The sequence below is a fragment of the Hordeum vulgare genome, chromosome 1H, assembly GCF_904849725.1.
Source record: "Hordeum vulgare subsp. vulgare chromosome 1H, MorexV3_pseudomolecules_assembly, whole genome shotgun sequence".
Classification (NCBI taxonomy): Eukaryota; Viridiplantae; Streptophyta; class Magnoliopsida; order Poales; family Poaceae; genus Hordeum; species Hordeum vulgare.
The window spans coordinates 268,137,173-268,209,261 of NC_058518.1; the positions used below are offsets into that span (position 1 = coordinate 268,137,173).

A 72,089-nucleotide genomic window follows, 5' to 3' on the forward strand; every position below is an offset into this window, starting at 1 on the left:
CTTTGCCACCCCTTCAGATGTGGGTGGTGAAGAAATCGAACTAATCACTTCTGCAGGTCAGGTCTCCAGATGAAAATCATCATTTGAAGAATTTGCTCGAGACCTGAGGAAATGCTTGATAGGACGCAAGCTAATGATTGATGAAATAGAAATATTTCACACGTCCTTATATTTCTGTTATGATGAAATTCTGATATGATGAAATTAATATCATATTCTTCACATCTGAAGCATATGAGATGGTAAGTTGTACTAATTCATCTGCGGGATGACAAACCCAAGAATACTGGGTGGGTTCTTGATAGTGGCTGCACACATCACATGACTGGTGATAAAAACTTACTGATGAATATGCCACTAACTCCATCACCTCTGAAGCAAATCACATATGCTGACAAAGGTAAAAGCAAGGTATTGGGACTTGGCAAAGTGGATATTTCCAAGGATAGGCATATGTACAAAGTGATGCTTGTTGAATCCCTTGGTTTTAACCTCATGTCAGTCTCGATGCTTTGTGATATTGATATGATTGTTATCTTTGGTAGATATAGATGTGTAGTCATCATGGAATCTGACAGATCCAAAGTCTTCGAAGGTGTAAGAAGAGGGGATTTGTACATTGTTGATTTCTCTACAGGTCCTCAACCAGCCACTTGCTTACTAGCAAAAACCTCAGAAGGATGGTTGTGGCACCGAAGACTAGGTCATGCAGGCATGAGGAATTTGCACATGCTCCCGAAGAAGAAGCATGTCATCGGCATCGAATCAGTCAAATTCCTCAAGAATCATCTCTGCGGTGCTTGTGAATCTGGGAAAATGACCAGATCCAAGCATCCCTCGAAAACTATCATGACCACTACACGTCCATTCGAATTGCTTCATATGGATTTATTTGGACCTACTCACTATGCCACACTAACCAATGCAGCATCTTTATATGGCTTCGTCATAGTTGATGATTATTCCAGATATACTTGGGTGCATATCATAGTGTATAAAACTGAAGTGAGGAAATCTTCAAACGATTTTCTTCAAGGGCCTCGACGAACTTTGGCATCAAGATCAAACATATCACGAGTGATAATGGAACCGAGTTCAAAAACACTGGTCTTGATGATTATCTTGATGAACTTGGTATTACTCATGAATTATCTGCTCCTTATACTCCTCAGCAGAATGGTGTTGTCGAAAGGAAGAACAAGACTCTCGTTGAAATGGCAAGAACTATGCTTGAAGAATATCAGACTCCTCGTCACTTTTGGCCTGAAGCAATCAACACTACATGCCATATCATCAACAGGGTATATCTTCACAAATTCCTCAAGAAAACCTCATATGAACTCCTCACTGACAAGAAACCCAATGTAAGTTATTTCAAAGTCTTCGATGCAAAATGCTGGATTAGAGATCCTCACCATAGCTCAAAATTTGCACCTAAGGCACATGAAGGTTTTATGCTCGGTCATGGAAAGGACTCGCACACTTACAGAGTCTTCAACAACTATCACAACAAAGTTGTTGAGACTGTAGATGTGCGGTTCGATGAAACTAATGGCTCAGAAAGAGAGCAATTGCCTTGTGATCCAGATAAATTGTCTCCTGAGGAAGCAATAAATCTCAAACCTACTGAAGACATTGTCCCCACTAAGGAAATTGGTGAAGAAATGATCCCCATCACTGATGAAAATCAAGAAGATGCTCCTGAGGAAATTGCACCAGAACCACCTCCTCAGCCTAGACGAAATCCTCAACCAGCTCATCCAAGGATTGCAAACGAAGTAGAACTTGACAAAATCCTCAACGACATCAACGCGCCAGGTCCTCTCACTCGCTCAAAAGCTTCACACTTAGTTAACTTTTGTGGGCATTTTTCCTTTGTATCCATCACAGAACCCTCAAAAGTTGTCGAGGCTTTTCTCGAACCGGAGTGGATCCAAGCTATGCAAGACGAACTTCTTCAATTCAAGCTGAATGACGTATGGGAGCTCGTCAAACGACCAGATCCTCGCAAGCACAACATCATCGGCACCAAGTGGATTTTCCGAAACAAGCAAGATGAGGACGGTCAAGTGGTGAGGAACAAGGCACGACTTGTAGCCCAAGGCTACACCCAGGTTGAAGGAATAGATTTCGATGAAACTTTTGCACCTGTTGCTAGACTTGAAGCTATTCGAATACTACTTGCTTATGCTAATCATCATAACATCATCTTATATCAAATGGATGTGAAAAGTGCATTCCTCAATGGTAAGCTCGAGGAAGAAGTATATGTTGCTCAGCCCCCAGGTTTTGAGGATCCAAAGAATCTAGACAAAGTCTTCAGACTCAAAAAGGCTCTTTATGGTCTCAAGCAAGCCCCTCGGGCATGGTATGATACATTGAAGGAATTCCTCATGAAGAAAGGCTTCAAACCTGGTTCACTCGATCCAACTCTTTTCACTAAATCCTATGATAATGAGGTATTTGTGTGTCAAATATATGTCGATGATATCATATTTGGCTGTACTGACAAACGATACAGTGATGAATTTGCCTACATGATGAGTGAAGAATATCATATGTCCATGATGGGGGAGCTGAAATTCTTCTTAGGTCTTCAAATTCGTCAACAAAGCAATGGAATCTTCATATCACAGGAGAAATACCTCAAGGATGTTCTGAGGAAATTCGACATGCATGAATGCAAAGGTGCCAAGACTCCAATGCCTACCAATGGCCACCTCGGCACTGATGAAAATGGTAAAGATTTTGATCAGCAGGTATATCGTTCTATGATTGGTTCTTTATTGTATCTATGTGCATCTAGGCCAGATATAATGCTTAGTGTTTGCATGTGTGCACGTTTTCAAGCAAAACCGAAGGAATCACACCATAAGGCTGTGAAGCATATTCTTCGATACTTAGCTCACACACCAACACTAGGATTATGGTATCCCAAGGGCTCAAATCTTCATCTGGTAGGGTATTCTGATTCTGACTATGCTGGTGACCGTGTGGATCGCAAGTCAACTTCTGGCACATGCCATTTCCTCGGAAGATCACTAGTTTGTTGGTCCTCAAAGAAGCAGAACTGCGTATCACTCTCCACTGCCGAAGCTGAGTACATTGCTGCCAGTTCATGCTGTACTCAATTACTATGGATGAAGCAAACCCTCAAGGACTACGGCATCAACATGAAGAATGTGCCTCTCTACTTTGACAATGAGAGTGCTATCAAGATTGCATACAACCCAGTACAGCACTCGAAGACCAAGCACATCCAGATTCGTCATCATTTTCTTCAGGACCATGTCCTCAAGGGCAATATCCTCATCGACCATGTGAAGACTGATGATCAACTGGCAGATATCTTCACTAAGCCCTTGGATGAGAAAAGGTTTTGCAAGTTGCGGTGTGAGCTAAATATCTTAGAATCTTCAAATGTTTTGTAAAAACATGCACACATCCTAACACTTATGCAAAATTGATGACTTAGATGTGCAACACATGATGAATCGATTTTCTTCAATTGATGAAGAATGTCACTCTGAATGTGAAGAAATCAACGAAGAAATTGATTCTCAGGGCCCTACGACAATTGTACGCGGCGTGTGTAATCAACATTCTTATATGGTGGGTCACGCCACCGCCCAATGTGAAATTCCTCAAGTTGATTTTCTTCAAATGTTCCATTTCCTCAAATTGTGTTTTTCTTCAAAACAGTTGTTCTTCATTGTGACGATTCATCACAAAATCTTCAAACACACTTGATGACTTTCATTTGACTAGATAGACTGTGATTTCAAGTCCTCAACAACATTCACTTATAGCTATTTCTTCAAGTTGATATTTCTGCTAAGTGAATGTGATCGGACCCTACTTTCCCTCTATGCCATACTCATCCAGTCTATTCAATTCTTCATATGCGTTCTACTTGAAACTTTGTTCAAAATCCTCACTCCGTCCTTGTCAGCTGATGATTTTGTAACGAAAATCCTCAAATCTTCAAAAATTGTTTCTTTAATGCATAGTTACTGAACCCCACTTCCCACGATCGGATAACCACGATCTCCACTATCTCCACCGCCTTGTTCGGGAACTACACGTGTCCTACGGAGACGTAGAGGCAGGGGTTGTTTGGTCCGAAATCTTCGCGCCAACAATAACTGTCTGGCTATAAATATGTCCTTATCCCCCTCGGCAAACTCTTCTGCTACAGCAAACACCACCGAACCCTAGCGCCATCGCTCGTAGTCTCGTCACCGGTGACGAAGAGTTTCACTGCCTCGACTTCCCCATCGCCCGAACCACGCCGGAGTCGGACCATCTTTGTCCGCCGCCACTGTAGACGTCCTCTGTCGCCGGGTTAGGGTGCATTGGACACGCGACCGAAGAGCCTCTCTATACAACTTCTCTGTGTTCTTCGTGTGCTCCTTCAAGGGTAAATAAAATCCCATTTTTACCGCAAGTTAGATCTAAATTTTTTACATCTTCTATGTGAAATCTGTTTTTCCTCAAGAATCAATAAGCACTTGATTCCTCAAACAATGCCTATCACCACATCATTGATGAACTATACTAAGCATCTAAGATTTCCACGAGATTCCTCAATTGTGCGAATTTTTGGATCTGTACAACTCTGGAACCCAAGAATAGTATGCTTAGGCAAATTCCTCAACCACTGGTTATATTCCTCAACTGTCAAACTTTTTCATTTTCTTCAAATGTGAGAACGCATATGACCTCTCCAAATTCCTCGCAACTATACTCTGTTCACAGGTACACACATGTCAACTGATGAATCTCTCGGTTCTCATCACATTAACTCATTTGCAGCGTTTCTGGAAGAAAATCTTCAAGTCTCATCAGAATCCTCAAGAGTTCAATCTCATCAGCAAAATACTCAGCTGAAGAAAATGGAGGATGACAGAAAACAGAAGGGAGGAAAGAAACTAGAGCAAAACACAGCTGTGGATATCCCTGAGGATATTTATTTGGACTATTGCACACCTGATGAAAATGAGACAATGGCCAAGAGAAAGATACGGCTGCAGAAGATAGAACGCCGATGGGCGAAGGAATGGAAGGAATACAGGTTTGTGACTGCCAAGTATGCGAAGAAATACGCTCTGAAGCCCCCTGGCAGACGGGCCACACTTGAGGATCATCAAGTAGCACATCCCTCAAACCTCAAGACCATTGATGACTATCCAGATGAAAAGGAAAAGCATCTGGATAAGCTCAAGAAGTAGGCAGAAGCTGCAGTGAGGAAATTCAATGAATCCTTAGTTGCTGCCTCAGCTGTTGCCACTTCCTCTGCCGTCGAGACCTCTGGTTCAGAAATTCCTCAAATGCAGTCTGTGCCGTCAAAGCCAAGGGCTCCAAAGCCTCAAGAGAAGTCTGCTCAGTCATCAGTTACAAAACCCTTAGCACCAAAACCATCAGCGCCAAAACCCTCAGTGTCAATCTCCTCAGCTCCAAAATCCTCAGCACCACCACCAAAGCCTCAAGAGAAACCAGTACAGAAGCAAGTCATGAAGCCTATGACCGCTAGCTCCAACTCCTCACTCCCAGCTGCAACCAGCTCGAAGACAAAGTCTTCACCACCTCCTGTGAAGACTCAGGTGTCTGCTGAACGTGCAACTCTGCCAAGCCCCAGCAAAATCATCACCATCCCGTCTGCATCAGAGGGCAGTGATGAATATGATGATCAAACCCTGCAAGCCATCATCAGAAACAAGCAGGAAAGAGTAGCTCAAGCATCAAGCAGTGCCATTCCTCTGGCCATGGACCCCAAGGTCCTCCTTGACTACATCAACATCTGGTATGAGGACCCAAACACTCCGCTTGATGATTTGAAACTTCCCCCTGGCATTAGCCACATGGTGGCCACTTTCATCAATGAAGCCAAGTGGAAAGAACAGCGGGCCAAGCAGGCCAAAGTTGCAAAGCTTAAAAAGGAGAAATTCCTCAAGCAGAATCTCCTCAACTTGACTCCTGATGCACTGGTATCAACACAGGCAGAGCTGAAGAAATTGACTGACAAGTACTCCAAGCTGTCAGATCGAAGAGTCTTAAGAGCAATTTCATCAAGATGGCCACTAAAGTTGTTGATGACTACAATAAGAAGGCTGCACCCCCAGCACCAACTTCTCAGCCCTTGATTGAGGAGCCAGCAGACGAATCTCCTCATGATGAGGAAACTCCTCAAGCTGAGGATGTACAACAAGAAAGCCGTGCAGATGTACCGGCTATTGAAGAAATCATCATGGAAGCTCCAGCTCATGAATTTGCTGCAGCTGATGAGACTGCCCCTGACCCAGCTGCTTCATCAAAGCTAGCTGATGACTCTGTTCCAACTAGTTCCTCCATACCAGCTGAAGAATCTGTCGAGAGAACCCCTTCATCAAAAGCTTCAAAGGTGAATAAGATGACTCCGTCTGCATCAGACGTGAAGAAAACCAGGGCTGCTGAGAAGGAAGCCAAAAAGAGAAAGGCCTCCTCAGCAGAAGAAGAAACCAAGGCCAAGCATCTCAAAGCACTTGAAGAAACTGCTCCTCTGGACCCTGTGCCCTTAAATGTCGCTCCGTCTTATGAAATGGTCATCATTGATGATCAACCAAAAAAGGCAGATGAGGAAATGAAGGATGCCGTCTCTGAGGAACACACTGACGAAGAAATTCATATAGACGACAGTCCTCAACCCTTCATTCCTCAGAAAGATACTGCTCAAGGATCAACTGCACCAGCTGATGAAACTGCCTCTGCCACCAAGCGAGCTGAGGAAGAACAACATGAAAATCCTCAAGCTGATGAAATTCAACGCTCTGAGCAAAATCCTCAAGATGAGGAATAGGTTGACCCAACTCCTCCCACTGAGCAAGAAGAAGCTATTCCTCAGCCTGATGCACAGCTAGAGCAAGCCCCTCAGCCGGACGCCCAGCCAGCACCATCTCCTCAGCCTGAAGTACCAGCTGCTGAAATTCCTCACCCTGAGGAAAATGCTGAGGAAAATGCACCTGACCAAGACAATGCATTCGTCATGCTCAACCCAGAGACTGCCATTGTTGTCTCCCCTCCTGTTCCTCAGCAAAATCTTCAGCCAGTTCAGCGTCAACCATTCTCCAAGCGTCCAAAGTTTCAAAAGGAAAATTTCTTTGAAGAACGCATGTACTTCATTGGAGAGAACCCCTATGACAAGCCTCAAAAGAGGCATCTGAAGTTTTGGACTAGGACACAGATGAATTACTATGCCTCTGTGCTATGTGGACGAAACAAGATATTCCAGAACAGGCATATGCCTCACGTTGAACATGAAGCTATACCGTGCCTGGAGCCAGTCCTCAGTGTACTCCATGATGCTGGTTTACTACCAATGTGCTCCGACATCTCTGACTGGAACAACGAGCTAATTCTTCAGTTCTATGCCACTCTTCACATATCCGGCAACCCTGAAGACATTAACACTTGGGTGTTTGATTGGATGACACAAAATACTCACTACAAGGCTCCTGCTACTGAACTCCTCCGTGAACTGCATGTACCAATTCCCTCAGATGAGGCTGTGAAGCTTTATGGTGAGCATGAGCTGCCAAATGGGATGATGGAAGTACTCATGAAGCCTTTGGCTGAAGGAAAACCTCCGAGAACAACCTTCCTCGTCCACGAGCTCAAGTACACACCCAGATCTATTTACAGAATCCTCTCTAGTGTGCTCGCGCCGATCAAAGGCCATGATGATGAAGAAGATGTCGTAGGCCTCATGAAGAATATCCTCTTCAACATCATTCATGGTATTCCTATCAACATCCATGATTTCTTCTTGAGGACTTTGGCCGACAATGCTATGTGTCCTTTTGATCACAAAATATATGCCCCATGGATCATGAGATTCATCAGGACAAGGACAGGCATCAACTTCCATGCTGATTTCCAAAACCATGTTGGCTATATGCCTCCTATCCGAGTCAACAAGAATACTTTCGAGCCCATTGAAGGAAAAGGCAAATCAGTGATTGAAGAAGGCAGTAGGCCCCTTGATGGCCAGTTTAGAGAGCCAGAAGCTTATTCTTCATGGGATGATACTGAGACTCATCCGGCAAGCCCCATTCCTCCTCGCGTGATGAATACAAGAGAGATCCTCCTCAGTCTTCACCAGAAGGTGGATCGCAATCACAAGTGGGTCAAACGCCAGTTTGGCACCATTGTGAAAACCCTCACTGAAACACAGAACTCTGTGAAGCTCAACCATCATTATCTGCATGAGGTTTTTGATCGCACCTGGGCTACACTTGCACATCTGAAGACTCAGACTGAGCTTGAAGAAATGGACTTTGAGCGAGACTTTGAATGGTCGTGGCCTCCCAAGAAGAAGTTCAGGCCTATTCCAGTTCCAGACCTTGAAGACAGCTCCTTTTCTTCATTCCGCACTGCTGAAACTGATGAAGAACAGCTCGACACTGCTACCGGTCCAACGAAGAAGACTACTCCCAAAAATCATCATGGCTCTTCCTCAACCGCCAAGAAGTGAAGTCTTCACGGGCGTTAGTCCTCAGTTTGTCCCTTTTTGTCACTTGATGACAAAGGGGGAGAAACTTGAGAGTTAGTCTTCAAGCGGGATATTTTTGGGGCTTATGAACTATATTTAAGTTACAAACTCTTGGCTCTTCTGAAGTTTTTATGTAATGAGTTGTAACTTAAGCCCGATGGTACTTTGACGTTTTTGAACGTTTTTCTTCGCATGCTTATTCCTCAAGTTTTAATGCACGCATGCTGGAATTCGTCAGATACCATTTGTCATCATGCATTTTCATTTTCTTCATATGATATGTTAAATTTATGCATGATTTACAAGACTCAGGGGAGATCTCCCATGATATAAATCATCAATGTGCATTTGTTGTGAAAAGCAAAATCCTCAAGATATGCACATCTTCAGGGGGAGTCTCTCTGAATCTAGATCTCAAATTCCTCAAATGAGTATTTACACTTCATATTTTTGATCCCTCTTAAAGACTTAACCTAATTGTCATCAACCATCAAAAAGGGGGAGATTGTAAGTGCATCTAGTGCCGCTTAGTGATTTTGGTGGTTTGAAGACTTATAGGTTAAGTATCTAATGTGTTTATGAGTGTACACGGGATCTATAAGTCATTGAGGAGTTTGAGATATTTGAAGAATATCGACCCCTAAAAATGTATATCTTCGGTTGAAGAAATTGGTCTGAAGCTGAAGAAATTAATCGCGAGGAATCTACGACGAAATTGATATTCCTCATGAAGATACTGAAATTGAGGAATTCGGTGTGTCCTGAAGAAAATCACTTTGAAGAATTTGAAGCATGAAGATTTACTCTTTCTGTTTTATTTTCTTCACATTTGAGTAATAGGAACACCGTACTGTTAAAGGGGGTCGAAGTTACACTTTGGAATGAATTTCCTCATGATGCTCAACCCAAGCCTAATCCTACCAAAAGCCTCAAGTGAAGAATACGAGTGACATGAGGACTCTCACAGTTGAGGGTTCCGACCGTTTCGATAGCCACGCCAAGTCATTGGTCTTATCCACTCCAACGGTCATATTATTTAAGAGCATTAGTGTCAAATCATGTCGGGATGCTCCCAGGCTATAAATAGCCACCCCCCACAACCATTAGCTGGTTGGCTGCTCCGTTAGAAACTGACACTTTTCATAAGAAAAACCCAATTCCTCAGTCTTCGAGAGTAATTCATCAGTGAGGAAATACACCATACACCGAAACCACAAACCAAACCTAGTGATTGAGCATCACTGAAGAAGTTGTTCCTGTGTGGGACTGAAGCATGTTACCTTTGAGGATTGTGCATCCTCCAGACGGTTAGGCATCCTGGTCTAGAGCTTTCCAGCAGTCAATTGTGGATCATCGGGTGACCAAGTTTGTGAGGGTTTGGAAGTCTACCCTGAAGACTTACCACGAGTGTTGGGCGAGGACTGTGTGTCCTTAGCCCAAGGAGAACACGGTAGGGACTGTGTGTCCTCGGACTGTGTGTCCTTTGGTTTCAATACCAAGCCGCTCCAAACCAGATGTACGACTGTCACAGCAGTTCGAACTGGGTCATCAACGACTGTCTTTACTGAGAAACGGGTTCTAATTCCTCAACTCCTTACTTTCCTCGTATTATGTGTTGATGACTTTCACTGTTACCGTTTGAAGAATTTGCTGAAGACTTTCTCTGAATTTCCTCAACCCCAAATTCTTCACGTCAGTTAATCCTCATATGTATTCTGCGTGCCTGCTCATAGTGCAATCTGTTTTCACATTCCTCACTCCTAATAACTGCTATTGTGAAACTTTACACTTCCGATCCTTTACTGTTTCCGCTGTAAGTTAGTCATCAGTGAGGAATTTCCTCAAAAGGAATTTCCTCAGTGATGAAATTCTAAAAATCTCCTATTCACCCCCCCCCCCCTCTTGTCGATATAACGCACTTTCAAGTACCGACCTAGGAGCCCCCTTGATTGATCGAACTTGGCCGAGTCGAGTCTAGTGAAAAAAATACTTTGAGTCTAGTTATATATGGGAGAGTAGGATTCTTTTTTCTCCTCTTCTATGCTATGGTGAGAAATCTTGACGTAATAATTTATTCTACTCCTCTTCTCACTCAAAAAAAATTTAGGATCACACGGATATTTTTGAGATCTATATGATGCCGATGTGACGGAGTTCTGTCTTGGTGCCTCCTATCTGCTTTTGAGTTTCAGGGGAGTTGAGCTCCAGGGGATTCTTGAGCACATCATTATCATTCAGATTTCTTAGTATCTCAGTACGAAGGATGTTCGTAATTGCTTCAATACTAGTAGTGGCGAGATAACCTCGATGTCCCCAGTACTGGTGCAGATTGTTCGGGAGTATTGCCATACTTTGTATCGTTGTGATCACGAGGGTCTATTGTAGATGAAGGTCCGAGATTCTGGTTGTGTGTTGAAGGATGTGATACAGGTGACGGGTTAGTATAGGAGTTGTGTGAATATTACTCCTTGTATCCGTGTACCAGATTGCATGACCGGAAATTTCGGGAATTCATAGGTGGGAATTCAAGTAGTTACTTATAGGACATTCTTCCAACAAATGCATGATGTTAGGTTGGGGTTCGACATCTAGTGGATTCGTTTGTTCACGGTCGACTTACAGCGGTACACGTTGTGTCTTAAAGAGTCGTTGTAGCTTGCTACGACTCGGGGACGCTTCGTATGTCGGGTGCACTGCCTTGCACTTGATGGCTACTGTAAAATCGAGCCCGTACGATCCTGTCCACGAAAATATCGGACGAAATCTTTCTCATGAGTTTGTTCTGGCTTGATTCATAAGCCTTTCCCTTTGTCTTGTTGATTATGGTAATGCGAGTTGCTTCGATGTCAATGGTCATTTCAGATCTATCCTAATCTGTGTTCTCATATTTTTATGTGAATGCAATTCTTTGCTCAATCAGATCGTCTTATCAATTCTTGTCTACCGGAGTTGTCATATCTATTCTTTTCCAACCGGTGTGCTTCTCTTCAAGTTAATTCAATCTTCTCCAGTTGTTGCGGATCATTCTCTCATTTTATTTTGAAGTTCATCTCATCTGTCCCATGTTGTCTTTGTTTTTCCCGCCCTCCCACCCTTTTCTTCAGTGATTCAATTTTCATCCAAGAGTTTTCTTTTCATTGTGCTTCCGCTGTGTGTTCTTTTCTCTCTTACCCGATGATTCGTTGTGAAGATTCTCAGGAGCTTAATGTTCAACTTTATTCATTCTTGTCATCCTTACCGGTGAATTCAGTTCAGTTATCCATGGTCATCATATCCTTTTCAACCATTAAATTCTTTTCGACGTTGGAAATTCTTTCAGGCTATCTTGGTTATTCATTCCTCTCTTTTCATCCGGAGTGTTGAAGTATCTCAGTAGTCCTTGTTTTCAATTCTTTTTAATTATTTCAAGGTTCTCAACCTCATCTAGTTTTCTTGTACCGGTGCAATATCAACCGTTCTAGTAATATTTTGAACGGTGATTTCTTTGAGTGGGCCCATAACCCACAGGTTCTTTCCCACGATCTTTCCTGGCTCTTCTAATTTTTTCCCGGAGATCTCAAATTCTTTTCAACTATGACGTAAGTATCATTTCCATCAGTCATATTACTTCTTCAAGTTCTATTTTCATTAATTCTCATACTGGCTCAACCTTTCATTCTTCTTTATTTCGGAGTGTCTCATTATCCTTGGTGGTGTTCTTCTCATCATTCTCTTCTTTGAAGACCGAAGGAGTGTTTCTCTCAATCTTGGTTCATTCTCTTGGATATTCTTCATTTCAGCCTTGTGTTATCATCTGGAATTGTTTCCAATCATGAATGATTAATTTCTTGCTATCCGGTGCATTTCTAAGTTTTTATTCATTCTCGATCCTCCGAAGGACATCATTTGAGAAGACTTCTTCGTTCTCAGCTTTCAGCTTTTGTTCTCTAATTCTTCTCCATTGTTGTCTCTTCGTTCGTCTCTCGATTATCCGGTGCCTTGTTCTAGTTTCTCTCAGGTGACTCATGATCTCTTCATCCGCATGTATCTCCATTAATTCACGGTGTTCCCTTTAAATTGTGAATTTTTACCGGTGCTTCCTTCAATTATGCTTCATGTGGTGCATATCTATCTATCTCTTCAAGTTCTTTCAAGAAGAATAAGTGGTATGCTAAATCCGTTGCTTGTCATCAATTAAACTTGATGAAGGATAAGCATAATATAATTCTTATTCTTGTTCTTCCTTCTTCCAAGATATTTCAATTCTTCTTCCGGAGTGGCTCATGATATCAATACTTTTCTCAAGTGCCTATCTTTCTTTTCCGGAGTTCCAAGTTCTTTTAAGTATCTCTTTGTGAGGCTTCATCTAAATCTTGGCAAGGTCATAATCTTATTCTTTTCTACCTTGTTATCTTTGCATCATTCATTTGTATACGGAGGTCCTTCATGGTGGTTCATCAAGGTTTCAATCCATTCTCAAGTGTTCTTCAAGATTCTTGTTGGAGAACCTCAACTATCCTTTCTCTTGCATTTATATGTGCATTTTTTCTTTCTTTATCCTTTGAGGTGGTATTATAGCATTCTTGTTAGTGTAGGAGTCTCGAAGAGAATTCCTTTCAAGAGTGAGATAATTAAATCCACCAATTCTTTGATCATGAGATATTTTCAATCCATGATTTCTTCATTGAGCTATCTTGGTTTGGGGTTTCACCTAAAGCTTTTCCAATGGATTGTGCTATTATGGTGCTTGTCATTAATCCAAGTTCTCAATGTATCCTCTTGGTGTAAGAAATTGTTCATATCTTGTTTCTCCCAAGCAATCCTTGTTTCTTTTAGTGGTTGGTTGTCACCTCATAAATGTTGAGATGATTTTCATAAGCCCACTACTGTCTTGTTCTTTTTGTTGTTGTTTTGTCAACAACTCCGTTCAATTCTTCTTGCAAGGATGCTTGCCAAGTTCAATTGAGATAGTAGTTGTCATTCTTTTCTTCATTCTCTTCTTCCGTATGAGCTAGTTCATATTCTCTTATTTCGGAGGCATTGTGATGTTGCTCTTTTGGGTCTATTATGTTGTTCTATCAAGATCATGGTGTTTCCTTGTTCTATTTAGTTGTTTGTTATGAATATTGTCTATTTCTTCTACCTTTTCGATTTTTTTGTCCCATTTTCCTACCGAAGTGCTGCCGAAATTTTCCGTGAATTTCTTGCTTCTTTCTCATATCATTCCTCATCTCTTTGCAACCTTCAAGGATCATTGTTTTCACTTGTTTGTCAAAGAAGCGACTAAGTTTTTACCTCTTGATCTTTCTCATCCTCTCCCCCCTTTCATTCTTGGATCTTGGGGCGAGATCCTCTTGTAGTGTAGGAGAGTTGTGACAGCCCGATGCTGACGTTCCAGAAGATTCCCCTCTCTTTCCGTTTTCGTCGCGTGTCTATTTTTATTTGTCGCATCATCATCGCATCATGCACATCATCTGCATTGCATCGTTATCCTGTTGCCGCCGGTTTTCAAACTTGCATCCGTTGTTAGTTGCCGGTTCACGTCGTTGTCCGTTCTGAGCCCGACCGCGCACGCACGCGCCCGCGGCATCGTCAAAACCCTGTTTTAAAAGTGTGTTGAAAACTTTCTCTGATCGAGGTGAAACTTGGCATGCGGTCGTGATTAGTTATAGGTAGGCCGCTTGTCGAATTTCGTCGCGATCGGAGTCCGTATGGTACCCGAACGGTCGATCGTAGCGCCACCGTATTCGGCCTACCGTCGAACGTTTGTCGGTGTTTTAAAATTCGTTGCCGCGCCGCCCGTTCTCCCTCTCGTCTCCGGATATCCACTCTACACGGCCTCGTAACCGTTCCCGTGTTCGGAATCGTCCGAATCAGACCGCACGGTTGGATCCGGAGCGAAATTTCGGCTAACCTAGCCCCCCCCCCCCATTTGTCTATATATAGACCCCCTCCTAATTTAGACAGCCTCTCCCCTCTCCACCTCGAAATCCGTGCAACCCACGAAACCCTAGCCGCCTCCCACCTGCTCTCCCCTCCCACCTCCAGCCGCCGGGCCCATGGAGCCCGCGTTGGGCCAGCCCGAGCCCATCTGGGCCCGAGCTCCCCACAGCAACAGCCACCGCTGAGCCGAGCGAGCAGCCGCCGCTGGTCCCCGCCGGACCCACTCCCGTCAGCCGCCTCGCTGCCGAGCTCCTCCCTCGGCCCCGCGCCGTTCTCGGCCACCGCCCCATGCCACTAAGCGTCGCCGCCATGCCCACCTTCGTCGCCGGAGCCCGTGCTCCTCCCTGTCCTCGTTGCCGGCCGCCAGGAGGCTCCCGCGCCTGGATCCGCCTCGTTCCAGCCGGATCCCGCCACCCCCACGCCGGTGCTGCACCCCTCCACCTCGCCTTCCGCCGCCATCGCCGGCGATCTACTCCTGCCACCAGCCACCTCGCGGGGCATCTTCTCCTCTCGGTCGGGAGCGAGGAGGAGGAGGACGATGCCCCAGCAGGCCGGATCCCCCCCCCTCGGTTGGGCCCCGAGTCGGCCCAGTCCGGTGCGCAGCGCTCCCAGTGCCTCAGGCCTCCCTCCCTCGGCCCGTTGACCTGCCGAGCAGGCTAGGGACCTTGCTCCTGCCAAGGCCCAGTTCCCCTCCACCGAGCCGGCCCAGAGCCGAGGTAAGCCCCGGCCTCCTATGTTGCGCCCGAGCGGCGTATAGCTTACCTGCGCCGCCCTATTAGGCCCATTTAGATTTAGGTTTTTCTGCGAATTTATATTTTCAGGAATTATATAGATATTCAAACGTTCCTAGGTTTTAAACTGTATATCGGTTCGCGACGTATAGTATATGTATTTCGCGTAGTTTTGCGCGTAGAATACGTTGGTCCAACTTCATTTTTGTTTGACGTCGTTTAGCATGTCATATGCCTAGAAATGTGTGTTGTCTTTATTGTTTCGTCCCGTAGATATTTTTTGCGCAACACCGGGATGCTCGGATGCCGTAGTATAAATGCCCATGTTTTAGGAACCTATTCTCCATGTATTTTGGAGTAGCTGTTGGTATTTTTGCGCGAAGGGATTTGCCGCTAGATTATTTTCCGTGTTTAGGATATTATCGCGCGTTTACGTGTGGCAATATTTTTGTTGCGCAATCCCACATATTTTATATGTTTTCGGGGTAGAAAAATCCATATGATTTTTTTGTGCAATTAGTTTTAGTTTTCGACTAAGTTAGTTCGCGCGATATTTTGCTATGTTGCCCTCTTGTCATTTTCGTAGGATTTGTTTCGTGCTTTGTTTGATTAAGTTGTCAACTAGGGAGTTGTCTTGGGTGTTTAGTATAGCCCCTGGTAATTTTGGTTGCATTAGAAATGCATGTTTAGATGTGGTTTGCTTGCTCTCAAGTTGCTAGAAATAGTGCTGATTTGGAGCAGCTGAAATATTTGTAAGTCTGGAATCTGTTATATTTTGTTGCTCTCTTATCTTGCTTCTATCTTTTGATCTGTAGCTCTTTTGAGGTTGGTGCAATGGAGTTAGTTGTATCCCTTGTGTTTCTCTAGCATGCTATGAATTTTCATGCCTTTTAGAGACCTGTAGCTTAAGGTTTTGCTGCTGTCAATATGGCTTCAGATCGAAAAGTGCACTTTCATGAGGTGTAATTTTCACTAAGTCTGAAATAGTGTGTGAGATGCCATTTTGTGTCTTCTTTCCCTAGTGATCCATGATGACATGCTAGTTGTTGTTAGTTGTTTGTAGTAGTGCTTCTTGCCCTATTTCGTGTCATGCCTTGCTTGAGTTTATCAGAGTTGTGTAGCCCGTAGTTGTGGGGCGCAGAAAATGCTATGTGGCTGATTTTGGCAGATTGTAGTGATTTCTTGTTTTGCTCGTAGTTTTCGAACCGTAGCTCCGATTTGATCGTGTCCTATATGAAAATTGGTTAGAATCTCGTGTAGTTTCATTTTCTCTTGCTGGTTCTAAGTTTTGAAGTGCTCGTGACCGCCATTGCACACATAATTGCATTCATGCCATCATATCTTGCGGTGCTTGTATCTTTTGAACCGTAGCTCCGTTGGAGATGTTCTCTATGTGTAGATTGCTTGAAATGACGCGTATAATCACGTGAACCTATTTGTTTTGCTGTTTAACAACCAATTAAATGTGTTAGTTCAGATCTGGACAGAATTGTAAATTAACATGTGAGGTCGTCTCGGAGGTGCTATATGTCATTTCCGACCTCATTTAAAATGCCTAGAAAGATAGTTTAATTACGCTTCACCTCTTGCCATGTTTAACCACATTTAATATTGCCGTGTACCTAATCGGGATAGAACTAAATAATTAGACGTGGAGTTTCGTCGATATGCAACTCGTTGCATATCGAGCTTCACTTAATGTGTAGTGTTTGGTTGTTGTGTTTGTCATGCCTTGCATTAGACCGTTCATGCATCATATGTGTTGTGCATCGTGTGGTGTATATCGTGTGTTGATGCTTGTTTCAGTTTCCCTCCGTCTCGATAGAGTTCCGCAAGCGTGTCGGATGTGAGGACCGTTCGACTACATCGGTTCGTCTGCTTCACGGAGTCATTCTTCTTCCAAGCGGGATCTCAGGCAAGATGACTATTTCCCCAGATACCATTACTATCATTGCCATGCTAGTTTATCGCTTCTATCGATTATGTCTCGTTGCCTACCACATGTTAAATATCGGCCTCTCAACAATGCCATGAAAACCTTCAACCTAGCAAACCACTGTTTGGCTATGATACCGCTTGCTTAACCCTGTGTTAGCGTTGCTAGTTGCAAGTGCAGTTGCTTCCATGTGAAAACATGGGTTCCTTGATATATCACCATATTAAATGCTATTTAATTTAATGCACCTATATACTTGGCAAAAGGTGGAAGGCTCGGCCCGATTCTAGCCTGGTGTTTTGTTCCACCTTTGCCCTCTTAGTTTCGGCTACCGGTGTTATGTTCCATAATTGAGCGCTCCTAACACGATCGGGGTTGTTATGGGGACCCCCTTGATAATTCGTTTTAGATTAAAGCTGGTCCGGCAAGGCCCAACTTTGGTACTACATTTGCCTAAACACCTAATAAAATTGCATAGGGACTTACCGAACCCCGGGGATAATTTAATCAACCCCCGTGCCAGTGCTCCTCATGAGTGTTGGTCCAAACTGGCAGACTACGGGGACACCGCGGGGCAACCCGAGGTTTGGTTTCTCCTAGTGTGACCCATCCGCCGTGTCCTGAGAATGAGATACGCGGATCCTCGGGATCGTCGACACGTCGGGCGGCCTTGCTGGATTAGTTTTACCTTTGACGAGATATCTTGTGCATCGGGATTCCGGTGATGCTTTGGGTAATCTCACAGTTGAGGTTTTCCACTGGGGAATCCGACGAGATCGCGAGCTTCGTGATTGAGGATTTCTATGCGGCTTGTGGTAATTTGTGATGGACTAGTTGGAGCACCCCTGCAAGGTTAAATCTTTTCGGAAAGTCGTGCCCGTGGTTGTGTGGCAACGTGGAAACTTTGTTTAACACTAGTTCTAGATAACTTGAAGTTAATTAATTAAAAAATGCCAACTGTGTGCGTAACCATGACTGTCTCTTTCGTGAGTTCCTTCTCCGATCGAGGACACGGTGGGGTTATGTGTGACGTAGATAGGTGCTTAGGATCATTCATTTGATCATCAGTAGACACGTTCGTTATGCGTAGATCTTCCCCCTCATATTTCTTATACTCGTAAGTTTAGCCACCAAATATATGCTTAGCCGCTGCTGCAACCTCACCACTTAACCATGCCTCACCCATTAAGCTTTGCTAGTCTTGATACCTTTGGAAATGAGATTGTTGAGTCCCCTGTGGCTCACAGATTACTACAACACCAGTTGCAGGTACAGGTAAAGGTTACTTGACGCGAGCGCGTTGATTGTTCATTTGGATTTGCTTCTTCTTCTTCATCATCGATCTAGGATGGGTTCCAGGCCGGCAGCCTGGGATAGCAAGGATGGGCGTCGTTCTTCTTTTGTCGTTTGTTTTCGTCCGTAGTCGGACCCTACTCTTACTCTTGATGATTATGTAATGTACTGTTGTGACTCTCATGTAGCTTGTGGCGAGTGTAAGCCAATTCTATATATATATATATATATATATATATATATATATATATCTTCTTTTCACTACATGTACTTGTAAATATATCCATTCTTGCGACATGACGAGATGCGCTTCTATCCCTGACGAGGCCCTCGTGCCAAATTGAGGATAGGGTCGCATCTTGGGCGTGACACTAAGCTAATTATGTCATTTAGGTGGAAGCCTAGCTAACTATAGGTCATTTCGGAGCTAACTTGGGTAAAATGTGTCATTCGGGAGCAAACTATGCTTATTAAGCCATTTTGGACCTAGCTAAGCTAATTATAGGCCATTTAATACCTAAGTTAGGGGGAATAGGTCATCTTTCAGCTACGTAAGATTTATTATGTCATTTAGGAGAGAACTTAGCTAACTATAGGTCATTTTTTATTAAATAGGTCATTTTGGAGCTAACTAAGCTAATTATGTCATTTAGGTGGAAGCTTAGCTAACTATAGGTCGTTTTGGAGCTCACATGGATTAAATATGTCATTTTGGAGCTAACTATGCTTATTAAGCCATATTGGAGCTAAATTGGCTAATTATATCATTTAGGTGAAGCCAAGCTAAGTATATAATATTCATGAGCTAACCAAGGTTCTTATGCCATTTCGAGCTTATTATTTCATTTTTAGCTAAATTGGTCATTTTAATCAGCTAACCAAGGTTCTTATGATGTTTTCACCTAACTAAGCTAATTATGTCATTTTGTAGGATAATTAGCCAATTTAGTCTTTCTTGGATGAGTCTAAGCTACGTAGAAGAACATAAAGAGAAGAAGCAAGAAGAGAAGAAGAAGTAAAATAAGAAGGAGGAGGAGAAGGAGAAGGAAGAGGAGAAGAAGAAGAAAAGATGAAGGAGAAGGAGAAGGAGGAGGAAGTAGGAAGAAGAAGGAGAAGGAGGAGCTCCTTCTTCTTCTCTTCTTATTCTTCTTCCTTTCTTTCATTTTTCCTCTTTCTTCTCCTCTTGTCCCCTTCTTCGGGCTAAATTAGCTAAGAATGCCTTTTTGGAGCTAATTATGTCATTTCGAGGATAATTAGCTAAGTATAGGTCATGTTTTATTAAATAGACCATTTTTCAGCTAACTAAGCTAATTATGTCATTTAGGTGGAAGCCTAGCTAACTATAGGTCATTTCGGAGCTAACTTGGGTAAAATGTGTCATTCCAGAGCAAAATATGTTTATTAAGCCATTTTGGATCTAACTAAGCTAATTATAGGCCATTTAATACCTAAGTTAGTGGGAATATGTCATCTTGCAACTACGTAAGCCTTATTATGTCATTTAGGAGAGAACTTAGCTAACTATAGGTCATTTTTTATTAAATAGGTCATTTTGGAGCTAACTAAGCTAATTATGTCATTTAGGTGGAAGCCTAGCTAATTATAGGTCGTTTCGGAGCTCACTTGGGTTAAATATGTCATTTTGGAGCTAACTATGCTTATTAAGCCATATTGGAGCTAAATTGGCTAATTATATCATTTAGGTGGAAGCCAAGCTAAGTATATAATATTCATGAGCTAACCAAGGTTCTTATGCCATTTTTAGCTTATTATTTCATTTTTTAGCTAAATTGGTCATTTTAATGAGCTAACCAAGGTTCTTATGATGTTTTCAACTAAGCTAATTATGTCATTTTGTAGGATAATTAGCCAATTTAGTCTTTCTTGGATGAGTCTAAGCTACGTAGAAAAAGAGAAAGAGAAGAAGGAAGAAGAGAAGAAGAAGTAAAAGAAGAAGAAGAAGGAGGAGGAGGAGGAGGAGGAGAAGGACAAGGAAGAGGAGAAGAAGAAGAAAGGATGAAGGAGAAGGAGAAGGAGGAAGAAGCAGGAAGAAGATGAAGGAGAAGGAGGAGCTCCTTCTCCTTCTTCTCCTCCTTCTTCTCCTTCTTCTTATCCTTCTTCTTCTCTTCTTCTTCTTCTCTTCTTCTTCTTCTTCCTTCCTTTCATTTTTCCTATTTCTTCTCCTATTGTCCCCTTCTTCGCGCTAAATTAGCTAATAATGCCTTTTTGGAGCTAATTATGTCATTTAGGTGGAAGCCTAGCTAACTATAGGTCATTTCGTAGCTAACTTGGGTAAGATAGGTCATTCCGGAGCAAACTATGCTTATTAAGCCATTTTGGATCTAGCTAAGCTAATTATAGTCCATTTAATACCTAAGTTAGGGGGAATAGGTCATCTTCGAGCTACCTAAGCCTTATTATGTCATTTAGGATAGAATTTAGCTAAGTATATGTAATTTTTATTAAAACACTAGAAATAACATACCATTATCGTCATCACGGCGGTGAAGCACGGTGGCTCTGGCTTGTTTCACCTGGAGAAGGCTGCCCTGGAGAAGGCGCCACTGTAGAAGGATCGTGCGATGCGTTTCGGGAGATATTCTGCACCAAACATCATTTGCAATGTGTCGTTAGCATGAGGACACTCTTAAGATCACTCCACTGAAATGAAACTCACCGTGCCCGCCATGTTAATGACTGGCATCGGTGGAGGGACTTGGCCGCTCTTCTCGCACATAGACTGTACATTTGGTTTCGACAAGTCAAACTTTTTATTTATTAATGAAACGGACATTAAAATGCAAGATTTGAAATAACATGAAGAAGAAACTTACCACGAAGAGCTCGTATATGGCCTTCTTAGACGCATCATTCCGTGCCCTCTCCGCCTCCACCAATGCAGTCGTCCCCTCCTCCATCTCCCTCATCTCCTTATCCTTCTCCGCCATAGCCGCCTGCATTGCCCCTCTCTCTTTCTGAATAGCAGCCTGCAACACAACTCATTGTTAGCATTGTAATCATATTGGTTCCAACGCACAACATAATGCGGAAAGATAGTTGAGTCCATTAAACTAACCTCGATGGCGAGCTCGACTGGCTGTGGACGAGGTGTTATCTCCGGACAGGAGCTCGTTTGGCGTGCCTTTATCTGCCGGAGAGTGCTAGGACAACGTATAAGGCCGTCTCCAATGGCGATCGAGCCATGGGGCCTCCCTTTGCCAGCTATCATCACCAGCTCTGGATCAATAGGCCCCTCGCTTGGGTTAAAGTCCTCCCCTTTCCTCGCCTTCCCGTGATCTCTGTACTTCACGAGCTTGTGGTGGGAGGAGATGTTGGTGAAGTTTTCTGGATGCTTGAGGTCAGACTCAGAGAATGCCTTGACCTTCTTGTACGAGGCAGTATGGGCCATCGCATACAGGTCGTACATCTGTGGCACCTCCGTCTTATTGTGACGCGCCTAAAAGAGAGAGAGAGGAAAATTGTATTAGTAAAGGGCTCAAAATAGCATTAAGAATGAATTGCATGAGGCATGAAGCAAACCACATACCCAGTTCTTGCCAAATTGGATTAAGTTGACGCTCCCTTGATGGTGTGGCACACCAACCATTTTGCCACGCCTCTCCTTGGCGCTGTTGTGGCTGGCCTCCCACGTTTCGGAGCACCACTGATCCACCAAGGCCTCCCAACAATCCATCGTATCCACACACCATCTCGGGGGGCACCTAAGTTAATAAAGATAAATTTGAGCGCGTAAGAACCAAAATAAGGAAACTAACTACAAAGCCTTAATAATATGTAATTACCTTCATGTAATGCTCCTTCTCCATCTTAGAATCACGGCACCTCGCCTTGTCCTTCCTAATACGCCGCGTGGCATAGTAGTCTCGAACAACCTACACTCGAGCCTCGTGCCGAAAGTTTTGAAGTAGGCGGCGACATTCGGTTTCGATAACCTTTGTCGCGTCCTCCTCGTATCCCTTCTCACACCTGTAGTAGGTCTGCAAACGAGACAACACCGATTAGTACAATAACTAGCTATGGTTGATTTATAATTGTGTGAAGGAGAAATTACCCAGAACTATCGGATCACCATGTCGTCCCTCGTGTGGCACAAAACACCGTCGATCTCCACCTCCGGCGGGGCCAGGGCACCCAAGTAGTGCTCCCAGGTCATTCCTACCTCTCGCTCCTGACCGGGCAACGTAACAAACCCTGGGAAGTTTTTATGGCAAAGCACACCAAGGATGTTGTTGGGCTTGCGGACACCCTTGACAACAATCCAACCCCTACGGTATGACAAATTAAAGCCAAAACATTAGATATTTTAGAAAACGTGAAGGCAAAAGGTTAAATAAGAGTGAATTAACTTACTTGTCCCCATTTGGCCTAATCGACCACCTCTGCTCGGGGGTCGCCGGCACGAGCGGGAGCCCCGAACTACCACGCTGGTAGACGGTAGCCCCCTCACCCAACTCCTCGTCACTACCAGCATGGCCACTTGGCTCAGCCCAGGTATCCCATTGGGTCTCTGGGGACGTACCCTCATCCCTGCTTTGCTCCGGAGTCGCCTGGAACAAAGCCTCTGGGACACGAGTCTCGTGGGTCGAAGGCTCGTCGACCTGAAGCTCGTCGACCCGAGGCTCGTGAACCAGAGACCGTGTAGCCTCCACCTAAGACGAATCCACCCTAGAAGTCATGTGCTCAGGTGAATCAGCTTGGGGTGGTGGCGGAGACCGTGTAGCCTCCACCTCAGAAGGCCTGGCAGCCACCGCCCTACCTCTCCCGCGGCCACGTGTACCTTTAGTACAACATAAATACCAACATGAGTAATAAAATGTATATAAATACCAATATGCATACAAAATGAGTACAACATAAATACCAACATGAATACAATGTGTACCTTTAGTACCTCTCGGCTTCGCGGGGGGTCGACCTCCTCTCACGGGGGGCGCTCCTTGCATAGTAGAGAGCAACACTCTCCGAAGAGGCGAGGCAGGAATGGAAGTACCCATCCCATCACCCGCCGACGAAGAAGGAGCCGCGGAGTGCTTTCGACCCTTTCCCACCATCTTTCAACACCTGTCATGACAAAGAGTAAATGAAATTAGTACAACATAAATACCAACATGAGTAATAAAATGTATATAATTTAAGTGTATCATCGACATAAATACCAACATGACTAATAAAAATTGAATACCTAACATGAACTCAAAATTTATATATAGTATAATAGTTGAATACCTGACATGAACTAATAACAATCGTGCTCGTCTATATATGCTTCGGGGTCAATAAATGCATCATGATCATCACTATCATCAATAAATGCATCATCATCATCACTATCACGAAGAACATGTGGAAGGCCACCATTATGTAATCGATCAAGAAGTGACAGGTCATCCGTAGGAGTAACCTCTTCTTCCAGCTCTTCCTGTTCGGGCTCAGGGGTTAAGACGGATTCACTATCGCTGTCTACTTCAATGTTCTGGGGTGAAGTAGAGTGGTTCTTGAAACATTTCTTGGACATACGTGTTTCTTGGAAGAATTCTCCTTCATATGTGTCTGGGTTAATGTGAGGTTCGTAATGCTCTTCATTGATGGTAAGTGGTCTAAAATGTGGTGGCACTTCATAAACGACATCCCAACCTTTGAGATTTGGTTTAGTTTGGCAGGCCCACGGTAGATAGAGAACTTGTGTCGCCTGTTGAGCCGTAATATAGACATTGGGAACATCTATGTCACATCCCTGACACCTTAAGCAAGTTAGTCTTGTGCTCATGTCTTCTTGCATTGCATCTAAGAAATTCTCCAACAAGAACAAGAAAGTGGCAAAGGAAAAACTCAAAACCCTAGCCACTACTTTAAATAAAGGAAATCTCAAACTAGTTAAAATCAATGAATCCAAAATGGCCTCAAGAAAAGTTCAAACTTTCTCATAAATCATGAAAGTAAATGAGCAATGAAGAAAACATTTTTCTTGACACTTCAAGCTTCTAAATTAATGCAAAAAGCTACTGGTTTCAAATTTTAAATTTTAAATCAAAAACTTTAAATTTTCAAAAATATTGAAAACTTTGGAAATGGTTGGGAATATTCCAACAAATTTTCAGGTGTGTTTAAAATAGTTTTTACAACCCATTTTGGAGCTGAAATAAATAGCAAAACAATAGTTAGCAAAACAGAAACAAAATAGAAAAGAAATAAGAGAAAGAAACGACTTACCTCTATTTGTCGCCGGCCCAGCCCACCAAGGGCACGGCTGTCTTCTTCCTCCTTCCAGGAGGAGAAGCAGCTGCGTGCCGACGCGCCGGCGAGCGCGGCCACGTCCCCTGGCCACCTCCTGCTTGCCCGAGCCACGCAGACGGCGGGGATGAGTACCCCGTGCACGTCTCTCCCTTCTCCACCCATCTCTGGCTCCCCTCCATCTCTCTCTCGCCCTCTCCCACCATGGCCGAGCCTGCTTGTCGCCGCCGATCGTCGTAGCCGTGGCCACGAGCCCCCTCCAGCCCAGCTGTTGTGCCCCAAAGCCCTGCCGTGCTCCTCCTCGTCCCCTGGAAAAAGGAATCAAGCCCGGAGGCCCCCTGTCATCGCCTCGCCGCCATCTTCTCCACCTCCCGCCGCGGGACCTCTTCCGTCGATTCGCTCCCTCCGGCGCACCCCCGAGCCCTACAACAACACCATCGGAACCGTCGTGAGCTCGTCATCATTTCCCCACTCACCCCACGCTCTTCCATGCACCGTAGCCCCGTTCCCCACCAAGGCCGAGAGCTCCTCGCCGCCGGTCATGTCGTCGCTATCGCTGTGGTGTCTGTTCCACGCGCTCGAGCTAGGGGTCGAGCTCCTGGAGCCGCCAGGAATGTGATGAGCCCATCAGCTGTCCTCCCCGTGCCCTGGAGCCATCACCCGCGGAAGGCCGAGCTTCGGCCGCCGCTTCGGCTCGTCGCCGGCGCCTCTCCCGGCGACCCTAGCTTCTCCTGATGCCCCTGCCAGATCGGCTGCTTCGCCAGCGTCCCGTAGCTGCAAACCGTGCTCGATTTGGTGCCGTGTAGCGCCGTTTAGGTCGTCTCTGGCGAGCCCTCCGCCGCGGGCTTGGTCGCCGGCGACCACCCTTCGGTGGGCGTCGACGTGGCCGACCATTAGGGCGTAATTGTCCTTCCCTCAGTCACTGCCAGAGGGCCCCACGCTTGGTCAAACCCCAATTAGGGGTTGGTCAGCGCGGGGTTAGCCCCTGGGTCACTGACCAGTGGACCCCACTGGTCAGGTTTGACCTGGCCCAGGCGCAGTTGACCTGCTGACGTCAGTAGTGATGCAATATTAGTATTTCTGTTTATAAAATAAATCCAGAAAATTGCTAAAACTTGTAAAAATCATAGAAATTAATCTGTAACTCCAATGAAAATAATTTATATATGAAAAAGTATCAGAAAAATTCAAGGAATCTGAATATGCTATTTTACATCATGTTTGAAAAAGTTATAGAACCCAAACATGTAGATTAATGATTAAGCCAATTCTTATAAATACTTTATAAATGGAATTTGGAAAATATTCAAATTTCATTATGAATGACATGATCACACACTGTCCTAATTACAAATCAGTACCCTAACATGACATCTCATGCATGTTAACATCAAGTTGATCTAAGCATCAGGTCGAATCAATTAAATCGGTATTCGAGAATACCTCGTTTGAATTGATATTTGAATGTGATTCAAATCAACTTCAAACCTAATACATGTTGATTATATTAGTTTATCACTTTGCATTCTCATGCCATGCTCATGCATCATCTTGCTTGCATATGATTGTTATTGATTGTTTCCATTCATTTCGGTAGGCTCCGCACCCCCGGATTCCACCGAATATCCGTCTGACGGATATTGTCCCTCCTCTGAGCAACAAGGCAAGCAACCTTTTTGATCATCCCGATAACTCCCATGTTCTTGCTCCTGCACCTATTTATTGCATTAGGATCAAATGCTTCAACTGCTTTTGCCACGTTAGTTGAACCCACTTCCTTTGCATGACCTAACCTTGTCACAGTAAATAGCCGAACCTTGCAACCTAGCATACCTGGTAGTTGCTTGAGCTATGTTGCGCCTTATCCTGCTATGCATGCTATGCTTAGAGTTGTGTATGGTCTGTCATCTGGGAGATGAACAGAATTGTGAGAATGTGTTCGGTAATCAAAGGTTGTGTGTTGAACCTGATTTGGTAAAGGTACCGGTGAAAGGCTGTGTAGGAGTACATGGCGGTTTGTTTCATTGGAACCGTCCTTAGGAACTGAGTTCCGTGTATGTAATCCAAGACTAGATACTACCACATGCTGGGCCCTGAAATATGACCCCGCTCGGCCTATTAATCGTTTAGTACTCGGTCCAGGAGTTGCAAGTAGTTTCTGGTGTTTATAGCAATGCTGGAGGCCGTGCATGGTGCTGACCTGAGAGGTGGGCCGTGATGCGGTAGGCAGTGGCACGGTGTACCAAGTGGCACCCGGATGGTGGGCTTGGGAACCCTGCGCACATCGTTTGAGGCCGTGGCGGAAACCTCGGCCGGACTTCCATACGGGTTACTCTCAGATAGGCGATAAACCTGGACTAGGTACTAGTGTGGTTAACGGTCGTGGCCGACTCCCTCGCTGGGCTTCCGCTTGAAGGTTGCCGAGGTGCATGACGTGCACATGGCGATAAGTGGCGAGAGCGTGTGTGACGAAGTACACCCCTGCAGGGTTATGATCTATTCGAATAGCCGCGTCCGCGGATATGGACTACTTGGAGACATATGTTGTTCATAGATAACTTCAATGGCTACTCATAAAATTGTCAAGATAAGCGTGAGTGTCGTGGACGGCATTTCCGTATGGAGACGGAATGATTCCACGATAGTGTATTGTTGTGGTGTTAGTGGACTCGTGTGCGAGAAATCAAGTTGTCAAAATTATTCAAAAATGCAAGTTGTCTAGCCACGAGTCAAATGTTGGCTTTCCGCATGAAACCCCACAATACCCTTTTGATACCTTGCATAAGTAGTTAGTTATCCTAAAGTCTTGCTGAGTACCTTCGTACTCATGTTTGCTTAATAACTGTTGCAGAGGTTGCTAATGACCCTAATGGAGGGTTCTTCGTAGACATCGACGACGACGAGTAGCTGGTGTCCCAGCTACGATCTGGCCCTACGTTGGATCTGTAGTATAGTCAGGCCATGCGCCTTCTAGTTGCCCCGTCTGTACTCAGACAGTTTAAACTCTTCCGCTGGCTTGTAACTGAATGACTGCTATTATGGGTTGTGAGACCCTTAATGTGTAATATTGTGTGTGTGGCTCTTCCGAGCCTCTTAAATAAAGCTTGTATGTTTATGGTTATGTTGTGATGCCATCGATGTATCTATACATATCGGTATGCCATGCGTACGTGTGCCGTACTTGATATGTATGGGGTTCGATTACCTAGTCGTGAACTTTAGTAGCCTTCCTTACAAGGAAATGCCCCTTTGTGATCCAACGAGCCTTGGTAGCTCGCTACTGCTCCGGACACATTGGTTGACCGGCATGTGTCCTTCTTAGCTGATGTGTCTGTCCTCTTTGGGGAAATGTCACGCGATGTAATGGAGTCCTTGTAGCTTGCTACGACTCGTCTACACTCGCTGATGACCGACACCTGCTTTGTTGGGTCATGTATGCATGTCCTTGTGCGGTACCGCCACTTTGGTTTATGACTAGACATGTCGATCCGGGTTCTTTGACATTGGAATGCTAGCGACACTATTGCATACATGAGTCAAAAGACACAAACGGTCCCGGCTAAGGTAAGGCTGCAGCCGAGGAGTTAACCGTGCGTGAGACCGCAAAGGGATGCGATGTGTTACAGGCTAGATTCCTATGGCTTAAGATAGGGGTCCCGACAATCTAAGTGGGTGTTTTGGTTGATTTCGACTAGTCATATATGTTCATGAGTCCTTCTAGTCTCCCTCGGCTCAAACCAATAACATTTGAAGACTACGACGGTCGGTGGGTTTTCACCATAGAATAGAAGTTCATAAATTGCTTCAACTCTTCCATAATACTCGGTGCCTCCTTCGCCGATAGCAGAGACAAAACAATTTGTAGTCTTTAGGTCGGGCATAGATAGCTCTTTGCCAAAGGTACGAAAGTGATACCCGTTGATGTTGTATTTGTCAAATGAACGAACCTTATAGTCAAAACCATTAGCGACTTGTCTCAACTCGGCGTCTATAGACTCTGCATCAGCCTACAAGTTTAATACGAAAGAATGGATGCATTAGCTGCAAATTAGACCAAGAAATCAAATGGGTCCTTAATGGTAATTAATTACCCTTTGTTTGAACCAAGAGACGAAACCGGGATAGTCGCCTCCATGCTTTGCGAGAAGCTCATACTCTTCGACGAAATCCTTTTCGATGACCGCTCCATCCGAGAATTCGGCGACGTATCGACTATATCAAATATCCGGGAATAAGAGTAGTTCAAAGCAATTAGAAGTTGCGGAACAATAATTTACCGAGAACTTACTCGTTGTACGGCCGCACTTCTGTTAGGTTGGTGAAGATATACAATGAAATGGTCCGCCATTCTTCGACATCCAACGATTTCCCTTTAGAAGCACCGGATGGTGCGAGCTTACCTTTGAATAGGTTGAGGTTGGATCGAATTTTTTTTGGATCGCCATCATTGTACCGAGGCTTCGGGTTATGCAAATGATGATTTTTGGCTTCGTAGTGTGTTGTCACGAAGTTTGCCGCCTCCTCAGTAATGAATGCCTCGGCCATCGATGCTTCAATTCTACGTTTATTTTTACACTTAGCTCGAAGCGTCTTCTGCATCCTCTCACTTGAGTAGCACCATCGATTTTGAACGGGCCCCCCATTCTTGCCTCGGTCGGGAGATGCAAAATCAAATGTTGCATTGGATTAAAGAAGCCCGGTGGAAAGATCTTTTCTAATTTGCAGATCAAGTCCGGCGCCAACTCTTCCATTTCATCTAGCACGCCAGGCGATAGTTCTTTCGCACAAAGAGAACGGAAGAAATAGCTCATCTCTGCTAGTACTAGCCATTCATCCTCAGGGATAAAGCCACGCAACATCACCGGCATTACCCGCTCAATTCATATGTGCCAATCATGACTCCTGAGACCAAATATTTTCAATTTCTCAAGACTCGCTCCCCTCTTTAGATTCGCAGCATACCCATCGGGGAACATCAACCGCATTTTCACCCACAATAGCATTTCCCTCATAGCTGGACTTTCAAGATTCAGCCATGCCTTTGGCTTCGCTATGCTTTGCTTTCCTTTCCGTTGTCGCAAGTTTTGCAACGGTCTATCACATAGAGCCTCCAGGTCGATTCTAGCCTTAGGATTATCTTTTGACTTCCCCTCTATGCCGAACAATGTAACAAAAATGGCCTCCCCAATAATCTTTTTAGTGTGCATCACGTCGATGTTGTGTGGGCAAATGAGGTCTTTGAAGTAAGGCAGATCCCATAAGCATGACTTGTGAGTCCAGGCGTGTTCCGTATTATACCCTTTGAAGTATCCTAGACGCAAAGGAACAGGCTCGAGAGCGTTTAACTAATCAAGGGTCTGTTGGCCTATCAACGTAGCTGGTGCAGTGTTTTTGACAACTCTACCTTTGATGAAATTCTTCTTGTCTTTTCTGAACTTATGGTCAGGATCCAGGAATTGTCTATGCATGTCGAAGCAAGAATACTTGCGACCAGCCTACAGCCAACGGAACTAAAGAGCTGCCTTGCATGTGGTGCACGGGAACCTTCCATGCACACACCAGCTAGCGAATAGCGCAAACGCTGGATAATCATGCGTCGAGTACATGTACCACACATGCATTTTGAAATTTGTTTTGGTAGCCGCGTCGTAGGTCTTGATCCCATTATCCCAGGCTTCTTGCAACTCATCCTTAAGAGGCTGCATGTACACATTCATATTCTTTCCCGGATAGTTGGGCCCTGGAATTATCAACATCAGGAAAATGTTCTTTCTTTTCATAATCTCTCCGGGTGGCAAATTTAGTGGAATGACAAATACAGGCCAACAACTGTATTGTGCTGCCGTCATACCATACACATTGGACCCATCCGTGCTGATGGCAACTCTAGGTTGCCTTGGATCTTCCGATTTATCCTTATGTAATGCATCGAAGTGCCTCCACGCAAAACCATCTGAAGTGTGTACGAGCATCTTGTTCCCATCCGCATCTAGTTCGGTTCTTTTGCCCAATTTGTGCCATGTCATCTGTGTGGCCGTATCTTCGACCATGAAAAGACGTTGAAGTCTTGGTATGATTGGCACATACCAAAGAACACTAATGGGGATTTCGGTCTGATTCTTCTCACCCATACTGTTGTCTACCACAATATACCTAGAAGAATTGCAAATGGGGCAATAGTTCAAGGCCGCATACTCAAGCCTAAATAAGGCACATCCATTCTCACAGGCATGTATCTTCTCATAGGGCATCTTAAGTACACGGAGGATTTTCTCTGACTGGTACAGGTTTGCAGGCGTACATGGCCTTTGGGTAGAAAGCGTCCAAATATCGTCATCATCGCGTCGTAGCATTCTCTGACTAGGTTGAATTGAGCCTTCACAGCCATTACTTGCGAGATGGCATCCAACTGACAAAGCTCATTCTGCTCGTGGAGAGGACGTTTTGAAGACTCCAACATTTCATAGAAGGCCTTTGCAGATTCCTCCATCTCATCGTCCGAATCCCGAGCATCATCAAAGTCTTGCACCATGTCTTCAATCCCGATACCATGCTCGTCGGTGCGACGACGAATCACCTCAGCTCTGGCACGTTGGTCAGACTCACCATGAAAAGTCCACACCGTACAATTAGGCGTAAAACCCCACTTCTGCAGGTGTTTACCCATTTCAAACTCTGTCTGCTTTTTCCAGTTGTCGTAGTTGGGACAGGATCACCATGTTTTTTGCTAGCCAATTGCAAATGCGCCTCTCCCAAACCCCCTGGTTTTTGTTAACCATTCATGGGTCATGTCTTTCTGACTAGGGTGACCAGTGTACATCCAAGCACGATCACTCATGTTGCCTAGCTACCTATGGGGGCACAAGAAATAAATATATAATTCATCATCTATATTCATACGCTAATCAAGTTTGTTAGTTTTATTACGTCCATGCAACCTACACACTAATAGGTAAATATAGGTCCTAATTGAAAAGACCTCGATGACGCCTAGGGGGTGAATAGGCTATTTAAAAACTTCTTCGGATTTGGCTTAAACCTAATGCGGAAATAAACTAAGAGGATACTTGTCAAGCACAAATCCTAAATGCACTAGGCACTGCAACGTGTATCAACAACACGATCTACCAAGATGGACACAATACAGTTACTAACAAGCCCAAGTAAGTTACACAAATTTACTTGAGCTATATCACACGACAAGTAGGTGAACGACACAAGATACTAGATCACACTATAGCACACGATATATCAAAAGCTGCAAGTGTGAACGTGTGGATATAGAGGGTATGCTTGAATGATTAATCTTGTACAAGAAATAGCCAACACAATATAATGAGCACAAACAATATGCAATGTATGTATGCTGAAGTAACACAAGTAAACCACAAGTAAGGAGTTGGGGTTAAGGATAACCAAGGTCACTGAGACGAAGATGTATCCCGATGTTCACTTCCTTGGAGGGAAGCTAGTCACCGTTAGAGAGGTGGATGTTACCACGAAGGCACACCAACTCCACGAAGGCTCACCCTATTCTCCCTTTGAGATAACACCACGAAGGCGTTTCCCAACCACTAGTGGTAAGCCTTTGAGGTGGCTTCCAAACCCTCACAAACTTTTCCAGGGGGTAATCACACGAATTGATTCCTCTCCGAAGAGCTCCTACCGCCTAGGAGTCTCCAACCTCCAAGAGTAACAAGATCACGGGGAATGCTCAAAACTTGCTCAAATCTCAAATAGCTTGGGTTGAGAGAAGGAGAGGGAGACGATCTATCTTTTGATTGGAACAACTCTCAAAGGGGCTCACAAATGCTCTTGGGATCTAAGATTTGGTGTAAGCAAATGTGTGTGAGGCAGAGGCAATTTCTGGGATTTGGATGATGAGGTGATAAGGAGTATTCTCGCATGTGTAGCAACCAAAGGGGCCTCTCAACTAACATATTTTGGACATGTTATGATGTAAATCTTTTAATTCGATTACTATGATAAGTGTGGGTCCAAAATACCGTCAAACGCATGAGTGCATAGACTCGTGCACAAGTTATCCTCTTATAAGAGCAAGGCACATGACACAGGGGTCATGGCACAAATTTGTCTCATTCATATGACCATGAAGTGCTAAGAGAACACCAACACTAAGCATTTCATCAATGTGATTGACAAGGACATGCAGGAAATTACAAAGTGGAAAAAGCATTATGTTCATGCCATGATGCAACCTACACAAGGTTGACTCTAATGTTGTACATGCATGAAGTAAATACTTGTTACCGGAAAATCATTGGTATTGCGTAGAAGTAGCCGAGTCCTGTCTTGACTCTAATTTCTTCGTTACCAGCATCATCTTCTTCAGAGAATAAGTCAAGATAGCAATGCTTCTCCAAAGTACCTAAACCACCAATTAAGCACAATATGGTCCCCAAACTTATTGGGTCCGAAGTAGTTAGTCCAACTACAATATATATAGGGTAAGATCACTCAATTATGTGCATATAGATATAAGTTTTACTTTCAAGCACACCTTAACCTTTTAATGGATACGTCTGATTTACCATATACATATATTGGATCAAAGATACGATAGACACGGCATGTGCATCTACACATAGTAGATATGCCTACACAAGCCTATCAAAATCCAAGGATATACAATTTGGACAAATGAACACATAATTCTCTATTACAGAACATTCATGTCGTCCAAAATGGATCAGGGTGACAAATCAGCATATGGTAGCACCCCAAGTTCAACACATGAACCGGTCAAGGCATCAAACCATGTAACGTATGCATTTTGCACAACCTTACATGCATGTCTCACCCCAGTAGATGTATAAGTGTAGGTAATATGATTATAACTCCCACAACATTATGAAATAAATAGTGCGAGCTCAAAGACATGCATGGGAGATTACCGGGAGAGACATGAATTTCTCGGCAAGTTAAGTAGGTCAAATGAGGACAAAACCGAAATAAAATGACCATGGAAAACACTACCAAGCCAGAGATACCATGTGTGAGAGAACACAACGACATTTAGAATTATCAGTGGTGGTAGGTGCCAAACTAGCACAAAGATCGTTTTATACTCACACAAGTGTGATATGGGAGTTCAACCATAAGCATAATGTTTTAGATGTCATACGTTAACATCCCAATTAGTTAGATCATGGTGTGGAGAAAATAATTCGAAAGGCATGCATCAACTATGACCTTCTTTTAGATACGATCTAGCGGCTAAGCCATGAGTATTGGTGTAGTAGGACGTCATACTCATGCACATCTAAGGGATTTAGACACCAACAGGGTTATAATGCGAATTAAGACATGTGGAGCATGACACGCCACACAGTTATAGAATAACCCGAGTGGTAGATTCTGAGTGGCATACATCGGATGTTTTATCTTACCAGGGGATGTGACATGCACAAGGCATATCACACTCCCATAATGTGATAATCCATGTATTTATCATACAAGGCAATCAATCATCCAACTAAGATGATAAGTGGATGCCAATTTGACCTTCGGATGGCTTTGACATCAAACGAATTGATTGGATAATCTTGCACCGTGAATACCAGATGGAGTCCAACACATATATACACATTTTGGGTTAGTGATGTGCGTAGAGCAGAACACTCCCCCTTAATGTGATGAGCTATTAACGTCTCAAAAGACCCACACATCGGTGCAGCTAGGATGCAAGTAATGATCAGGACTACACACAACTATATGACATACATAACGACCTACACATGCTATATAACACATAAACAATCATGCTAGTAGGCGCAACATGTCAAAGTACATGCTAGGTACCAAACCTACACATGAGAAGGAGTGGGGCAGGCAACTTTCAATGTAAACAATTTAAGTACAAGTTAACGCAAAGAGGCACATTGGATATGGGATATGGGCTCGATAATCCAAATGACTTGTCTTGAGATAATATGAATGATGAAGAGTCCTTAAATCTTAATTGTGTATCCAAGTCTCCAATGTCCTCCAAAACCACCTATTGATCAAGTTTGAGCTTGTTGGTCCCCAACTACGTTGGGTCCTAAGAGGTTAGTCACAATAGGCTCGGCAACCCAAATGGTTCTTTTCTTGACACCATTATGAGTACCAACAAACTTGGCAAACACATTGCCAACCTTATCCTTCCCAAGGGAATAGCTATCATCAATAGTGATTGGGTTGGATAAGTTACCTCTCGTGCAAGACGAAGCGACGTGACCCTTCTCACGACATAAGTAGCAACATCTACCCTTTGTTTTCTTCCCAGTTGATTTCTCACCTCGGGGAGTGTTGGCTTGGGTCTTATTGGGAAGAGGCCTTCCTTCAACTTGTAGCTGAGTGTGTGATTGAGTTTGTGGCCGCTTCCCTTGTTGCTTGTGACTTTGAGACTTCGTCTTCAAAGGGCAAGATCTAACATGGTGCCCTTTAACTTTGCACTTGAAGCAAATGATTTTGGCCGAATTCTTAACTTGTTCTAGGCCACTCTTGTTCTTGTTTGAGTTTACTCCAACATCATTTTTGTCATTCGGAGATGTTTGCTCACACAGGACGTTGTTGAGTGTGGACATCCCTTCATGACGCTGTTCCAAGTCTTTCTTCAAAGAAGTGACTTGGGCCTTGAGCTCTTCGATTTCCTCTGCACGGTTAGTGTCAATGCAAGTACTAGAGGAAGTGTAAGCTTCAATGTTAGAGCAACAAGGCAAGGAAAGTAATTCATCACACGAGGTAGCAACATTATGAGTAGACGAATTACGAGGACTAGCACATGGAAATATAGTACTTTGATTAGAAGTAGTGCCATTGTCCACATGAGGCTCACTTGATGTTACCTTGGTGATGATAGCCTCATGAGCTAACTTTTGCACATTATGGGACGTTAGAAGATCGGCATGAGAGCTTGTGAGCATTACATGGTTTTCTTCCAACTTCCCATAATTGCTAGTTAGTAAATCAAGTTGAGCACGTAGCTCAACATTCTCCTTCAATGTTAATACTTCAAAAGAGATAGGGTTAGATGTACAAGTATCATCAAACAATATGAGAGGAGTAAGTAGCGATTAGAGACTTCTCATGAGTAGATTGAAGCTCCTCATAGATCTTAGAGGTTTTGATGAGATCTCCCTTGACATTCTTGCATTCAAGGAGAAGAACCTCAAAATCCTTTTTAAGTTTATCATGAGCAACTTCAATCTCTCCTTTTGAAGATCTTAAGTCTCTACATGCTTGATGACTCTTCTCAAGTTCATGTTCAAGTTGTTCACTTTTAGCTTGTTCATGATTAAGTGAATCATTACAATTTTCAAAGTAAGCAAGAACATCTTGGAATCTTTGAAGAGCGTTATTTTTAGCTTTATGAAGAATTTTACTGATCACATAGATATTTTCAGTCAAGTCATCATCATCATCCTCATCACAAATATCATCGTTATTGCACGGGGAAGATGATACCTCATTATTACCTCTTGCCATGAGGCACATGTGAACTGGAGGAGTTGATGATGATTCTTTTGGTGAATCAGATTCTTCATTAGTCAAAGGTACTTCATATTTCTTGATTTCCCCTAAATGATTAGTCATAGAACAACTAGGGAGAAACAAGATTTTTTGATCAAGAGGACACGGGAAAGCAGGCACATCACCACAGACATTTGTCGAGGGATCTTTAGGTGAAATGCATGACCTATCAGCACGATAATTTACACCACGTGTGGTGCTAGATATGCTCGTGTCCATAGAGGATATGACATTTTCATCAACATATATTTCTTCACTCACCATGTCATTACCTTGTGAGATTGAAGATGCTGAGGTGTGCAAGCAATCAAATATGCAAGTAGTGGTGGACTCTTTATGATCGAAAAGAGTGAAGAGCTCATGCACCAACTCCTTCATCATAATATCGTCTTCATCAAGATTGGACCCACCATATATATCTTCAAGTTTAGTCCAAACTTCATGAGCTGACTTGCAAGTCGAGATAGACTTAAACACTTCAGGACTTATGGTTCGATGAATGGCAAGAAAAGCCTCACAATCAATATGCATTTCATTAGTAGATGAAGATGCATCATCCTTTTTGTCGGCAATCCCTACAAGAACAATTTGTAAAGTATTTGGGCCCATGGCCCGAAAGTGATGAAGCATACGAATTCTCCATAGGGTATAATTTGTGCCATCAAAGTCAAAGGTGTCATTGTGCACTAATCCAATAGTTGACATCGATACTCTCTAGGTCGTGAAACCTAATTAAAGAGAGACCTTGCTTTGAAACTAATTGAAAAGACCTCGATGACGCCTAGGGGGGTGAATAGGCTATTTAAAAACTTCTTCGGATTTGGCTTAAACCTAATGCGGTAATAAACTAAGAGGATACTTGTCAAGCACAAATCCTAAATGCACTAGGCACTGCAACGTGTATCAACAACACGATCTACCAAGATGGACACAGTACAGTTACTAACAAGCACAAGTAAGTTACACAAACTTACTTGAGCTATATCACACGACAAGTAGGTGAACGACACAAGATACTAGATCACACTATAGCACACGATATATCAAAAGTTGCAAGTGTGAACGTGTGGATATAGAGGGTATGCTTGAATGATTAATCTTGTACAAGAAATAGCCAACACAATATAATGAGCACAAACAATATGCAATGTATGTATGCTCAAGTAACACAAGTAAACCACAAGTAAGGAGTTAGGGTTAAGGATAACCAAGGTCACTGAGACGAAGATGTATCCCGATGTTCACTTCCTTGGAGGGAAGCTAGTCACTGTTAGAGAGGTGGATGTTACCACGAAGGCATACCAACGCCACGAAGGCTCACCCTATTCTCCCTTTGAGATAACACCACGAAGGCATTTCCCAACCACTAGTGGTAAGCCTTTGAGGTGGCTTCGAAACCCTCACAAACTTTTTCGGGGGTAATCACACGGATTGATTCCTCTTCGAAGAACTCCTACTGCCTAGGAGTCTCCAACCTGCAAGAGTAACAAGATCACGTGGAATGCTCAAAACTTGCTCAAATCTCAAATAGCTTGGGTTGAGAGAAGGAGAGGGAGACGATCTATCTTTGGATTGGAACAACTCAAAGGGGCTCACAAATGCTCTTGGGATCTAAGATTTGGTGTAAGAAAATGTGTGTGAGGTAGAAATGTGTTCTTATGAGGATATGGCTGTGTTTGACGCCCTCTCACGAAGTGGGAGGGGGTATATATAGTGGCGGGAGTAAAACAGCCGTTGGGGGCACTTAAGTCTGGCAGTGGTCGGACATCCGGCAGTTTCTCAGATGTCCAGATGCCCACAAGGTGTCGGACGTCCGACAGGGGTCGGTCGTCCGAGAGATGTATATATCTAGAATCACTGTGTGGTTGAATAGGGACCAGACGTCCGGAGGAAGCCGGAAGTCCGAGTTATTCGACTCAAACTTCTCTGGTGCGAGATTCCGGATTTCCGAAGGAGGTTGGACGTCCGGCCCTCAGACGTCCGGAGGGAGCCGGAAGTCTGAGTTATATGGCTCACGTTTCTCTGGTGCAAAGCTCCGGACTTCCGAAGCTGGTGGGATGTCCGGCCCTCGGATGTCCGGAGGGAGCCGGAAGTCCGAGTTATATGGCTCTGATTTCTCTGGTATAGGATTCCGGATTTCCGAAGCAGTCAGTCGTCCGGCCCTCGGACGTCCGGATGAAGCCGGATGTCCGAGGCATTGGTTCTGTTTATAGATAACAACAAAGCAGTGGAGATGTGGTGTGAGCAGAACAGTGGAGATGTAGTTTGAGCAAGTTCATCGCAAAACCTGTGATCCCCTCTTGATAGTGCGGGATCCCTAAAGACTCAAGAATTGTAAAAGGGGTACCGATGATCCATACTTGAGTGTATACTTTTATTCGCTGATCATCACTCCGCACCACTAACGTCAAAGGGACTGATACCTTTGAGTTAGCCCTTTCACTTGAGCTTGATGTTGTTGTTCCTTCTTGGCTCAAGTTGAAAGCAAGACATGATGAAGTCTTCAAGTAGCTCTCTCATACACAATGTGGAAAGCCTAGCTTATGTATTCATCTTCATTTGTCCACCATGTGAACATCCACAAGAATCAAGCATGTAGTGCTCAGGAATGCTTATCTTTTTCTTGTCCTTGTTAGCACATGAGCTTGTCCTTATCAACACATGATCATTCACAATATCTTAAAGGGGATTAGTGATTAGTTATCTATATGTGTGTTGTCAGCAACACCAAAACACGATTAAGGGCATGACTGCACTTTCACTAATCCCACCCGAGTATGTGTAGATTGGGTTCGTTTTCCCATGCTCTGCTCCAGATGCGACGCAGAATTTAGGCAACACCTCCCCGTTGTTCTCCTGATACACGTCTCGGCAATAAGCAGAGAGGATGTGTACCCGGAGAACAACAGGGATGCACTGACGAAATTCTGCATCGGATCAAGAGCACATCATACGGGAAAACGAACCCAATCTACACATACTCGGGTTGTCCATGGATAATGTTGGACAATTCGAAAGGATGGCGGTTATAAATATGCAAAGAAATGCATATTTATAGATGTCGCCCTTTCGAACAGGAGACGCATACTGGTCACGCATACTCATGATTGAAGAAACCTATAGCTAGCAAGTTTCATAGGCACGAAGATCTGGACAGAGCAAATTAAGAGGGTAGAAGGAGAAGTCATTTGTGCTCACCAACAAACGCAAGGGCAGAGCTCGTCCAACGCACGTGGAGGTCGTCGAACAACTACACATTGAAATTCACACGATCAACACAAGTACGATGTTTTTATAATTAACATAACTATGTGACCTAACTCATAACTATGTGGGTCAGTGTCGTCGGGGATCGAGGGTCAATGGCGTCGGGGGTTGGGGTCTTTTCGGTCAACAAGAGGCCGAAGAGGTGTCGGGGCTCGGGAGTTGGGGGTCAGTGGCGTTGGGGGTCGGGGGTCGAGGGTGAGTGGCGTCGGGGGTCGGGGGTCGGGCGTCGAGGGTCAGTGGCGTCGGGGGTCAGGGGGTCGGGGGTTCGCGTACTACGGCATCTCCTGCAACCTCATCAGCTACCTGACCGACCCGCTCGGGGAGAGCACGGCCGCCGCCGCCGTCAATGCCTGGTCCGGCGCCGCGTCCATGCTGCCGCTGCTCGGCGCCGCCGTCGCCGACTTGTGGCTGGGCCGCTACCGCAGCATCGTCGCCTCCTCCATGCTATACATCACGGTCATCCAACTCCGCATAACGCCCCCTGATTCGTTTCCTTCGTCGACACCAAGCACAACTTTCTTCCTTCTGCTCAATCAACTTTTCTGTGGATCTTTTCGGTAGCATTTGGTTGAACGATAACGAGTTTACTGGTCCAAGAAATCTCGCACGAGTGGCGCATGGCACCGTATAGTAGTAGTAGTACTAGTAGTATTTTTATTGAGAATATTATGGTTGACAGGGATGTTTCAAAATTTCATTGTTTTGTCCGGTGGAAGCACACACACCACAACATAGTGCACCGGTTAATTTGACCTCCCACTAATTAACTAACCTACATAATCTACCACTAAGTAACTAAAAAAGAATCTAGCTACCACTAATTAACAAAACAGAATCTAGCACTAAACTACCTACTAAATCTACTAATTAACAGAATCTACCACTAGTCAACACTCGGTCACATTCTGGCAACTGATGAAAGAGGAGTTGGGCGTGATGGTGTCTAGTCCACCGGTTAATTTGACCTCCCAGAAGGCTCTCTCATCTTGGTTGCTTGAATGGTCGCTGTCGCTACTGACCATGAGAAGGAGCTCATGCTACAGGCTACTTGCGGGCTATGGCTCGCCAGGAACAACACAAGGGAGGGGCGGAAGCTGCAGCAGCCACATGAAATAATAGATTCTCTGAAGGTGCAACTGTCAGGTTGGAAAGCAACGAACGAGACAAGGGTGTCACAGCCGAAGCCAAAAACCATCCAGAAATGGGAGCCTCCTGTCAATGGATGGGTAAAAATAAACTCCGATGGCGCGGTCTCGAAGCAAGGAACAAACGGTGGTGGTGGGGTAGTATTCCGGGATCATAATGCGATGTTATTGTCCGTAGTTAGCCATTTCTTCCCAGGCATTGCTGATCCCGAAGCAGTAGAAGCGTTGGTGTGTAGAAGGGCACTATAGGTGGTTGTTGGTCCTAACATCCAACGAGCACATTTGGAACTAGATAGCAGGGCGGTGGTGATGAAGATTAATCATCCAGATAGGAACTTGTCTACTGTCGGGCCTTGGGTACAAGATATCAAGACAATGCTTAATTCTTTCGATGAGTTCAAGGTCAGTTGGATTTGTCGTTTAGGTAATATGGCCGCGGATAAGCTAGCTAGGGTAAGTGTAGGGGGAGCTTCGTAGTGAAACTTGTCTGTTGTCGGGCCTTGGGTACAAAAAATCTACTAATTAACTAACTAAATATAACAACTAACTAAACTACCAACTAACTAAATAGAATGTACCAACTAACAAAACTACCACTAAATCTAAGTAACCTACAAACTAACAACTAACACGAACAAGATCCAAAATTTGAATGGGCATTACCACTAACAACTAACCTAACTAACCTAATTAACAGTAGGTAACTAACAACCAACCTAACTAACCTAATTAACAAATTATACGAAAAAGGAAAAAAAAGGGACTCACGGGAGGGGGCGGCCGGGCGATGAGGACGACGCAGGGAGGACAACCGTAGAGGAGGAGGGAGCGCGAGGAGGAGGCGGTGCGCTGGTTGGAAGCGGTAGTGGTGGAGGAGGGGCGGCGCGGTGGTGAAGGAGGGGTCGTGGGGAGGAGGAGGGCACGATGGTGGAGGAGGGCGTGGTGGTGGATGAGGGGGCGGCGCGACGCAGTCTCCTTGGGCCGGAGCAGCGGGACGACGTGGCGGCACGGCGCGGCCTCCTTGGGTCGGAGCAGCGGGACGTTGGCGCGGAGCACCTGGTGCCGGACGGCGGGATTCGAGGAGCGGGGTTGAGGTGGAAACCTAGGGGTGGCCGGCGGAGCTCATCGGCAGGCGGCGCGGGGTGCAGATGCACTGGTGGGCTACGTGGGAAGCAGCGGTTGGAGGGGGCGGGCGTTAGTGTCGTTGGTGGGCCGCCCTTTTGCCGTCCGCCGTGCTCCCAGGCAGACGACAAAGGAGTCCCAGGAAGACGGCAAAGGGGCGGGGTGGGGGAGGCATTGGGTGGGGGCAGCCGTTAGTGTGGTTGGGGGCCGACGTCCCCTTTGCCGTCCGCCGTGCTCCCAGGCAGACGACAAAGGGGGTGGGGTGGGTGGGGGTGGGGTTTCGGCCGTTTGGGGGGGAGGCTTTGCCGTCTGCCCACCCTTTGTCGTCCGCATAGCGCTTCTTTGCCGTCCACCAGCGGACGACAAAGAGGTGGCCGACGGAAAAATAAACCTTTGCCATCAGCCACCTCTTTGCCGTCAGCACTGTGACAGCTGACGACAAAGAGTACCTTTGCCATGCGTCAGCATACGGCAAAGGCCAGACAGACGGTAAAATTCTGAATTCCAGTAGTGAGGCATACATGTCGACCGAGGAAAAGCTCATTTGCGAGTTTTGGAGGGACATTGGGCAAGACCCGGAGACCGGTGCTGAACAAAAGTGGTCATTCTTATGGACTCGTGTTCACCGTGGGTTCCATGAGCGCAAGTTTCCCCCGTACCTAATGCAAAGCAAGCGTGGATGGGTGTCACATTCAAAGCGTTGGAGGGTGATTCAATAAGAGTGCAACAAGTTTTGTGCCACCTATGAGAACATCAAGGCACGCCCCGTGAGCGGACTCGGCATGCAAGACATGGTATGCATGCCCTATCATTCCCTTTTGGTGCCACACATTTTTTCATGGATTGCATGTCCATTTGCTCACATATGCTTGCTTGGTTTGAATTGTAGGTGTTCCAAGCTTTGGAGGCATTCAACGTTCAGTACGACGGCAAAGCCTTCCATCTCGCCCATTGTTGTACTATCATCAACGGGGAGGAGAAGTTCAAGGCACAATATGCCGCCTTCTTGGCACGCGGGGGGAAAGAAGCTGTGCAGGACCATGGTGGCAAGAAGGCCCGTCGGCGGGGAAAGACCAACTCGAAGAAGGAGGGTAGGCGAGACGCGGCGTCGGTCGCCTTGCTTGAAAAGGTGGAGGGCATGATAAGCAAGAAGGACTTAAGGGAGGAGAAGCGCCACAAGAAAAGGAAGAGAAAATGCACGCCTTCATGGAAATCCAAAGGAGGAGGCTCGAGATGGACGCAGAGAAGCAAGCCAAGATGCTTGAGTTGGAGGAGGCGAAGCAAGCCAAGATGCTCGAGATCGAGGCCTCCAATGCCAGGACCAAGGCGAAAGAAGTGGCCCTCGCAAGCATGAAGACGGGCGCGGAGATCATGAAGGTTGATTTGAACACCGTGTCGCCGAGGAAGATGCTATGGTTTGAGAAGATGGAGGCCGAAATGCTCAAGTTCGACCAGCAGTGATCTGCGACGGAGATCACAATCCCTTTTTTGTATGCCGGCAAGTGTGCTAGCATGACCACGAGCCGACATGGCGTGGTCGAATTCCTGCCCCTTTTGACGTGCTGGCATGTGTGCCGGCCGCTCGCAAGTGTGCCAGCATGAACTGCATGATGGTTTTAATGTAGGTTGGCAATGTACGCCGGCCGCTAGCATGATGCCGACATGAATTCTTGGGCGTTAGCATGTTGACCTGTTTAGTCTAAATGTCACGACATAAAATGGGTCTCCCGCGTTGGGCGCGTGGCCGACCCAAAAAGAAAAACGGATGGACGTAGAGCGGGCGGCCGACCCAAATAGACAAAAAACGGACAAACCCGCCATCCGTTTGGGTCGGCCGGTTGGAGTTGCTCTAAGCTACGATGTTAAGTATTCCCTCTTTAAGAAGTAAGAAAATATTCAAACACCACACAAATGAGACAAGCTTAAGTTAGCCATGAATACAAAGGTGGTTCCAAAGGATACATTATTTTGTTGAGGTGGATGGTGAATCGAATACATATAACTTCTCCACAGAAAATAGATCACATACGAGGACACATAAAATGTTCCTGAAAGAAAGGTTGTTTATACCACGATCGCATTTAAATATTAAGATAACTTTTTTTACGGGGAACATAGAGATAACTTTGAATATGTGATTTGTCTAGCTAAATATGTGGTGAAGATGCAACAAATATTCCGACAGTACAAAACCAAACCATATCAGATGGTTTGTAACATTTAGACAAAGTGATTTATGAATTTTAGTTTTTACATGGACAAATTTTACTTGAAAAATAATAAAAAGGCATAGCACAAATGCCTATAGAAATAATTTTGCAACATGTGATTTGACTAACTAGATATGTGCGACAATCATTCGGATGGGAGGGAGTAGTTTTACATTGGACAAATTTTACTTGAAAAAAATGAAGACAAGAGAGCTGTGAATTATTTTCTTTATATTTAGGAAGGAGGATTACACTTTTAAAATTATTTCATTTTCTTAATTCCTATTTATTTTATTTTTTTAACATGTAATTTGACTAGCTAGATATGTGCGAAGATGTAACAAATATTCTCACAATACAAAACTGAACCATAAATAGTCCAGATGGTTGTCACATTTAAACAACGTGATTTATGAATTTTATTACATCTAATCCGTAATAAGTGTCGCAATTGTGAACTAAATCTGTGTCAAAATTGCAGATCGGATTGAGCAGTTTTTACATGGATAATGTTTTCTTAAAAAAATTAAGGTGAATTATGTTATTTTTATTTAGGGAGGAGGATTAAAATTTCAAATTATTTTATTTTATCAGCTCCCATTTATTTTATTTTAATTTCTTTTACTTAGGGGAGTAAGGTTTTTTTTGGGGGGGTGGGGGGTGGGGTGGGGTTGGGGAGGAAGTAGCTGAACTCCCTTAAAAAAAAACCTTTCCTCTCTGGCCGGACATATTTCCCCCTATTGGGTTTTGTTGCTTCGCGGTGGCTATTGGGTCGGTTGTTGGGTATTGGGCCCCGGGTTGCAGCGGCCTCGTGCCTAAATTAAAACTGACCGCCTGGTCCTGGCCCTGTCCCAAATCCCTCCATCATCTCTCGAGTCGCGCTGGCCGCCTCCCCGCCGCTGCCGCCGACGGAGACAGCACGCATCGCCGCCGCTGGTTCCGCCTGCCGCCGGTCGCGAGCCGACGAGCCAACGGAGCATGCACTCGCGGTGGCGTCTGCTCTCGCTCATGTGCAACGCTCGCCTTGCCCCGGCGGGTCGTCTCGCCGCCGCGCCGTCTTCGAGGAGCTTCGGCCTGCCCCCCGCGGCCGCCGGCGGGGCCTCCACCTCAGGTAAGCGTGTCCCCCTGTATCCACTCTCCACCCCTCGCAGGATCCCCACGCCGGGTCTGGAGAGTTCAGTTTAGCAGCTGTAGCGAGGTGGACTAATGGTGTCTTGCTGGGAACTTTGACGACGTCTGGGTAGCATTACTGAGTGGATCATCCACTGTGGATGTAGTGTGAGATTGCGATGCTGCTACCTTCGGTTGATTGGGCGGATGCACTGACAGATATTTGATGATTTGGCCATTAGGGGGATTGCTCTGCTGCCCCAGTTTGGTATGCCTTTCATATCCATTGGTGTGGATATGAACTTAGTTCTGATTTTAAATCTATCCAGAGAGTATTGTTCCTATTACAATCAAGGCTGGTAATGCTCATGTTTGTCAACATGATCATTTTAACAAAATGCGTGAAAAATTGAACGATTTTCTCTCTCAGGTTCCAGTGATGGTCACTTAGTTGTAAGGGCTCAACCTATGCCGCTTATACTGATTGGGCAAGCAGGTCCGCTCTCTGCATATGCAGTTCCCTCCAGTTATAATTTAATGAAATAACTATCATATTTTATACCATGGCAATCCTAATTCCAGTCTTGTTATAGCTGGTCTTGGCCTGAGCAGCAACTCTGTATTGTCTCAGGATGATTAGGTTGATTCAGCACCTACAAGTGAGCATGCTGATACAAATGTTACTGGCCTACGTCGTATAGAAGATGGTTCGGTGATCTCAAATGAACACACGTTTCCTCATTGAACCATGTAGATTTGGAAGGTTTAGCCTGTCATTAAACTATGTGTTGTTTCATGTTGATATACGGAAACTGGGTGGTAATTTGCCAGGATATTTTCTATTGCTATTTTTGAAAGCTTGGGTTTAGCAACTTCTCTCGTTGCAAGTACATATTCCAAGGCCTTGCTTCAGTTACAAAATCATGCAACTATTGAACCTTTCAATTAAGTATGACTGTTCAGACCATATACCCTGTGCGTTACAAGTTTTAAGCATCTTAGTGTTGGTTGGAGTATGACTATATGATAGGAGGAAAGGAGGCGTGTATCTTTAGTTACTCCTACTCGATTCGAAGTTTAACTTACGGTTGTTGTTAGTCTATTATATCCATTTATACGCATTTTCTAGGGAAAACTAGATGAAGCTGAGAAGTTATTCAAGGCAGCCCTACAAGAAGCTAAACAAGTATTTGGACTGAGATCCACATGCTGCATTGGCTCTGAACAACTTGGTATGTGGTACTGTTGACTATGAACTGAAGATTGAAGTAACATTCTATTTTCCTTTCTAATGTATGGAACTGCAGTACCCATTTAAAGTCCATAAGTTAGATTATATGATGTTTAAGATCTGTTTCGGTTCATAGCCAAATATTACCACACGTTACCGCACTCCAAACTAGGCAAGTTTAACCGAGTTGGGAATGTTTTTTTAATAGTTAGTAACATATTTGGCAAATTCCTTTTTGGACAGCTGGCTATACAGCCATAGACTCAAGGTGTTGTAGATTCTCTTAGGGATGCTAAAGTGCACACAGATTCCTTTGTCATGAAAGCTGTTTCGACCTGCCACTCTTGCATTATGCTGGTTCAGAGAGGACATGACCAGATATGCCGATGGGATGACTTCCTGCTGCATTGGACCAGGCTGACCGTTCGTCCACCTGCCTGACATTCATGCTGTCGTTGTGATCGAGAAGCCAACTCCGACGGTGCGCATTCGAGTCGTCGCTCCGCTGGCCCTGATGCCCACTATTTAACGACCGTCGGCCACACCACAAACCCTACCACCTCCAAGCCTCGTCGCCCTTCGTTCGAGCGACTGTGCTTGCCAGTGATGATCATGTCATTGACATATAGATGAGTTTGACCACAAGCTGAAAGGTGTCCATAAAATGGAAGACCATAAGCACTCACGACCACCCACAATCACCACTAAAACGAAATGCTCAAACCAGAATACCCGGATGAGCAAGATCATGCCATCAGGACCAGAAACGGGTGGTGGCTACATGTAGGTCTCTGCGTGCAACTCACCATTAAGCATTTTTGACATCAAGCTAAGAAGAATGAGAAATGTCAAATAGTGGTCATGTAGGCCACATGAGCAAATTTCTCATCATGGTCATCACCATATTCCAACAAAAACCCGCGGGACACACGACAAACTTTGTAACGCTCAAGAGAACCATTAGTCTTAACCTTGTGGACCACTTACAAGTGATGGGACGACCACACTGGGGAAGGGAAATGAGACCCCACGTGCATGTGCGCTCACGAGCATCAATCTCTTCTGCCATCGCATGTTGTCGTTTGGGATGAACAACACGGCCACGATTAGAAGTCGTCTTGAGAAGGACGCCTCCTGCATAACTATAGCGGTCAATAGGCGGAAGTGGGCGAGTGCGGAAGCCATAAGTAGGTTGAGCTTGAGGCTGTGAGTTGCCAACAAAAGGGCATGGTAGTGAGGGAGTTGTGCATTAGAAGAATCCACATCACGTACACAACCAATGTGGTAAAGAGGACGAGGGGGAATCACTAGAGAAGCCTCGGGGAACGAGCGAGGTGAAGTGGCCTCAGGTAACTGATGAGGTGGTGAAGTCGCATGTGTTGATGGTATGAATCTACAACAATAGTACGGGAAGACACGATGGGATGCATGGACGAGGACAATACATGAGTGATATGTTTATCAGGAAAGGTGAGGAAAGAAATATCCTCAATGGGGGAGACAGAAGGAGAGGATGGATGTGGATAGAAAGGATGAGACTCATCAAAAGACACACCCCGAGAAAGGTGCATCCGACTACCGACATGATCCTAACACCGATGGCCCTTCTGCTCTTCACTGTAACCTAAGATGACACATTGAGCAGACTGAGCGGTCAGTTTGATGCGTTCATGTGGGACAAGAACATACAAACAAAAGTAAACAAACGAAACATCGAGTAGTCACGAGTACTACCAAAAAAATGCTTGGTTGTAATGTCACCCCGCGGAGGAAGGCCGATTGTTGGTGAGATAAGTGGAACTAGTAACAACCTCAACCCAAAAGTGAGGCGAAAGAGAGGAGATGATCATCAACGCACAAGCTGCCTCAAGAAAGTGAGGATGCTTACGCTCATCATCAATATTCTAAGCATGAGCATCAGGAAAAGAGAAATTAACAAGTGTGCCCTGCTCGGCAAGGAATCCACGCAACAAATGAGAGATATTCACGGGCAGACTTTGGACAAACGACACATGTATGTGGAAAACTGGGTATGAACCATGGCGGCAAACTTCTTACCAAGGATGAGGCCTCACTACAAGGACATAAAATATATCCATTTGTGTCGAGAGAAATCATCTTTAAAGATAATATAGTAACGATGTCTCCTTTCGAGGGAAGGGAGCCGGACCACAAACATTAGAGTGAGCAAGATCGAAAGGACGCTGAGAGTCTTGCTATGAGCATAGGGTAACTGGTGGATGTGGAGCTTGGGCTAAATGGCGTTGAGTACGGAAGTTTGTTCTAGTGCGAGTCAATATCAAACTAAAAAAAGACCTTTGAGGTTTTCAGGGACTGGTGAGCGAAGTAAACCACCCCGAATATTTCCTATGCTATTCGAGAAGCTGTCGTGTTTTTGTGCAAATCAAGATATGATTGGCCATGTTATAGAAAAATGTGGGGATGGGGTTCGTGATCCAAAGAAGTTTTGGTTTGGCAGTTTTATGATGGTTCCAACCTATATGTGGTTCTAGCCTAGAAATGAGTGAATTGCTCAACCTTATGGTAGCACTACTTCTGGAAGAGGTGACTGGGCTAGTAGGGCCTAGGTGGTCGTGGAGGGAAAAGTGGGCATGACCCGACCCGATGTATGGGAAAAATGGTTTTGACCCTGTGAATGAAAATGCAGGTACATGCAATGTCAATGCAAACAATGCTAGTTAAGGGCATTCTGGTATGTAGCAAACCTAGCGTCGGTCAAGGACCCTCCCTAGGCGCTAGGGTGAAAGGAAGTACATATCTTATAGAATACCATTATGTCAAATATGGGTTGAGCAACACAGCTGAGGGTTGCTCTTTGCAAGTTGAAGTGAAGAAAAGACAGAGGATAAGGGGTGTGTGCCGCTTATGCAAGCATTTTCATCGCTTCCCCATATCTCATGTGCACTCTTCGTTCCTTGTCGATTTGGCTTGGCATCCTTCCACTGTTTGCGTGTTTTGTGCCACAGACTTGATGATGCACTCCACGTTCCCTTGTTAGGCGTTCGTGGCCTTGGCGACAGGTAGCGGCGTGCTCTTGGGCGCTCTACTTCCTTGCATAAGAAGGAGACTTTGCCGACTACCCGTGCTCTTGCTCCGCCAGTGGTGGTGCTTGAGCTTGTGGCGATGGTGGCAACCTGCATGGGAGCATGGGATGTAGGAACAAGGCAGCGCACAACAACTCGTAGGCATGCAAAGGATGCCTAGCCGAGCTGCCAGGCAATGGAGAGTATAGAGGAGGTGTGACGGGAGGGGTGAAAATGTTGTCGGGGGCGGACCGCCGTCGCCGTCAGCCTTTGGACCCAAAGTCGAGCCGTGAGGTGATTGTGATTGGGGACGCGAGGAAGAGGGCACTATGAGCAGAAAGGAATGATCAACCACCGTGATGGCGGACGGTTGTGGGTAGACCCGGTTTCTGCACGTGGATTTGCTAGACGGGATATGACATGACATGGTTGTTGTGTGGTGAGGTGCCATGGGATAAGACATGACGCGAGATATGACATGACACGTGATATAACTGACGTGTGGGTGTAGTTTGGTTGTCGCTGGCAGGGCACTCTGCTATGTGTGCTGCCACATAGTTTGAGATCCCTTGTGTGGCTTACTGGTTGCAAACTTCTTACAATGGGTAAGGCCTCACTACAAGGACATAAACCATATCCATTTGTGTCGAGAGAAATCATCTTTAAAGATAATATAGTAACGATGGCTCCTTTCGAGGGAAGGGAGCCGGACCACAAACATTAGAGTGAACAAGATGAAAAGGACGCTGAAACAGTCTTGCTATGAGCATATAGGGTGACTGGTGGATGTGGAGCTTGGGCTAAATGGCGTTGAATATGGAAGGTTTTTCTAGCGCGAGTCAAATATCAAACTGAAAAAAAACCATTGATGTTTTCAGGGATTGGTGAGCGAAGTAAACCACCCCGAATGTTTCTTGTGCTATTCGAGAAGCTGTTGTGTTTTTGCGCAAAACAAGATATGATTGGCCATGTTATAGAACAATGTGGGGATGGGGTTCGTGATCCAAAGAAGTTACGGTTTGGCAGTTTTATGATGGTTCCAACCTATATGTGGTTCTAGCCTAGAAATGAGTAATTGCTCAACCTCGTGGTAGCACTACTTGTGGAAGAGGTGACTGGGCTAGTAGGGCCTAGGTTGTCGTGGAGGGAAAAGTGGGCATGACCCGACCCGATGTATGAGAAAAATGATTTTGAACCTGTGAATGAAAATGCAGGCACATGCAATGTCAATGCAAATAATGCTAGTTATGGGGATTCTGGTACGTAGCCAACCCAACGTCGGTCAAGGACCCTCCCTAGGCGCTAGGGGGAAAGGAAGTACGTATCTTATAGAGTACCATTAGGGCAAAACTGGGTTGAGCAACACAGGTGAGGGTTGCTCTTTGCAAGTTGAAGTGAAGAAAAGGCAGAGGATAGTGGGTTTGTGCAGCTTATGCAAGCATTTTCATCGCTTCGCCATATCTCATGTGCACTCTTCGTTCCTTGTCGATTTGGCTTGTCATCCGTCCACTGTTTGCGTGTTTTGTGCCACGGACTTGATGATGCACTCCGTGTTCCCTTGTTGGGCGTCCGTGGCCTTGGCGACAGGTAGCGGCATGCTCTTGGGCGCTTTGCTTCCTTGCATAAGAGGGAGACGGTGCCGACTGCCCATGCTCTTGCTCCGCCAGTGGTGGTGCTTGAGCTTGTGGCCATGGTGGCAACTTGCATGGGAGCATGGGATGTAGGAACAAGGCAGCGCACAACAACTCGTAGGCATGCAAAGGATGCCTAGCCGAGCTGCCAGGCAATGGAGAGTATGGAGGAGGTGCGAGGGGAGGGGTGAAAACGTTGTTGGGAGCGGACTGCCGTCGCCGTCAGCCTTTGGACCCAAAGTCGAGCAGTGAGGTGATTATGATTGGGGAAGCGAGGAAGAGGGCACTATGAGCAGAAAGGAATGATTAACCACCGTGATGGCGGACGGTTGTGGGTAGACCAGGTGTCTACACGTGGATTTGCTAGACGGGATATGACATGACATGGTTGTTGTGTGGTGAGGTGCCATGGGATAAGACATGACGCGAGATATGACATGACACGGGATATAACTGGCGTGTGGGTGTGTTTGGTTGTTGCCGGCAGGGCACTCTGCTATGTGTGCTGCCACATAGTCTGAGCTCCCTTGTGTGGCTTAGTGGTTGCAAACTTCTTACAATGGATAAGGCCTCACTACAAGGACATAAAATATATCCATTTGCGTCGAGAGAAATCATCTTTAAAGATAATATAGTAACGATGGCTCCTTCCGAGGGAAGGGAGCCGGACCACAAACATTAGAGTGAGCAAGATCAAAAGGACGCTGAAACAGTCTTGCTATGAGCATAGGGTAACTGGTGGATGTGGAGCTAGGGCTAAATGGCGTTGAGTACGGAAGTTTGTTCTAGTGCGAGTCAATATCAAACTAAAAAAAGACCTTTGAGGTTTTCATGGTCTGGTGAGCGAAGTAAACCACCCCGAATATTTCCTATGCTATTCGAGAAGCTGTCGTGTTTTTGTGCAAATCAAGATATGATTGGCCATGTTATAGAACAATGTGGGGATGGGGTTCGTGATCCAAAGAAGTTTCGGTTTGGCAGTTTTATGATGGTTCCAACCTATATGTGGTTCTAGCCTAGAAATGAGTTAATTGCTCAACCTCATGGTAGCACTACTTGTGGAAGAGGTGACTGCGCTAGTAGGGCCTAGGTGGTCATGGAGGGAAAAGTGGGCATGACCCGACCCGATGTATGGGAAAAATGATTTTGACCCTGTGAATGAAAATGCAGGTACATGTATAAAAATGCTAGTTAAGGGCATTCTGGTACGTAGCCAACCTAGCGTTGGTCACGAACCCTCCCTAGGCGCTAGGGTGAAAGGAAGTACATATCTTATAGAATACCATTATGTCAAATATGGGTTGAGCAACACAGCTGAGGGTTGCTCTTTGCAAGCTGAAGTGAAGAAAAGACAAAGGATAAGGGGTGTGTGCCGCTTATGCAAGCATTTTCATCGCTTCCCCATATCTCATGTGCACTCTTCGTTCCTTGTCGATTTGGCTTGGCATCCTTCCACTGTTTGCGTGTTTTGTGCCACGGACTTGATGATGCACTCCACGTTCCCTTGTTGGGCGTCCGTGGCCTTGGCGACTGGTAGCGGCGTGCTCTTGGACGCTTTGTTTCCTTGGATAAGACGGAGACGGTGCCGACTGCCCGTGCTCTTGCTCCACCTGTGGTGGTGCTTGAGCTTGTGGCCAAGGTGGCAACCTACATGGGAGCATGGGATGTAGGAACAAGGCAGCGCACAACAACTCGTAGGCATGCAAAGGATGCCTAGTGTTGGAGCATATATTGAGCATATATCTCCATATGTGGTTTTGGTACTTGATGACAATTCCTATGGACTAATGGTTGCCTTAAGTTACATTTATAGGATTTGTCCATAGGCACTTCTTGAAGTCCATCAGTTGGGTTCAAGGAGTTTATATGATGACCAAGATGGTATTCAAGGTATTATCCAAAGAATGGTCATAGAGACACATGGTTGATCAAGATCTCAGACAAAGAGTAAATCAAGATGATCAACACACAAAGCGTACAAGATGTATCGAGAGGGATCAAGTGATCCCATGATATGGTAAGCATTGTCCATTACGTGTTTGTGTACTAACCCATGGTCTTCGTGAGAGTTCTATGTGGGGGTTAGGTGTGTTTCCATGGGCTTGCGTCAAAGGGAAGATCTCATACAACCCATGGAGTATGACGTCAAGTTGTGATCATCATCAATGGTTGATCAAGATCTCAGACAAAGAGTAAATCAAGATGATCAACACACAAAGCGTACAAGATGTACCGAGAGGGATCAAGTGATCCCATGGTATGGTAAGCATTGTCCATTACGTGTTTGTGTACTAACCCATGGTCTTCGTGAGAGTTCTATGTGGGGGTTAGGTGTGTTTCCATTGGCTTGCGTCAAAGGGAAGATCTCATACAACCCATGAAGTATGACGTCAAGTTGTGATCGTCATCAAGATTGCGATGTGCAAGTTCAAGTGGATCAGCACGAAGATATCATGCTTGAAGCTTGCCGTCCATTGTGGTGGCAATGGACTTGTGAAGATATGCTGAAGAGTGGCTCACCCATAGTGAGTATGGCGGAGCAATCAATTAGTCTTCATCAAGTCAATGCAATCAAGAAAGGTAGTCCATCCTGAGGAAGCCAAGATCATCATCATCTAGCTCAAGAGGACGAGGTGCAAGGTATAGGTTTTCCCTTGATAGGTTTTCTGTTTAGGATAGATTGCTATACTATCAAGGGGGGCTCTCAAGTTAGTAGCTTGATCGTATCGTTCGTTGAGAGCTCAAACTATTTGCATCCTCGCATCATACTTCTTGGTTCTTGTTTGGTGTTTCTCTTTGTCAGTTTTAGAGCCTATGGTCATCTTCGTGACAAGCTCGAGTTCATCGAAAACGGAGTCCATATGCATCTACTATGATGTTTTCGATGTTGGTGTTTTTGCCGGTTCTTCATTCATAGAGGACTCACATCTCTATATCATTCGCATTTTCATATCTGCATAGTCTTACGATTTCCTGAATCCAACAAGCTTGGGTTTGCTCGATTCGGAGCTCGTATGCGAAAGTTATGGTTGTTTCAGTGGCGAGCGGTAGTACCGCTGGACCTAGCGGTAGTACCGCTTTAGTTGGCGGTAGTACCGCTGGCCCTAGCGGTAGTACCGCTAGAGCTGGCGGTAGTACCGCTTTCCAGCGGTAGTACCGCCCCTGGCCAGCGGTAGTACAATACGTATCGAGAGGGATCAAGTGATCCCATGGTATGGTAAGCATTGTCCATTACGTATTTGTGTACTAACCCATGGTCTTCGTGAGAGTTCTATGTGGGGGTTAGGTGTGTTTCCATGGGCTTGCGTCAAAGGGAAGATCTCATACAACCCATGAAGTATGACGTCAAGTTGTGATAGTCATCAAGATTGCGATGTGCAAGTGCAAGTGGATCAGCACGAAGATAGCATGCTTGAAGCTTGCCGTCCATTGTGGTGGCAATGGACTTGTGAAGATATGCTGAAGAGTGGCTCACCCATAGTGAGTATGGGGGAGCAATCAACTAGTCTTCATCAAGCCAACACAATCAAGAAAGGTGGTCCATCTTGAGGAAGCCAAGATCATCATCATCTAGCTCAAGAGGACGAGGTGCAAGGTATAGGTTTGTCCTTGATAGGTTTTCTGGTTAGGATAGATTGCTGTTCTATCAAGGGGGGCTCTCAAGTGAGTAGCTTGATCGTATCGTTCGTTGAGAGCTCAAACCATTTGCATCCTTGCATCATACTTCTTGGTTCTTGTTTGGTGTTTCTCTTTGTGAGTTTAGAGCTTATGGTCATCTTCGTGACAAGCTCGAGTTCATCGAAAATGGAGTCCATATGCATCTACTATGATGTTTTCGATGTTGGAGTTTTTGCCGGTTCTTCATTCATAGAGATCTCACATCTCTATATCTTTGGCATATTCATAACCGCATGGTCTTAAGATTTCCAGTCGCTGTTTGGATAGACCTTGTCGTCCTGAATCCAACAAGCTTGGGTTTGCTCGATTCGGAGCTCGTATGCGAAAGTTATGGCTGTTTCAGTGGCGAGCGGTAGTACCGCTGGACCTAGCGGTAGTACCGCTGGAGTTGGCGGTAGTACCGCTGGCCCTAGCGGTAGTACCGCTGGCTCGCGGTAGTACCGCTGGCTCGCGGTAGTACCGCCCCTGGTCAGCGGTAGTACCGCTCCAGGAGCTTAGTACCGCCTGCCTAGCGGTTGTTCGTGGACGGACCTTTTTGCGAAGACTTTCTTGGCGGTGGTAGTGCCTTTGCACTACCAGGGGCCCAGCGGTAGTACCGCTGGGGCCAGCGGTAGTACCGCTGCAGCTGGCGGTAGTACCGCTGGAGTGACAGCGGTAGTACCGCTGGAGTGCCAGCGGTAGTACCGCTGCAGCCAGCGGTAGTACCGCTGGAGCTCGGGCAGAGAGTGGGGGTAACGGTCTGATTCTTCCCCCCACTATATAAAGGGGGTCTTCTTCCCCCTTGGCCTTATCCATCTGTTGAGCTCTTGTTCTATCTCCATTGTTGACATTCTTAGAGCTTGATTACTCTCTATCCCTCCAATGATTCTTGCTTGTTCTTGAGGGAAAAGAGAGAAGAGATCTAGATCCACATCTCCACCAATCACTTTCTCCTCTATGTGAGGGGAACCCCTTGGATCTTGATCTTGGAGTTCTTTGTGAGCTCCTTGTTCTTCCTCTCATATTTCTCCATAGCTTTTGTTGTTGTGGAGGGATTTGAGTGTGAGGGACTTGACCACTTCGTGTGTTTTTGCCATTGCATTAGTTGCATCGGTTTGAGTTCTCCACGGTGATACGTGGAAGTGAGAAGTTGAGAAGCTTACTACATTTGGTACTTAGTACCCTTGATATTGTTCTTCGTGGATGCTTTGGCGTCCTAGAAGCTTGGTGGTGTCTCGGAGCTCAATCATTGTGGTGTGAAGCTCCGGGAAGCGTCGGGGTCTCCAATAAGGTTGTGGAGATTGCCCCGAGCAATTTGTACGGGTACCGGTAACCGCCCCCAAGGGTTGCCACGTGTACGGGTTCGGTGACCGCCCCCAAGGGTTGCCATTTGTACGGGTTCGGTGACCGCCCCCAAGGGTTGCCATTTGTACGGGTTCGGTGACCGCCCTCAAGGGTCCCTTAGTGGAATCACGGCATCTTCCATTGTGCGAGGGCGTGAGGAGATTACGGTGGCCTTAGTGGCATCTTGGGGAGCATTGTGCCTCCACATCGCTCTAACGGAGATTAGCATCCGCAAGGGTGTGAACTTCGGGATACATCATCGTCTCCCCGTGCCTCGGTTATCTCTTACCCGAACCCTTTACTTATGCACTTTACTTTGTGATAGACATATTGTTTATTGTAATATATCTTGCTATCACTTAGTTGTTTATCTTGCTTAGCATAAGTTGTTGGTGCACATAGGTGAGCCTAGTTGTTTGTAGGTTTTGTGCTTGACATATTAAACGTTAGTTTATTCCGCATTTGTTCAAGCCTTAACCTTATCTATTTTAAAGCACCTATTCACCCCCCCCCCCCCTCTAGGCGACATCCACGTCCTTTTCACCTAGCCGAGCTGCCAGGCAATGGAGAGTATAGAGGAGGTGTGAGGGGAGGGGTGAAAACATTGTCGGGAGCGGACCGCCGTCGCCGTCAGCCTTTGGACCCAAAGTCGACCAGTGAGGTGATTGTGATTGGGGAAGCGAGGAAGAGGGCACTATGAGCAGAAAGGAATGATCAACCACCGTGATGGCGGACGGTTGTGGGTAGACCCGGTGTCTACACGTGGATTTGCTAGACGGGATATGACATGACATGGTTGTTGTGTGGTGAGGTGCCATGGGATAAGACATGACATGACACGGGATATAACTGACGTCTGGGTGTGTTTGGTTGTCACCGGCAGGGCACTCTGCTATGTGTGCTGCCACATAGTCTGAGCTCCCTTGTGTGGCTTAGTGGTTGCAAACTTCTTACAATGAATAAGGCCTCACTACAAGGACATAAAATATATCCATTTGTGTCAAGAGAAATCATCTTTAAAGATAATATAGTAACGATGGCTCCTTTCGAGGGAAGGGAGCCGGACCACAAACATTAGAGTGAGCAAGATCAAAAGGACGCTGAGATAGTCTTGCTATGAGCATAGGGTAAATGGTGGATGTGGAGCTTGGGCTAAATGGCGTTTGGTACGGAAGTTTGTTCTAGTGCGAGTCAATATCAAACTAAAAAAAGACCTTTGAGGTTTTCAGGGACTGGTGAGCGAAGTAAACCACCCCGAATGTTTCCTATGCTATTCGAGAAGCTGTCCTGTTTTTGTGCAAATCAAGATATGATTGGCCATGTTATAGAACAATGTGGGGATGGGGTTCGTGATCCAAAGAAGTTTCGGTTTGGCAGTTTTATGATGGTTCCAACCTATATGCGGTTCTAGCCTAGAATTGAGTTAATTGCTCAACCTCGTGGTAGCACTACTTGTGGAAGAGGTGACTGGGCTAGTAGGGCCTAGGTGGTCGTGGAGGGAAAAGTGGGCATGACCCGACCCGATGTATGAGAAAAATGATTATGAACCTATGAATGAAAATGCAGGTACATGCAATGTCAATGCAAATAATGCTAGTTAAGGGGATTCTGGTACGTAGCCAACCCAGCGTCGGTCAAGGACCCTCCCTAGGCGCTAGGGGGAAAGGAAGTACATATCTTATAGAATACCATTAGGGCAATACTAGGTTGAGCAACACAGCTTAGGGTTGCTCTTTGCAAGTTGAAGCGAAGAAAAGGCAGAGGATAGTGGGTGTGTGCCGCTTATGCAAGCATTTTCATCGCTTCCGCATATCTCATGTGCACTCTTCGTTCCTTGTCGGTTTGGCTTGGCATCCTTCCACTGTTTGCGTGTTTTGTGCCACGGACTTGATGATGCACTCCGCGTTCCCTTGTTGGGCGACCGTGGCCTTGGCGACAGGTAGCGGCGTGCTCTTGGGCGCTTTGCTTCCTTGCATAAGACGGAAACGGGGCCGACTGCCCGTGCTCTTGCTCCACCAGTGGTGGTGCTTGAGCTTGTGGCCATGGTGGCAACCTGCATGGGAGCATGGGATGTAGGAACAAAGCAGCACACAATGCCTAGCCAAGCTGCCAGGCAATCGAGAGTATAGCAGAGGTGTGAGGGGAGGGGTGAAAACGTTGTCGGGAGCGGACCGCCGTCGCCGTCAGCCTTTGGACCCAAAGTCGAGCAGTGAGGTGATTGTGATTGGGGAAGCGAGGAAGAGGGCACTATGAGCAGAAAGGAACGATCAACCACCGTGATGGCAGACGGTTGTGGGTAGACCCGGTGTCTACATGTGGATTTTGCTAGACGGGATATGACATGACATGGTTTTTGTGTGGTGAGGTGCTATGGGATAAGACATTACACGAGATATGACATGACACAGGATATAACTTACGTGTGGGTGTGTTTGGTTGTCGCCGGCAGGGAACTCTGCTATGTGTGCTTCCACATAGTCTGAGCTCCCTTGTGTGACTTCGTGGTTGCAAACTTCTTACAATGGATAAGGCCTTACTACAAGGACATAAATAATATCCATTTGTGTCGAGAGAAGTCATCTTTAAAGATAATATAGTAACGATGACTCCTTTCGAGGGAAGGGAGCCGGACCACAAACATTAGAGTGAGCAAGATCAAAAGGACGCTGAGATAGTCTTGCTATGAGCATAGGGTAACTGGTGGATGTGGAGCTTGGGCTAAATGGCGTTCGGTACGGAAGTTTGTTCTAGTGCGAGTCAATATCAAACTAAAAAAAGACCTTTGAGGTTTTCAGGGACTGGTGAGCGAAGTAAACCACCCCTAATGTTTCCTATGCTATTCGAGAAGCTGTCGTGTTTTTGTGCAAATCAAGATAAGATTGGCCATGTTATAGAACAATGTGGGGATGGGGTTCGTGATCCAAAGAAGTTTCGGTTTGGCAGTTTTATGATGCTTCCAACCTATATGTGGGTCTAGCCTAGAATTGAGTTAATTGCTCAACCTCGTGGGAGCACTACTTGTGGAAGAGGTGACTGGGCTAGTAGGGCCTAGGTGGTCGTGGAGGGAAAAGTGGGCATGACCCGACCCGATGTATGAGAAAAATGATTATGAACCTATGAATGAAAATGCAGGTACATGCAATGTCAATGCAAATAATGCTAGTTAAGGGGATTCTGGTACGTAGCCAACCCAGCGTCGGTCAAGGACCCTCCCTAGGCGCTAGGGGGAAAGGAAGTACATATCTTATAGAATACCAGTAGGGCAAAACTGTGTTGAGCAACACAGCTGAGGGTTGCTCTTTGCAAGTTGAAGTGAAGAAAAGGCAGAGGATAGTGTGTGTGCCGCTTATGCAAGCATTTTTATCGCTTCCCCATATCTCATGTGCACTCTTCGTTACTTGTCGATTTGGCTTGGCATCCTTCCACTGTTTGCGTGTTTTGTGCCACGGACTTGATGATGCACTCCGCGTCCCCTTGTTGGGCGTCCGTGGCCTGGGCGACAGGTAGCGGCGTGCTCTTGGGCGTTTTGCTTCCTTGCATAAGACGGAGACGGGGCCGACTGCCCGTGCTCTTGCTCCGCCAGTGGTGGTGCTTGAGCTTGTGGCCATGGTGGCAACCTGCATGGGAGCATGGGATGTAGGAACAAGGCAGCGCACAACAACTCGTAGGCATGCAAAGGATGCCTAGCCGAGCTGCCAGGCAATGGAGAGTATAGAGGAGGTGTGAGGGGAGGGGTGAAAACATTGTCGGGAGCGGACCGCCGTCGCCGTCAGCCTTTGGACCCAAAGTCGACCAGTGAGGTGATTGTGATTGGGGAAGCGAGGAAGAGGGCACTATGAGCAGAAAGGAATGATCAACCACTGTGATGGCGGACGGTTGTGGGTAGACCCGGTGTCTACACGTGGATTTGCTACACGGGATATGACATGACATGGTTGTTGTGTGGTGAGGTGCCATGGGATAAGACATGACATGAGATATGACATGACACGGGATATAACTGACGTCTGGGTGTGTTTGGTTGTCACCGGCAGGGCACTCTGCTATGTGTGCTGCCACATAGTCTGAGCTCCCTTGTGTGGCTTAGTGGTTGCAAACTTCTTATAATGGATAAGGCCTCACTACAAGGACATAAAATATATCCATTTGTGTCGAGAGAAATCATCTTTAAAGATAATATAGTAACGATGGCTCCTTTCGATGGAAGGGAGCCGGACCACAAACATTAGAGTGAGCAAGATCAAAAGGACGCTGAGATAGTCTTGCTATGAGCATAGGGTAACTGGTGGATGTGGAGCTTGGGCTAAATGGCGTTCGGTACGGAAGTTTGTTCTAGTGCGAGTCAATATCAAACTAAAAAAAGACCTTTGAGGTTTTCAGGGACTGGTGAGCGAAGTAAACCACCCCGAATGTTTCCTATGCTATTCGAGAAGCTGTCGTGTTTTTGTGCAAATCAAGATAAGATTGGCCATGTTATAGAACAATGTGGGGATGGGGTTCGTGATCCAAAGAAGTTTCGGTTTGGCAGTTTTATGATGGTTCCAACCTATATGTGGTCTAGCCTAGAATTGAGTTAATTGCTCAACCTCGTGGTAGCACTACTTGTGGAAGAGGTGACTGGGCTAGTAGGGCCTAGGTGGTCGTGGAGGGAAAAGTGGGCATGACCCGACCCGATGTATGAGAAAAATGATTATGAACCTATGAATGAAAATGCAGGTACATGCAATGTCAATGCAAATAATGCTAGTTAAGGGGATTCTGGTACGTAGCCAACCCAGCGTCGGTCAAGGACCCTCCCTAGGCGCTAGGGGGAAAGGAAGTACATATCTTATAGAATACCATTAGGGCAAAACTGGGTTGAGCAACACATCTTAGGGTTGCTCTTTGCAAGTTGAAGTGAAGAAAAGGCGGAGGATAGTGGGTGTTTGCCGCTTATGCAATCATTTTCATCGCTTCCCCATATCTCATGTGCACTCTTCGTTCCTTGTCGATTTGGCTTGGCATCCTTCCACTGTTTGCGTGTTTTGTGCCACGGACTTGATGATGCACTCCGCGTTCCCTTGTTGGGCGACCGTGGCCTTGGCGACAGGTAGCGGCGTGTTCTTGGGCGCTTTGCTTCCTTGCATAAGGCGGAGACGGTGCCGACTGCCCGTGCTCTTGCTCCGCCAGTGGTGGTGCTTGAGCTTGTGGCCATGGTGGCAACCTGCATGGGAGCATGGGATGTAGGAACAAGGCAGCGCACAACAACTCGTAGGCATGCAAAGGATGCCTAGCCGAGCTTCCAGGCAATGGAGAGTATGAGGAGGTGTGAGGGGAGGGGTGATAACGTTGTCGTAAGCGGACCGCCGTCGCCGTCAGCCTTTGGACCCAAAGTCGAGAAGTGAGGTGATTGTGATTGGGGAAGCGAGGAAGACGACACTATGAGCAGAAAGGAATGATCAACCACCGTGATGGCGGACGGTTGTGGGTAGACCCGGTGTCTACACGTGGATTTGCTAGATGGGATATGACATGACATGGTTGTTGTGTCGTGAGGTGCCATGGGATAAGACATGACACGGGATATAACTGACGTGTGGGTGTGTTTGGTTGTCGCCGGCAGGGCACTCTGCTATGTGTGCTGCCACATAGTCTGAGCTCCCTTGTGTGGCTTAGTGGTTGCAAACTTCTTACAATGGATAAGGCCTCACTACAAGGACATAAAATATATCCATTTGTGTCGAGAGAAATCATCTTTAAAGATAATATAACGATGGCTCCTTTCGAGGGAAGGGAGCCGGACCACAAACATTAGAGTGAGCAAGATCAAAAGGACGCTGAGATAGTCTTGCTATGAGCATAGGGTAACTGGTGGATGTGGAGCTTGGGCTAAATGGCGTTGAGTATGGAAGGTTTTTATAGTGCGAGTCAATATCAAATTGAAAAAAAACCATTGAGTTTTTCAGGGACCGGTGAGCGATGTAAACCACCCCGAATGTTTCCTGTGCTATTCGAGAAACTGTTGTGTTTTTGCGCAAATCAAGATATGATTTGCCATGTTATAGAACAATGTGGGGATGGGGTTAGTGATCCAAAGAAGTTTCGGTTTGGCCGTTTTATGATGGTTCCAATCTATATGTGGTTTTAGCCTAGAAATGAGTTAATTGCTCAACCTCGTGGTAGCACTACTTGTGGAAGAGGTGACTGGGCTAGTAGGGCCTAGGTGGTCGTGGAGGGAAAAGTGGGCATGACCCGACCCGATGTATGAGAAAACTGATTTTGAACCTGTGAATGAAAATGCAGGTACATGCAATGTCAATGCAAATAATGCTAGTTAAGGGGATTCTTGTACGTAGGTCTTTAGGCGCTAGGGGGAAAGGAAGTACATATCTGACCGAATACCATTAGGGCAAAACTGGGTTGAGCAACACAGCTGAGGGTTGCTCTTTGCAAGTTGAAGTGAAGAAAAGGCATAGGATAGTGGGTGTGTGCCGCTTATGCAAGCATTTTCATCGCTTCCCCATATCTCATGTGCACTCTTCGTTCCTTGTCGATTTGGCTTGGCATCCTTCCACTGTTTGCGTGTTTTGTGCCACGGACTTGATGATGCACTCCACGTTCCCTTGTTAGGCGTTCGTGGCCTTGGCGACAGGTAGCGGCGTGCTCTTGGGCGCTCTACTTCCTTGCATAAGACGGAGACTTTGACGACTACCCGTGCTCTTTCTTCGCCAGTGGTGGTGCTTGAGCTTGTGGCCATGGTGGCAACCTGCATGGGAGCATGGGATGTAGGAACAAGGCAGCGCACAACAACTCGTAGGCATGCAAAGGATGCCTAGCCGAGCTGCCAGGCAATGGAGAGTATAGAGGAGGTGTGACGGGAGGGGTGAAAATGTTGTCGGGGGCGGACCGCCGTCGCCGTCAGCCTTTGGACCCAAAGTCAAGCCGTGAGGTGATTGTGATTGGGGACGCGAGGAAGAGGGCACGATGAGCAGAAAGGAATGATCAACCACCGTGATGGCGGACGGTTGTGGGTAGACCCGGTGTCTACACGTGGATTTGCTAGACGGGATATGACATGACATGGTTGTTGTGTGGTGAGGTGCCATGGCATAAGACATGACGCGAGATATGACATGACACGGGATATAACTGACGTGTGGGTGTAGTTTGGTTGTCGCTGGCAGGGCACTCTGCTATCTGTGCTGCCACATAGTCTGAGATCCCTTGTGTGGCTTACTGGTTGCAAACTTCTTACAATGGATAAGGCCTCACTACAAGGACATAAACCATATCCATTTGTGTCGAGAGAAATCATCTTTAAAGATAATATAGTAACAATGGCTCCTTTCGAGGGAAGGGAGCCGGACCACAAACATTAGAGTGAACAAGATGAAAAGGACGCTGAAACAGTCTTGCTATGAGCATATAGGGTGACTGGTGGATGTGGAGCTTGGGCTAAATGGCGTTGAGTATGGAAGGTTTTTCTAGCGAGTCAATATCAAACTGAAAAAAAACCATTGATGTTTTCAGGGACTGGTGAGCGAAGTAAACCACCCCGAATGTTTCTTGTGCTATTCGAGAAGCTGTTGTGTTTTTGCGCAAAACAAGATATGATTGGCCATGTTATAGAACAATGTGGGGATGGGGTTCGTGATCCAAAGAAGTTTCGGTTTGGCAGTTTTATGATGGTTCCAACCTATATGTGGTTCTAGCCTAGAAATGAGTAATTGCTCAACCTCGTGGTAGCACTACTTGTGGAAGAGGTGACTGGGCTAGTAGGGCCTAGGTTGTCGTGGAGGGAAAAGTGGGCATGACCCGACCCGATGTATGAGAAAAATGATTTTGAACCTGTGAATGAAAATGCAGGCACATGCAATGTCAATGCAAATAATGCTAGTTATGGGGATTCTGGTACTTAGCCAACCCAACGTCGGTCAAGGACCCTCCCTAGGCGCTAGGGGGAAAGGAAGTACGTATCTTATAGAGTACCATTAGGGCAAAACTGGGTTGAGCAACACAGGTGAGGGTTGCTCTTTGCAAGTTGAAGTGAAGAAAAGGCAGAGGATAGTGGGTTTATGCAGCTTATGCAAGCATTTTCATCGCTTCCCCATATCTCATGTGCACTCTTCGTTCCTTGTCGATTTGGCTTGTCATCCTTCCACTGTTTGCGTGTTTTGTGCCACAGACTTGATGATGCACTCCGCGTTCCCTTGTTGGGCGTCCGTGGCCTTGGCGACAGGTAGCGGCGTGCTCTTGGGCGCTTTGCTTCCTTGCATAAGAGGGAGACGGTGCCGACTGCCCATGCTCTTGCTCCGCCAGTGGTGGTGCTTGAGCTTGTGGCCATGGTGGCAACTTGCATGGGAGCATGGGATGTAGGAACAAGGCAGTGCACAACAACTCGTAGGCATGCAAAGGATGCCTAGCCGAGCTGCCAGGCAATGGAGAGTATAGAGGAGGTGCGAGGGGAGGGGTGAAAACGTTGTTGGTAGCGGACTGCCGTCGCCGTCAGCCTTTGGACCCAAAGTCGAGCAGTGAGGTGATTATGATTGGGGAAGCGAGGAAGAGGGCACTATGAGCAGAAAGGAATGATTAACCACCGTGATGGCGGACGGTTGTGGGTAGACCAGGTGTCTACACGTGGATTTGCTAGACAGGATATGACATGACATGGTTGTTGTTTGGTGAGGTGCCATGGGATAAGACATGACGCGAGATATGACATGACACGGATAAAACTGACGTGTGGGTGTGTTTGGTTGTTGCCGGTAGGGCACTCTGCTATGTGTGCCGCCACATAGTCTGAGCTCCCTTGTGTGGCTTAGTGGTTGCAAACTTCTTACAATGGATAAGGCCTCACTACAAGGACATAAAATATATCCATTTGTGTCGAGAGAAATCATCTTTAAAGATAATATAGTAACGATGGCTCCTTCCGAGGGAAGGGAGCCGGACCACAAACATTTGAGTGACCAAGATCAAAAGGACGCCGAAACAGTCTTGCTATGAGCATAGGGTAACTGGTGGATGTGGAGCTTGGGCTAAATGGCGTTGAGTATGTAAGTTTTTTCTAGTGCTAGTCAATATCAAACTGAAAATAAACCATTGAGGTTTTCAGGGACTGGTGAGCGAAGTAAACCACCCCGAAGGTTTCCTATGCTATTCGAGATGGTGTTGTGTTTTTGCGCAAATCAAGATATGATTGGCCATGTTATAGAACAATGTGGGGATGGGGTTCGTGATCGAAAGAAGTTTCGGTTTGGCAGTTTTATGATGGTTCCAATCTATATGTGGTTCTAGCCTAGAAATGAGTTAATTGCTCAACCTCGTGGTAGCACTACTTGTGGAAGAGGTCTAGGTGGTCGTGGAGGGAAAAGTGGGCATGACCCGACCCGATGTATGAGAAAAATGATTTTGACCCTGTGAATGAAAATGCCGATACATGCAATGTCAATGCAAACAATCCTAGTTAAGGGGATTCTGGTACATAGCCAACCCAGCGTCCGTCAAGGACCCTCCCTAGGCGCTAGGGGGAGAGGAAGTACATATCTTATAGAATACCATTCGGGCAAAACTGGGTTGAGCAACACAGCTGATGGTTGCTTTTTGCAAGTTGAAGTGAAGAAAAGGCAGAGGATGGTGTGTGTGTGCCGCTTATGCAAGCATTTTCATGCTTCCCCATATCTCATGTGCACTCTTCGTTCCTTGTCGATTTGGCTTGGCATCCTTCCACTGTTTGCGTGTTTTGTGCCACGAACTTGATGATGCACTCCGCGTTCCCTTGTTGGGCGTCCGTGGCCTTGGCGACAGGTAGCGACGTGCTCTTTGTTAAGCTTCATGCACTAGCCAACGCAACCAAAAGTCCGAACTGATGGAAAGGGCTAGTGCAATCCACATATACTGTAACACCCTCTCTCACGTGTGACGGGGAAGACAAGTCAACACGTGCAGCCGGAAGAGAGCGCAAAACTCACGTATGACTCAAGAGGCCTCTACGTGGACACAAAGGGGGCTACCAACAATTTTTTAAATAAATTGTGAAAGCCAGGACTTGAACTCAAGATCTTAGCTCCGATACCATGTTAAGCTTCATGCACTAGCCAACGCAACCAAAAGTCCGAACTGATGGAAAAGGCTAGTGCAATCTACATATACTGTAACACTCTTGGGCGCTTTGCTTCCTTGCATAAGACGGTGCCGACTGCCCTTGCTCTTGCTCCGCCAGTGGTGGTGCTTGAGCTTGTGGCCATGGCGGCAACTTGCATGGGAGCATGGGATGTAGGAACAAGTTAGCACACAACAACTCGTAGGCATGCAAAGGATGCCTAGCCGAACTACCAGGCAATGGAGAGTACAGAGGAGGTGTGAGGGGAGGGGTGAAAACGTTGCCGGGAGTGGACCGCCGTCGTCGTCGCCGTCGCCGTCAACCTTTGGACCCAAAGTCGAGCTGTGAGGGGATTGTGATAGGGGAAGCGAGGTAGAGGGCACTGTGAGCAGAAACGAATGATCCACCGTGATGGCGGATGGTTGTGGGTAGACCCGATGTCTACACGTGGATTTGCTAGACGGGATATGACATGACATGGTTGTTGTGTGGTGAGGTACCATGCAATAAGACATGACACAAGATATAGAGGAGGTGTGAGGGGAGGGGTGAAAACATTGTCGGGAGCGGACCGCCGTCGCCGTCAGCCTTTGGACCCAAAGTCGACCAGTGAGGTGATTGTGATTGGGGAAGCAAGGAAGAGGGCACTATGAGCAGAAAGGAACGATCAACCACTATGATGGCAGACGGTTTTGGGTAGACCCGGTGTCTACACGTGGATTTGCTACACGGGATATGACATGACATGGTTGTTGTGTGGTGAGGTGCCATGGGATAAGACATGACATGAGATATGACATGACACGAGATATAACTGACGTGTGGGTGTGTTTGGTTGTCGCCGGCAGGGCACTCTGCTATGTGTGCTGCCACATAGTCCGAGCTCCCTTGAGTGGCTTAGTGGTGGTGAAAGGCCTGCACTTACTATTGTTGGCGTGATGATGGCGTCCTTGCACATTCTTTCCTTCATGAAGGCCTCATCGTGGTGCTATGCCCCATCTCCATCGTGGTGCTATGCCCTATCTCCATCGTGATTGTCGGTTTGGCAGGGTTGCTTTGTGGTCAGGCTCGGTGGATGTCAGAGCGGTGGTTTCGGACGACGGTTATACGCCAAGGCATGGTCATGGATCTACATCGCAGGGGTGATGTCTTGATGGTATGAGAGTAGCAAGGTCGTCGACATGGTCAACACGACCTGTGGGTCTGATGTTTGGTGCAACATTTGTGGTCTGCAGTGGTCGTCTTGAGCGTTACAAGGGCTTTGAGGGCTGTGATGTTGTGGTTCGCGTGCGAGTGGGGCACATTGGAGCGGGAACACCAAATCTGGTGCATGTGTTTAGTGCAACTGTCGCTTGTCTCGTGTTGTCCACGAGGGTATGTTGCTTGTCTGTTTTTGACCCACTTTTCATTGTAAATTGGGCTGCTCTGTTTGTTTTTTAATCTGGTTTCCCTTATAAACCAGATTAATCTCTTTGGAGAGACAGTAGCACCAAAATCCTCAAGCTCATGATGGATCAACATCACAGAGTTTGGATAGACAGAAGCCTTGTTGTGCTCTCTAGGCTTTTGTGAAGAAATCAGCCAGCTATAAATTAGAAGGCACATACTGAAAAGCAATAATTCGATCTTGCAAATTGGAGCACATGAAGGAAGCATCAACATCAATATGCTTGACGAGCTCATGCTTCACAGGGTAGCGCGCAATACTACTAGCACTTGTAGTGTTTGACAAGAGAGGAGTATGTGTAGTGATAGAAACACAAATTTTCTCAAGCATTCGTTGTAGCCAAGTCACATGTGTTGTCAAAAGAGCCATGGCCCGCGACTCAGCTCTGCACTCGAACAAGTGCAATTTGTTTCTTCGGTCTTCCAGGCAATGAGAAAACCACCAATAATAACATAGTAGCAGAAGTGGACCGGCGAACTTGAGCAGGGAAAAAGAAACGGCTAGATAGAGTCCCACGAAGATCTCATAGAACACGGAAAGGGTCACTATAGTGGATCGAAGTGGGCGCAAAAAGAAATTGACAGAATGTGAACGTGATATGGCCATATTCTTGCTGAAAGCCATGGGCCACATGCTGAGCTTTGTAACGCTTAAGAGAACCATAAGTCCTAACCTTATAGACCCACTTACAAGTGATTGGATGACCACGACGACGAAGGGAAATGAGATCCCATGTGCCGATGCGCCCATGAGGAGCAATCTCTGCCATTGCATGTTGTTATTTGGGATAAACAATAACATCGTGATAAGTCGTCTCGAGAAGAGCGGCTTCGAATAATCATAGTCGTCAATAGGCGGAAGCGGAAGCCATAAGTACGTTGAGCCAAAGGAGGGGATGGATGTGGACAGAAAGGACAAGACTCATCATAAGTGACACCCCGGGAAATGCGTATCCGATGACTTATAGGATCCCAACACTGATAGCCCTTGTGCTCATCATCGAGTACTCAGTTTGGTGTGTTCACGTGGGGCAAGAATGACATACCAAACACAACCAAACAAACGAAACACAAGTAGTCACGAAAATGACCAAAAAGACGTTCGAGAGGAAGGCTGAAATGTTGATGAGATAGGTGAAAGTAGAAACTGTTAGGAAAGCAACTTATCTATATTGAAGGCCCAAGGGGCATATATATATTACACATGACTTGAGGTGCAAGGAAAGTAAACATAGACTAATAAGGACTCCTTAGACTAATACTAATAGACTAATAAGGACTCCTAGACTAATACTAATACTTCCTAACACTCCCCCCTTCAAATGCAAAGCGTATGCAATAGCATTGCATTTGAAGAAGTGTAATACTAAAAGAAATGATAATCCAAATCCGCGTCTTGAAGAGTGTCGTCGTAACATGAAGAGTCTTCAAAACTTGTCGAGTCGCCGAAGGAGTGAACGAAGAGATGGCACATCAGAGGTAGACACCGCATCACTTGAAGATACAAGATAAGTATCAAGAGAAGATGGGTTGTCAAAAGAAGATAGCACATCAAGAGGAAGACACCGAAGAGATGGCACATCAGAGGAAGACACCGCATCACTTGAAGATACAACAAAAGTATCAAGAGAAGATGGGTTGTCAAAAGAAGATGGCACATCAAGAGAATAAAACATTGTGCAGAAAATCGTAGTCCTCGACAACCGTCGGCAAAAGAAGCTCGGCGGATAAGGCACGATGGACGTAGATCGACAATGCAAAAGAAGTCCAGAAAATCCTATAGAAAACAACAAGGGCAAATAGGCCACAAAAGTTGCATAGAAAGGATCAGGACCAAAGAAAAGGCCGACGGACTAAGGTATGGTGGACTCGCATGGCATGAGAAAACACAAAATATCAATGGATTTGGTGGACGCAGCGGAGAAAATAGAAAACTAGAAAACACACACTAGATTAGGGATGATAGCAGCGGAAGAGAAAAAATAATATCATGGCGGCGAAGGCCAATTCCAACCAGAGTGTGCGTGAGACGGTCCTGACTGTGTAGAAGGTGGTTGCTCAGTGCGGGAAGCCTGAGTCAGAATGCCAGCAGTACCCGTCGAGGAAGAACCTGAAGCAGCGAGCAGACGCTTAAGTCGCAGAATATCCTGCCCAATCAAAGCGATGGCTGAAGCTGTCGAGGTAGATGACGAAGTCTCTGTAGATGATGATTGCGCCTGGCGCAAGTGTTTCTTCTTCGTGTAGCAGTGGGACTCTATGACCATCATTGTTGCAGTAGCCACAATGTGGACGGGGGCGACCTGAGCCTCCAGAAGGAGTGGGCAAGAGCGGCGGAGCACTCGAGTGAGAAGGGGTCGGTGCAGCAGGGGGCGTAGAAGTAGCCCGAGCAGCGAGCACCGAGGGAACCTCCAGCAAACCAGCACCACGTAAGCAGGTCTCCTCAGCACGAATCTCAGAAAGCGCCTCCATGAGAGAAATACGGCCACGAGCAAACAACTGAGCACGCCGAGGCTCAAACTTCTTACGGAGCCGAGACAGGAACTCGTAGACGCGATGAAACTCCAAGTAGGTTTGGACAGCCTGACAACAGGGGCAAGTACGACAACCAGCAGTGCGGAGAGAATCGAGTTGGCGCCAGATAGCAGAACTCTGTGTATAGAAGTCATCAACAGTAGTTACCCTGCTGAAGAGCATGCTCCTGACGAACCACGGAGAGGTATAAGGCATCACCAGAGGGCGCATAGCGCTGACGAAGGCGAGTCCACATCTCAAAGGCAGTAGGAAGGCCCAAAAACTCAGAGGCAAACTGAGGCAGAACACTAGCAATGAGAACAGCTGCAGCATGAGCATCATCATCAAGTCATTGGGTTTAAGCGGACAGAGCACCGTGATACACCTGAAGAGCCTCCTCATAAGCCAAGACCTTCGCATCATAAGCACGGATAGCAGCCTCATCAGCAACCTTAGCTGCATCCTTCGTAGTCTGAGGAGCATCCGCAGGAAGAGCCGGAGGGATCGGCGGAGTGGGAGCCACAGGAGGAACCGGACGTGACGGACAACAGACCTCGCCAGAAAGAACACCCTAGAGATGGAGGCCACGCATGTGAATGCGCATAAAGCCAATGAACTCGGTGTAGTTACTACCATCGAAGATCACCGAACAACGAGGGATAGCAACATAGCCCGATGCAGTAGACATTTTTTTTTTAAATCTCAACCAACCTCTCGATCTGAGACCGCGTCGATGCGATCTAGAGGTAGGGCGGAGCGAAGCGGCCCGATCTGATGGGATCTGGCGACCCGATCCCACGTGCAATCCGGCAGCAGGGGAGTACGGCGGCTGGAGCAGTAGCAGGGGAGTCGATGCGATCTGGAGGCAGGGGAGTACGGCAGCTCCAGAGCGGCGTCAGAAGGGATCCACCAGCGACTGGGGCAGTAGCAGGAGGGACCCACCAGTGGCTGGAGCGGTAGCAGGAGGGACGCGTCAGCTGGACGCGGCGAGAGAGGCTTCGATCCCGAGGCGGCAGCTGACGACGAGACCGGCTGGAGGCGGCGCGAGAGGATTCACCAGTGGATTCACCAGTGGCTGGAGCGGTAACAGGAAGATTCGATCCCGTCCTGGACTGATCCGATTTGGCGATGGAGACTGGGACGAGGCAGGGCACGAGGAGAGTAGCCGGCGTGGAGAGCTGCCGCTACGAGAGACAGAGAAAAGGAGTGGCGGCCACAAAGGACGACGACGAGGTGAGGTGGATCAATAGCACGAGTTGCGGCATGCAAAAAAATTGACCTAGCTCTAATATACTGATGGAAAGGGCTAGTGCAATCCACATATACTGTAACACCCCCTCTCACATGTGACGGGGAAGACAAGTCAACTGTGCAACCGGAAGAGAGCGACGGCGCGCGAAACTCACGTATGACTCAAGAGGGCTCTACGTGGACACAAAGGGGGGCTACCAGCAATTTTTAATAAATTGCGAAAGCCAGGACTTGAACACAAGACCTTAGCTCTGATACCATGTTAGGTAAGCAACTTATCTATATTGAAGGCCCAAGAGGCATATATATATTACACATGACTTGAGGTGCAAGGAAAGTAAACATAGACTAATAAGGACTCCTAGACTAATACTAATAGACTAATAAGGACTCCTAGACTAATACTAATACTTCCTAACAGAAACAACCTCAACCCAAAAGTGAGGTGCAAGAGAGGCGGCGATCATCAACGCATGAGCCACCTCAAGAAAGCGTTGATGCTTGCGCTCATCAACACCATTATGAGCATGAGCACCAGGACAAGTGAATTGAGCAAGTGTGCCTTGCTCAGCAAGGAATCCCTGTAGCAAATGAGAGATATACTCACAAAAGACACATACATGAGTGGAAAACTAGGTGTGAACCATGGCAACAAACTTCTTACCGTAGATAAGACCTCGGTACAAGAAGACATAAAATATATTCACGTCGGTTGAGAGAAATCATCTTTATATATAATATAGCAACGGTGGCTCTTTTCGAGGCAAAGGGAGCCGGACCACGAACATCAGAGTGAGCAAGATTGAAAGGACACCGCGACACAATCTCTCTGTGAGGATAAGG

The 72,089-nt window shown here is 46.0% G+C and overlaps 1 protein-coding gene, 1 long non-coding RNA gene and 1 pseudogene across 2 annotated transcripts in view; all 3 read left to right on the forward strand.

Annotated features, from left to right (window-relative positions):
- Nucleotides 1-14,758: 14,758 nt before the first annotated feature.
- On the forward strand, nt 14,759-40,035 carry LOC123398471 (annotated as a pseudogene).
- A 4,837-nt stretch (nt 40,036-44,872) lies between these two features.
- Nucleotides 44,873-48,201, forward strand: LOC123430712. Its single transcript, XR_006622974.1, has 4 exons — nt 44,873-45,051; nt 45,481-45,546; nt 45,682-46,282; nt 46,525-48,201. It is a non-coding gene; the product is annotated as an uncharacterized LOC123430712 (long non-coding RNA).
- Nucleotides 48,202-71,123: 22,922 nt separating this feature from the next.
- The window catches only part of LOC123398483, an 11,669-nt gene continuing 10,703 nt past the window's right edge, over nt 71,124-72,089 (forward strand). The window contains exon 1 of the mRNA XM_045092950.1: nt 71,124-71,228. Within this exon, the coding sequence (XP_044948885.1) occupies nt 71,124-71,228 (105 nt within the window). The remainder of the gene's footprint in view (nt 71,229-72,089) is intronic.